The 63,175-nt window shown below is 39.9% G+C and overlaps 1 protein-coding gene and 1 long non-coding RNA gene across 2 annotated transcripts; both read left to right on the top strand.

The window, feature by feature from the left end:
* The first annotated feature begins 3,246 nt into the window (after nucleotides 1–3,246).
* LOC120742263 lies at nucleotides 3,247–9,050 on the top strand. The gene is made up of 2 exons (XR_005697828.1): nucleotides 3,247–3,583; nucleotides 7,234–9,050. It is a non-coding gene; the product is annotated as an uncharacterized LOC120742263 (long non-coding RNA).
* A 2,808-nt stretch (nucleotides 9,051–11,858) lies between these two features.
* hsd17b12b (hydroxysteroid (17-beta) dehydrogenase 12b) lies at nucleotides 11,859–37,849 on the top strand. The gene is made up of 11 exons (XM_040045489.1): nucleotides 11,859–12,197; nucleotides 20,521–20,567; nucleotides 22,341–22,416; nucleotides 23,191–23,298; nucleotides 23,574–23,638; nucleotides 25,859–25,903; nucleotides 26,846–26,880; nucleotides 30,405–30,486; nucleotides 31,132–31,197; nucleotides 31,377–31,526; nucleotides 36,598–37,849. Exons 1-11 carry the CDS (start codon nucleotides 12,020–12,022, stop codon nucleotides 36,703–36,705), a joined length of 960 nt encoding a protein of 319 aa, XP_039901423.1. The 5' UTR covers nucleotides 11,859–12,019; the 3' UTR covers nucleotides 36,706–37,849.
* The last annotated feature ends 25,326 nt before the right edge of the window (nucleotides 37,850–63,175 follow it).

The following is a 63,175-nucleotide window of genomic DNA, read 5'->3' as shown; positions in this document are numbered from 1 at the left end:
GTGACTATCGAATAAAGATGAAAAAGGATAATGTTTTTAATAAAAAATGATAAAAATGTTTTTAAAAAAGACATTATTTGACTGGACCTAAGAGGCCGAGCCCAACTCCTAAAAAAACTACCTGACATCACTAGAGACTGTAAGCTGAACCTCCCACCCCTGTTTGTTTTGATACCATGGACAGCTCCTGAGAAACCTTGTCACAGTCTTTCCTTGGCATGCTGTTCCCCTACAGATCTATTCGTCGAGGTAGTCAAAAAAGGAGCAGAAAACAAGTGTTTTATTTAAATCACAATTAACGCAAAATAATTTACACTGAGCTATTTTCTGTCTTCTCTCTCAGAAGAGATTTCTGCAACTGTTTTTCAGATTATACTTTAGGTTTTGGATTTAACATCCTGAACTTTTTGTCTGTTCTGTTACACTAATAGCTTAGTCCCATTGCCACTGTGCCAGAGCTTTTGTGATGTGAGAACTGAATATTACTGACTTTGGACTGTGTTAAGCAACTTTATTGTGTTACATTTTTTTAACAAAACTATATCTAGGTTGGGCAACTATCTGGAAAAGTATGAGACTGAATTTCATCTTTTCCTAGTTGAAAGGCTTTTTTTCTCATCTTGATATTCCAATAAATGCCACCCATCAGTCCACCAATATACTGTAATGCTGCTGTATGGCCCAACTTGTGATATTGCAATTAACATTTTACATGATGCCAGACTTAAGTGTTGTCAAAGTCTTCTCATGTATGCTAGACACTAGCCTGCATCAGAAGCTTAGATTCATATTTGGACACTAACACGAGATTTTTTATTTTTATTTTTTACCTGTTTACTGAAACATATTCCAATTATAGTTATATAGTGAACACGGACACAATGTGTAAGATCAGCTATCATTTGAAGGTATCCACATTCAAATTTGATGAAGTGTTTAGGAATTCCTGCTTCTTAACGTGTGCCACCCTCTTTTTAAAGGGAGCCAAAGTAATTGGACAGTTGACTCAAAGGCTATTTTATGGGCAGGTGTGAGCAATTCCTTCGTTATGTCATTATCAGTTAAGCAGTTAAAGGCGTGGAGTTTATCTGAGGTGTGGTGAACTCAGCAATGCAAAAAGACCTGAATGTCCATGGAAGACAACAGTGGTTGGATAATTGTAGAATCATTTCCATGGTGAAGAGAACCCCTTTCACAACAGCCAACCAAGTGAACAACACTCTCACGGAGGTAGGCCCATAAATATCCAAGTGTACCATAAAGAGAAGACTGGTTGAGTTCAATGCAAGGTACAAACCACTCATAAGCCTCAAGAATAGAAAGTCTAGTCTAGACTTTACTAAAAAAAATGATGTGACACAGGACGGAAGCAGCTGAATGAATTCTGAGGTGTTCAGAGACATACTGTCTGCTCAAATCCAGCTAAATGCAGTCAAATTGATTGGGTGGTGTTTCATAATACAGCTGGACAATGATCCAGAACATACAGCCAAAGTAACCCAGGAGTTTATTAAAGCAAAGAAGTGGAATATTCTTTACTGACCACCTGATCTTAGCAGCTGAGTTTGCATTTTACTTGGTGAAGACTAAACTTCGGACAGAAAGGCCCACAAACAAACAGCAACTGAAAGTCGCTGCAGTAAAGGTCTGGCAGAGCATTGAAAAGAAGGAAACCCAGTATCTGGTGATGTCCATGACTTAAGGACTTCAGGCTGTCATTGGCAGCAAAGGGTTTTCAACTAAGTATTAGAAATTAACATTTTCACTTATTTAATTTGTCCAATTACTTTTGAGCCTCTGAAATGAAGATGGTGTTTAAAAAATGCTTCAGTTCCTCACATTTTTATACAATCTTTTTGTTCAAGCCACTGAATTAAAGCTGAAAGTCTGTATGTCAACTGCATCTGAGTTGTTGCATTTAAGATTCAATGTGGTAATGTACAGAACCAAAATTGGAAAAAAAAAGTTGTCTCTGTCCAAATATTTATGGACATAACTGTAGATGCCTTAGTTATGCAAAAAAGAAAAGCATTTTTGTTCTGATGCATCAAGTTTGCATATAATAAAATCCTACAGGTTGCAGCTTCAATGAATAACAAGGTGCTTCATTCATAAAGGGATAAATTGATAATCCAAAAAAAACCCCTATAATTTGCTTAGGAGTGCCCCCCCAAACTAGAGAAACCAGATCTCGCCCGCTTTTCTTTCCCGTGTTTATATTTTGCCTGTCATACAGTATAGTAAGCTACCTTGAGCAGAGAAACCCGCAGCGCCAGGCATGTTGAGTATGGGAGTTAAAAATAGCATCATCGGTCGGCCAAGCGCCGCTCCGTTACTACGCGTTTCAGCATTCTGCCCTGTGCAGTGGGAATCTGCAGGACTCAGACCGCGGCAGCAGGCTTGCACCGTGTGTGTGTGTGTGTGTGTAGTCCAGCTCCGCATGATCACACCGAGGGCCACTTGTAGTTGTGCTGAAAGGGTAAAACCAACCCACAGTCGTTTTAAGGACCTTTACCACCTTCACGGGCCTTGTGCTGTAAAATAAGAGCCGACAAGACACATCTGACGGCTGGTGTTGTCTCAAGTTGACCAACCGAGCTCATGTTTTAGGCAACGCACCGTTTTTATTGTCGTGCAGCAGGCTTTTACTCCCAGTGACACTACACAGAGCTCTGACATTACATTAGACCGTGGCCTTTCCGTATCACCCGCTGGTATTTTACATTTGCAGAGCTTCGCTGGTCTTTAGGCTCAACGTAGGCAATGGAGGCTCCTGCTTCCACCTTCAAAGTGGGAGATTCTCCACCTGACGTCAATGCCGAGTGACTGACGCAGCCCACAGGAGAAGGAAGTCTGCTTTATAACTAAATTTGTTATTGGCGTTAAACATAAAGCGGGCTGCATTAAAAAATGACCTCTTGTGCTAAAGCTAAAGCCTGGTTAGCGCGTTTTTTAACCACATTATTTTATAGTCACATTTGATAGGCTGTGGGGCGTCCGCGCGTGTGTGTTGTGGATGGCGGGGCGCGAGGGGGGTTACAGGAACCGTGCTTCCAGCGGCAACACCATGAATTAATAAAAAATAAATAAATAAAATCAAAAGCCTATTTCTGCCTTCTTTCGCCATTCGGTTTAAATCAAATCGCATCCCCCCCCCCCCCCCCCCCCCCCATGTCTTCTTTTTCTTTTCTTTCCTTTTTTCTCCACAGTGTATATTAGGGAAGACATGCGGGCGTGCTCGCGCGCGTGGCAGTGCAACAAGGAGGGAGAAGCGGGAGCTCGCGCCAGTTCTCAAACAGCCCGCACGCGCTCGAAATTCCTCCAAGGAACCTCTGCGAGCTTTTCTTTTTTCATCACGCGCGAGCTAAAAATAGAAACGGGGTTGGATCGTGATCCAGAAATAGATAGGGGGCATCACTCCTATAAAAGGCACACCATTCAAGAGTACAGTGAAGAAGCGGAAAGCCGGAGCACATTTTATGGTTAATAAAAAGAAGAAGAAGAAGAAAAGAGGCGTTTTATTTGGGGGGCCTCTTTTTACGCCACTTTTCGTATTTTTAAAGGAGGCTCCGCTGCTACAATGGTGAGTTGTAGGCTATATACCTTTCTTTACCTGCCTGATCTTTTTTTTCTCTGTTTTAAATGCTTTGCTAAAAAAGAAAGCCGTTTGCTACAATGTTTCTATTCACAGTGCTGTAAAAGACGAGGGAACCACAAATGTTTGAAAAAACAAACAAACAAAAAACGCCGTGTCACGAGTGTTTTGTGTGGATTTCTGCTATTTTTGCCGCATGCTTGAAGGGATATCAAAGCAGTCCGCGTTTGCAGCTACGCGGGGATCACCCTCAGCTATGCTTAAAAAGGGGGTGGATGTGTCTTTTTGTCGGTCTGCTCGAAATAATGTTGCCATTGTTGCTCTTATTAGCGGCACTTCGTGACGTTAATCTCAAGCCTTTCGCGGTAGACGAAGGCTGTTAGAGCGAGTGGGGAGCTGTCCCCGTGTTGGTGGTGCTGGAGTGTTTTAAGACTGGCTTTTGCTTCTTTTTACACTCTAGTTGTAGCTTGGTGCACTACGTTTTTCACAGTGGTCTTTTAGGGTGATTACTTCTCTCTGCTTGCTTTTTCCTCTTTTTTGTCTTTAATTGGTAGTGGAAAGCTCTATTATATTTTCGCTATTCTTTCTTCAACCCCCCCATTCCCATTGCTTACACTGCAGGGTGACCAGCTCAAGCAGCAATCCGCCTCAGATACTCAAATATAGCGCAACCTTTACAATTTGATCCTTCTTTGCAGATTCCCCCCCTCTTCCGTGCACGATGAGTCTCGAGTCGTGACTGCTGAAAGTGAGTAAGGCGCGTGCTGCGTCAGTGGCGTCTGGCTTCGGTGCGCTCGAGACAGATGGGGGGAATCGTGACCGGCTGGGAGAGGCGTCCACGAATAAACGGCTGGACGGCCCAATGAAAACGAAGCGAGGGTAGGGCCCCTTGGTTCGGCAGCTGGAGGTCTGGAGCCAAATTAAGCGTTTGCAAATAAAGAAAACTTTATTATTAATGGGACTGAATGGGAGGGGGTATGATAGTTTTGGTTTTTTTTTTTGGTTTTTTTGCAGCATCACTGAAAGGGATCCACAAGTGGTGCAATCACATCACGACGTTTTCTCGCGCGCTTTCAGCTGATGTGATGGATTAAAAAAAAAATATATATATATATATATATATATATATATTTATTATTTTTTGGACTGAGTGTCACACTAATGTCCGTAGTGAACGTTGTTTGGGAGGGGGTGTTTCGGAGGCGGTGGGGTGGGGGGTGGTCATGAAAAACTGTCAGGTGCTTCGGCCTCCTGCTTAGGTGCTCCTTTCCTTTACGTCGCTATTGGACGATGGCGACTCGTCCCGTCCAATCAGCTCGCTGCCATCCTCTGCTGCGTGTTAAAGTCTATAACGGCAATGAGATGCCGCCTCTCTTCGTCGCCGCTCTTTTTTAATAACAAGGATTCGCGCTGTTGCGAAGCTATGCCGATCCAGCGGATTCGAGCTCAATTTTGCTAGATACGTCTTCGCTGGGAAGTCATCTAAGCTCGTGATCATGTGCAAAAATCGCCCTAATGAGCAACGTTTCTTTTCTTCTCCATTTTTCTTTCTTTCTTTCTACAATCTGAAAACACTTTGAGGATGAAGACCCCGAGGAATCGATGACTGGAGTTTTTTTTTTTCTTTTTCATTCTTCTTTTTTCTGAAGCTGTTGCAGTTGTCCGTCACGAATCTTTTTGCGGTCTGGGCTTGCTGTGCATTCATGAACCTGGGAAGCCCTTACCCCAAAAAGCATTTGTGGAGGATCCAAACATCGTTCGTGTTGTTGAGACTGAGAAGTCACATTGCTGCTGTCAGGCTCTGTGGTGTGTTGGAAGAATGAGATTTGGGATCACAAAGTGTACAAGTGTGACCCATGCTTTCAATACACACACACACACACACACACACACACACACACACACACACACACACACACACACACACACACACACACACAGTGATCAGTTGTAACAAGGTGTCTTTACACATTTCATTTAGATTTAATTTTTAAACACATGAATCTCTTGCACCTCTTGCTTTGATGCAGCACTGAGTGAACAGAGGGAAGGAAAACAAAACAATCAGGAGTGCTGTCTTGCACCTCAGAACCCCTATCTAAACTCTCACACAGCATAATTATGCAGTTTTTTTCTATTGTGCTATAAATAAACAATTTATCCTCTACTAATAGTTTTTTTTAAATTAATGATTTAGTTATTCTCCATAAACATTACATCTCCATCTGAATGCATTTCTTTCTTTCTTTCTTTCTTTCTTTCTTCTTATATTTGGAAAAGTTTGGAGCAATTCCAGTGAGCTCAAAATCTCTATCTTGATGTTTTCCAAAGCCATGTCTGACGCTCGTTTAAAAGACAGTTCCAGACAAACAAAAGTGGTCTAATCTAACAACACACAGACACACACATTTTTGTGTCTCCTTTAAACACTCTGAGTTTTGGTTTACGTGTGCAGCTTTGCCAAAACTTACTTGGAGTCCTGTGTTTAAGATAGCAAGATGAGATTTACAGTGTGAGTTACAGAGGCACCCCTTCCTATTAAGAACACATGCATTCTGCTTATTTATAAAAGAACTATCTTCTCAAAAAGAACGTGCTGGTGTGAAATACATTCACATGTCATTAGAAATAGAATTGTAAATAAACACGAAGGCTTGAAAAGCAGTTCTAAAGACTACAGACAAAAAATAAGATAAGATCAAGCACATTCAGGATTGGTGCTGCTCTCTGTAGGACCTCAAATGAACCCTCAGTGTCATTAAAACACCTGCACCTTAAGTTTGGATGTTCCACGACATGAATGTACAGGAGGGGAAAAAAGGTCACAGCACACAAAGCAGTAAAACCTCATCCAACCTTATATGAGTTACTAAATTCAATTCAAATTCAAAAATTGCAGCCTGCGCTGTGAGGTATTACTCGGTGGGTTCCATAAAGACATAAAGAGAAACCCCCCACAAATAAGCATCTGGTATATAAACTGAAAACTGGACACATGTCCGGATGAAGGAGGTAAAAATGAGCTCAAAATTCTGTGAGTAATGAATATATGAAAGAAATTTTTCAACATTTCTGCAGCTGGAAAAAGACACGTAAATCTGCCAACTTAAATAAAGTGTCCAGGGTTGTGAGGTGTGCGCATAGATGTCAAAGCGAAAACCAGAAGATGTCCAGTGTGTGCTTCGTTTCTCATTTTATTTCTTTGTTGAATAGTTTGCTTGTTTAAAACATATTTTCTCTATTCCTTGCTTATGGTTCTGTGAAATAAACTGGCTGCTGTAAACTGCATCACAGGGCACTTCCTGTGACACGCTGAGCATTTCTTTTTCCACTCCCCTGTTTTGACTTCTGATGCATTTTCATTGTTACAATTACAGCTTACTGGGCGTGGATATTCATACTAGTATCACCCTGTGTGCTTCTACTCCTTTATATCTGTATATATCTGTACATTTACCCCGTTACTCTTCACAAGCACCTATACGCCATTGTGTCAATTCTGGCACAAAGAATGAAAGAAAATGTCTTTATTATGGCAATAATGTTGCCTCGGCATACTATTATTATTATTATTATCATTAATTCGCTTTTTGTCATTGTTCTTGGGTTTTGTTTTTTTTTGCCTTTTGTACTCGCAGGTTCGTCACATCACACATTGGACAATGAGACACAGCAGCAGTGACCAAAGCACAATGAGGTCAGAAGGTGGAAGCACGTGGGGGAATCTGTAAAAGGGAAGTAAAGAGTAAAGTCTTTCATTTTATTTATTTTTTATTTTGCAAAATCAGCTGGTAATGTTCTCATGGTGTGAGGATGTAATCCTCACCTTCGACACGTACACAGACACACTCGCTGCGTTTATCTTGCATGCCCTTCTTTTTCATTCATCTTCTTCTTTTGTTCTCCGTCTGTTATTGTGGATCAAAACGCATTACGATCATTCCAAGAAGGAAACTGATTCGGCTTAAGCAAACTTTTCTTTTACTCTTTTTTGTTAAATACTGGACTATTTAACAAAGGCACAAGGGGCACATTTAACGTGTTGACAATCAAATATCCATAATGTGTTTATAACATGCCAATACACAGTCCTGTGTAGGGTGCCTGTTTTTTCCAACCCACACTGCCGTGCATACACCGTCAGATCTCCACACATATGAGTGTTCAGATTATTGCACAATGTTATGATGATTGTGTGATTGTTCCATGATTTTTGGTAAACTTTTTAAATCTGCCTTAATCAGGATCGAATTCTGAGGTCACACACAGGCTGAAAGAAGCAGGAAGTGACCCCCCACGCCCCCCACCACCACGCCCTAAACCCCTCTCCCTTAGCTCCAGCATCTCATGAAGTCATGAGCTCCTGGTTTAGAAGAATATGTCCAACTCTCCCTATCAGCACCTCCTCTCCAGGACATCTCTTAAATCATCATAGCTCCAAAATATACACACACTGCTTAGAAGGCAGTCTTTTGTCATTGTGTGTTGATGGAGGTTTGGGGAAAGGACAGGGACAAGGTAGAAATACTTAAAAGGGTCTTTTCAACAGTGAAGGACACTATACTAAAAAAAAAGCCTTTCACAAACCAAATAAATAATTTAAGGAAAACAGAGGGATTCTGAAATTTTAAACTGGAAAATATACAAAAATGTAGATTAATGATGTGGTGTATGTGTGTTCCTCTCTTTTTCTACAGGGCTGTACTGCATGCGTCATTGCTGACATATGGGACCGCAAATGAGAAGCTGATTTGTAGTTTTAAATGTGTTAAACATGTCTGCGTCAAGCTCCACAGGAGATATCCCATGGAAATAATGTTTGTAAACGTATTAAGTGATGCCAGCTTTTTTGTTTTGCAGTGTTTTTCCTGCTTAGACGTAAAATCACTGTTAATTCATGACAGCGGGCAGAATGAAATTTTCGTTACGAGTTAATGTGCGTCTGTGCTGTAGTGCTGGCTTTTCAGACGTAAGAGTGGATGTCTGCATGCCTGGATTCGAGACACTGCCATTATGTGCAAACGTGCAGTGAAGAAAACGTGCAAAGTTTCCCACAGCATCCTGAGATTTATATGATTACTTTGTTGAGATTTTGCATATACACTGTTATGCAAATGTCACTAAATACTTGAAAGCACACGCACGTGTTCTGCACCTACGTTTGTGTATCAGGCAGAAAGTCTTCAGATAAGCACAACAAGAATTACATAGAAACTATACAATTTTACAGTTTGCAGAGAAACTCACTTAGCATGGAGTAAGTTAAAATAAAAATAAGAGAAGTGAGCATTTCCAAAAAATAAATATGTCAATAAATAGATACACTCCCTTGTAAAGGGTGCCCTAATAAATGCGTTCAAATACGAGTTACTTTGAACATATAACATTTAACTCAGGTGTAGATTTTCTCCATGATAACAGACTTCTGTTTCCCTTAATGTAACAGGTAAGATAAGACACGCATAGCATGTGGACAAACTGTATCCAGTTATTACTGAGGTGTGTGTGTGTGTGTGTGTTTTGCTGTACAATCCTGTTTTCTTCTTCAAGATTCTTTGCTTTGCTATGTAATTCATTTCTTTTAAAATTAATATTACATTTCAGCTCAGTCTCTTTTTTTCTTGTTTTCTCTTTCAGGTGTTTAAAAAGTCAATGATATGTAAAACTTAAACAGATTTCCCGACTGTGATTTCATTTTCTCCTTTCCCCTTAATATACACCGAATTTCAATTTTGTGGTACATCATTAACTGTGTGTATTATTATCATTATTATTGTCTTTAAATAAAGTTATTTCAAGTCTCTATGCAGCAACATGGATGATTAATAAAAGCCTTGAGAAATCCTGCATCATGTGTCTTCATTGAGTTTGCATGTTTGATTTGAGGAGATAAGCCTTTGTGTTCACGTGTTGTAAAGAATTAGGAATTCACACATCAATGTGATTCTTTGCTGTAAAGACGCACATGGAACTACACATTAATAAAAGCCAGTAGATATGACGTATTGCAGTGTGTGTGTGTGTGTGTGTGTGCATGTGTAAGCTGAATCTGACAGACGTAAAGATTCAGAATAAAATCTATACTGATCTCCCGTAAAATCCTTGAAAAGAAAAAAAGGAAAATATAAAAGTTGATGAAAGAATGCTATGTTTGTGTGTTGTACAAAAACTAGTCATTGTCTTAGAGCGCACGGACACAAATCTCATCATCTTGTCACACTTTTCTGTATCAAAAATAACAAACACAATGACATGTCTCTCAACATGTGGTGTTAAATTACTATGGTCCAGCACATTGTGTTATTAAAAGAAGTCTGTGTGCTTCTTATAAACATATTTTACTCATCAGGAGCTTAAAAAAATAATGAAAGAAAAAAGTCAGATATATTTCTCGATTATTTATCAGCGCTGCAGGTTTGAGTTTCACTTTTTACCCACTCACTATCATGCCAGCCGTACTCACCATCAGACTCACGGTCACCACTTTAGGCACTTTACATGCGGGATGCTGGGTTAATCTAACTTTCATTCAGACTCCTTTGAAAGCTTAAAGCCAACAGTTCAGATCCATGTTTACAGTTGCTGCATTTCTATTTTTAGATGTCATGCTCTTATATAACGCTCGCACTCACATTATGGACCACTCATGTCTGCTCCACTTGGCTGAACTGTGTACTCCGTATGTGTGTGTCTGTATATTAAGTTTGATTCAATTACACACATCGTGTCTATGAAACAAAGAGGAGTTACAATCAGAATAATCACGGCAATAAAACAAATAATCAAACCATTTGTTTTTTTTTTTAAAAAAAAGCAGAGTTAAGACTAAATATCTATCACAAGTGGATTTGTGGACACACATCTTTGAAATTAAAATACAGGATTCTGCATGGTGTCAATTTATTATTTACACCTCCATCTGGGATGCTAAAAAATAATTTCCCACAAATTCAAAACAATTGTTTTTCAAAATGTTTTGGGTGGAAATGTTGTAAAAGAGTTTTGTTTTGTTTTGTTTTTACAAGATTTCTTACTATATTTCAAAAACATTACACGTATATTTGCTAAACCCAGAACACTCCAAAAAAATGTAAGTTCTACTATTGCCATTAAATTGCCTTTCAAAACAGTAAGGTGTAGACAAAAGCAAGCATAATGATAAAATGTAAATATTTTTATAAAAGAAAACAGGGAGAAAAAAATACACACACTTGGGGTGTAAAATTGAAATGGGTGTTTCATATTGCATTTTCAGTCTACAGTATTTCAAACAATATGAAAACACAGGTAAAAAGAATGTGTGTTTTCATTGACTACTGAAAACTGATCAAATCACTGTCCTCATTAAAGATTTCTACGGTGTAATCAAGACACCGTGTTGAGCACTTTTGAAATTGCTGCCAGTGGACATAACAGTATATACAGTACATGTATATATGTAGTCTTAAGATGGGAGAACATTAAACATTAACATCTACAATACAAGCATTTTCCCCCCACAAGAGATTAGAAACACAACTGGCACATTTAGTGTACTACGAGAAAATACATGAAATACAGAAAAGAATATGAAAACAAGAAAAAGAAAAGATGGGCAAATTTGAGCAATTAATAGAGCAATGCAAGCAGGTTCAGCTTCAGCCTGAAAAAAGAAATGTTTGTTTAAAGTGACACTTGGAGAAAAGGTATGTGCAAACGCATATACAGCTATTACACAAACAGAGAAAACACGTGAAATAACACAAGCATGGTATGGCTTGGAATACTGAAGGTGTAGTATTAGTGTTATTATTTGTGGGAAGAAAAAAAATATTCAGTATTTTTAACCAAAGAAGGCAAAGCACACTAAGGGCAAATGAGAGGTAGAGTTAGGGCACTATAACGCTTACAATATTAAGGGATGAAACGTAAAATAAAAAAAGTAAGATTATAAACATTAGAAGGACGTAAAAGTAGAAACTGATACGATGTTACCAAGTTAGTAAATCCTTAAACCGTAATGCTTCATAGAGTGAAAACGGTCCCTTTTGAAATGTGATTTTTTTTTTTAATTAAAGTTGTTACTTTACGCCAACATAACAGGTAGGAAGTTAAGATGTGATATAGAAGAATTTAACGCGTATATTTTGCAAAACATTGTAGCCGCATGACGGTCGTTTTGGGTCCAGCCTGTGCTGGAACAGTAGGTGGTAGTAACGAGTAGATTTGTTGCGATGGGGGTTTTAAAAGCATTAAAAGAAGAAGAAGAGAACGGGCCAATCACAGGCAGTCAAACACTGATGCGGAAGTGTCCAACAGAGGAAGGGTTCTGGCTGACGCATGTATGTGCACTTTGAGCACTTTGTCATCACGTTAATATAGATACAATAAATTCAGGCACTAGTATAGATACGCAGTTCAGACACAGAAGTGTGTAGTGCAGCTATGTCGTTCAGCGGAGAAGCCGTGTTTCGGGCCGTGGAGGCACCGCTGTTCTGGCTCGGTGCTCTGACCGCGGCCTGGTTGTCTCTGTGCACCGTGTACCGACTGCTGTCCGGGTTCAGGGTGTGGGTGCTGGGCAACGGACGGCTCCTGTCACCCGCCAAACTAGGAAAGTGGGCAGGTGAGAAACTAATTGGGGAGACTACCAGCCAGTTTTATTTATTCAGGTAGTAATGGTACAATATAAAGGGACCTGTCCTGTTGTGCTGTCGGTTGTATTAAGTAGCTATTCTTTGTCTGAACATAACACCCCCCCCCCCCCCCCCCCACTATATATAGATATATATGTGTGTATGTATAATTGAAATGTGCAAAATGATAGTTTTTCTGATATGTAAACAGAATTAAACAGTGGAGCTTTAATCTTTTTTCTGTTTAACTTTGTTACAGTGTTATTCTGTAGTATAAGTATTATAAGTCACTTCCATAATAAATTATTTTATAACTCAGTACTGTTTGACACATTAGTTGGTAACATTGCAGGGAATGTATTGTCATCATTATTACAGCTTACGTGTCAGCTTATTTGACCATCGTTTGAAATCATAGAGGAAAGACGAAAAAACACCCCCTCCCCCCCCACACACATTTTATTGATTGGTCTGATGTCATGATACCTGGTCTATCTTTTTGATTTTGGATTGAAATTATATCTGATCCATATATGGTTTCTGTGTATCTCTAGTTCCAGGGTTGAATTTCTTTAAGGTCTCACATGTGCTAAAAAAATCTTATTTGACTGAGATTATCAGAACACCAGCTACAGCTAACAAACCGATGAACAGTGAGAGTAACTCCACTGAGGCAGAACACATGGCTTGTATTAGATGAGGTCCTATGCAAAAGCCCTGCTACTGCCCTTATAAAAAGCAATTTATATTTGCCAGTGCCACTATCCCGAGTCAGGTCAGGTCTTTGTTTGTTAGTCTGTCTGAGAGTCTGACCACTTTTTTTGTCTTTTTTTTTCTCTTGTAAAATCCTTTGGCGTCTTAGGGAGAATATTTAGCACAAATGACCTAAAGTATGGCACGTACCATTGCCTGATGTCCATGAAAAATGAACATTTTTCTCACCAGATTTGGTGCCGTGCAACTTTGGCCTTTTAATAAAATGTAGCTGGTGCCTTTCACTGTAAGATACAATCCAAATTCAAAGCAGGTGCAGGTTTTTGCATTTTATAGATGCAATAGTTTAACATTTTTAATCACACCTCGTGTCTCTGTAGTTTATTTGTTTCTTAGGGTAAACTGGATTGCACTGGGCTGTGATGGTGCACCTAACATAATACAGAATGTACAGTGGACTACAAGCACACACGGTGCTCTCTAATGGACTCTCCTATTCTTGAAACCACTGGGAACGACTCATGCTGGGGTTGTTGCGGTGTGTCACAGCTGTGGCTGCTCTGTTTAATGTTTCACTCTGGTGGGGTGATTGTGACGTATCCAGTCGTCCCATATTGCTTCAGCATATACTTGTTACACACTAAGACTTCTTTAGTAAAGCAGCAGAAAAGCCTTTGATGCCTTTTTTGTTTAAAAGGAATACATAGTGTTGAAGGGATGATCAGCCCTTTTGTCATCACTTGTAAAACAGTTGCAAGTCTTATCGTTGGATTATGGCTCGAGGGGATTATCAAGTTAGATTGAATGCTGTCCGTCTGTCCTACCTGCTTACTGATTGAACCTTGAAATTTGAACAGACTGGCCTGCCGGGATTGCTTTGGTGTTGGCAAGTCTGGTGTACAAAGTTCACACCAACATCAGAGTTGGTAGCTCACAAATCTCAGAAGTTTTTTACATAATGATTCATTTAGGCACCCCAGAAGAGCCCAGGACCTGTAGGGCCTGTCAGTAAAAAAACTACATAGTCAATGAAAATCCAAACCTGAAATTAAAATGCTTATAAGGCATCATAGAAGTATTATCAATGCCTTTCCAATCTCTATTTGCTGATTCCACAATCTTTTGATTGCATATTTATATTGTATATTTCTCTTTTTGTCTTGGACACGTTCTCCTGACTCCTTTACCATTTCCAACAATTCAAGATTCAAGGCTAAAATCAGAGGACTCTACATCTTTCTCAGCCTTTGCAGCTCCAGTCACATCAGTGTGTTAGAGAGGAGCCAAATGTTCGGGGGATGTGAACCGACGACGCCTTTGATCTTTTTTTTTGTGCACGGCTAAAAATGGAAACGCAGAAGGGGAGGGAGGATATTTTTGGATTCCAGATGCAAAATGATTCAGAATATGCAATGAGGCAAAGGGAGCCCATTAGCCTCGGCTACTACTTTCATTCACAAACTTTGTCTCACTGAAGTGGACTTGATTGAGAGGATGGCCCGATTATATAACGGGACTACAGCCATTCATAAGTTAGCTTTACATGAGACGCAGGATCCTCGTGATTCTGGTTCAGCGGTGCCTGCATTTCACTGGTGTGTGTGAGAGAGAGAGCAGGAGACTGTGAGGGAGAGAGAAAAGGGAAGCTGTGATGGTATTACACATTCTAATCATACGTTATCTGAGACAATGACTTATAAAAAATACAGCTGCCTTAATGCATTGTGTGACACTTGCTGAGCATTTTATTAGGAAGGTAAGCTATTTCTCAAACATTGCTTCAAATGACATAGTTGTGACACGTGTGACATACCAATACTGGATACAGTTTTGTTTCCACCCTAAACTTTTGATGGTTGCAGACTTTTATACAGTGCCGTCTGATTTCACAGACGGCACAGTTTTGTTGCTTAATGGTGATTGGCAAACTGCTTATAGGTTTACCTCACTCCGATCTGCCGGCATCAGATTCTGCTCCACATCAGTGCAATTCAATTCACAATTTGTGCAGATTTGCAACTTGCACATTTGCACTTCAAGCCACCTGTCTTGCTTGGTGAATCCAGCAGAATGCCAACTGGGGAGGTTCCTGAAGTCTGCTGAGCTAATTCTCAGCTGTAGGAAAAACATTTAGACTTTTGTTTTGCATTATGGTGCGTTACCCTGCTGGAAATAGCCATAAAAACATGGGGAAATCATGACAATAAGGGGTCACTACTCCACATTTAATCAATAGTTAATTATCTTTGCCTCACTTCGGCAGTGTTTACTGTCTTGTCTCTCTCCCATAACACCCAATCGGTTGCGGCAGATGGCCGTCCCTCCCTGTGCCTGGTTCTGCTGGAGGTTTCTTCCTGTTAAAAGGGAGTTTTTCCTTCCCATTGTTGCCAAGTGCTTGCTCATAGGCAGTCATTTGATTGTTGGGGTTTTCTCTGTGTTGTTGTAGGGTCTTTACTAATGGTAAATGGCCTGTATTTGTATAGCGCTTTACTAGTCCCTAAGGACCCCAAAGCGCTTTACACATCCAGTCATCCATTCATTCACGCACACATTCACACACTGGTGATGGCAAGCTACATTGTAGCCACAGCCACCCTGGGGCGCACTGACAGAGGCGAGGCACTGGACACTGGCGCCACCGGACCCTCTGACCACCACCAGTAGAAAACGGGTGAAGTGTCTTGCCCAAGGACACAACAACACAACATTCAACCTTCCGATTACAAGGCGAACTTCCAACTCTTGAGCCACGATCGCCCCAATATAAATTGCCCTGATGTGACTGCTTTTGCACTATATAAATAAAATTGAATTGAATTAATTGAAAGGGGATATACATGGTCAGTAACTATTCTGAACTTGATTGTGTGATTCATACTTTAATTGACTGGTTTTCTGGCCACAAAAGGTGCCAAGAAAACGCTGTTTCACCTCTAGCAGCATCCTGGACAGTCGAGTCCATGAGTTCATGCGTCATTTTAACCCTGCTTTCTGTCTGATAACTTTTTATCCTCTTGTCCCAATTTCGGCACAAGATGGTTGACTTTCAAAATGCTGAAGTTGAGGCGTTAAAATAAGAGTGGTTGGTAAAATTCTCATTTTGTTTAACTTTTCTGTGAAAACAGTTTTGTTAAAAAAACAAAAACCAAAAATCAGTTATTGTCCTGATATCTTGTAAGGTGTCATGAAATCCTGCGCCCCAATGTTGTTCACATAGTAGCACTATCATTGGAACACCTAGCCAGTCTAACCTAGATTTGCCAGAGACGACAGTTCCTAAAATAGATCTTGTTTTATTTGAGTGAAGGGAACATGCACTCAGCTGTAAAATGTTTTTCCTTTTTTTCCCTGTTCTGACTGCAAATCACTTCATTCTTAAAACAACTAAAAATAGCCCAGCCTACGTTTTCCTCATCATTGTGCCTCCAGACTCCCCCTGCACTCTCCTCTCCTTTTCCCTGTGCTATTTTTAGTTGCCCTCAGGATCCCCTGTGCTCGTGTTTGTCATTTTCTCTTCTCTTTTGCTCCTCCACTCCTCCCTTCTGTTTGGCTCTGCTGCAGCCCTAGAGGATGCTTGGCATCCCGGCATCCCGGCATCATCTGCACTCAAGACAATCACACAAAGAGGAAAATGGGCACAGCAAAGGGCAGATAGATGGATGAGCACAAGAACAAATGAAGAGTAGTGTTAAAATAGCAAAAACATTTGCTTAAAATAAACTCTTTTAAGGTGGTATTTGTATTAGACATTCCAGAAAGAGCACAGAGAGCATTTGAACATGTACAAATTGAAAATTGCTGCAGCCGTTGTGCATAAGTCGCTGTGTTAAAATCAAGAATTCATCCTGTTTTAAAAATGGGTTGAATTTCAATGGTCCTTGCTTCTGGTAAAACTGTAAATAGAAAATCCAAAATCTGTAACTTGTGTCTCACAGGGTGATGTCAGCGACTCTTCTTAAATCTTAAGGTACACTGAGCATAGCTTATTATTAGGACATTGTAATAAAGGTAATATATGGAGAGAATTTCAAAAAATTAACTGATGACTTGCTTCTAAAAAGCAATTGCACTAAATGTGTGTATCACAGAGTCTTGCGTTGGTGCATTCCATGATGTTGTCCGACATATAAGATGTCCTTAGAGTAAGAGTATACATACTGGGGACATTAAAGTTTAAAATATTTAAATTCTTTCTGCACTGTTTATTTTACCTTGTGCCACCTGTACCACCAGAAGGAGGCAGTAAAGACCATAGAATATCTTCCAGACCACCATGACCTGTTGGACCACCAGTCCAACATGATCGAAAAATCAGGTCGGATATCCCTGTGTGGTGCGTTGTTCTTGGATCAACATTTTAATCAATCAACTATTCATCGAGGATCAACATTGCATCAGACCAATCACGCTGTTATGATGTCATAGCTTTGCAACATGGGAAAACACCTGCTGATGTCCACTCAGGAAGAAATCCAAAAAAGGGGCCGGTTAGGATTGGGGGTTGGGATGTGATCGCGGTTAGGGTTACAGGGCTATAGGTAGGGTGCGTCCATGTTGCAAAACTATAACTTTACTACAATGTAATTGGTCACTTGTGTTCTTGAACCTGGACCAACATTAGTTTTGGTGATCCAGGAACTATACCAACATGATGATATCAGTTTGAGCAAAAAAGACTCCACAGTTTTGCTGATGGCCACTTACAGCTGTTTTTAAGGCAAGCCGAACTAAATAGATTCCCATGCTATGGGGCTGAAATGTTTTAAATTGAGACTTTAACATGTAGTGTTCAAAACCAATGGGCACCATTATGATGTAACATTAGCTACATACATCCATTTTTATGCAGTGCATGGTTACTAACAGGTGTTGTAACCAGGATTGCTAGATGTGAAAATTATACAAAAGGGGATTATGCACCTCAGATCCCTCTTTAACTGTGGACTGTTGAAAGTGCAGTTGGGTGGAAGATGGTTAGTTTTGTTGACCTATAATTTTTGTCTCAGTTTTTGTCAACGACCTTTATCTTTTGTCTGACAAAAACAAGTCAATAACTAAATAAAAACTAATGCACGAGGATCAGAAACTCTGATGAAATCTATTGACACTTTCATCAACAAATGAAAACAGGATGAAAATATTCTAGAGAGATGAGACTTAGAACTAATTAAGTTGTGTAGTAAGGCCGAAAAAGTTTGGAAGTGATCCAGTGAGAAGAAATTAGTTGTGCGGCGAGTTAGATGCCCACATTTGATCTGCCCCCAACAAACAGGGAGTGGGTCCTATGCTTCTGGGAGAAGAAGATTGGACATATTTTGCATTTGATGTCAAGGGAAATAAAACGCTTTGTAAACCGTGTGGAGCAACCAGTAAAAACATACCAAACTTTTACACTTGATATGATATTTAAATAACTAAAACTGAAGGAACTTAGATGCCTAAATTATGTCTAAAACTAAATGATGTTTTAGTCAAAAGACTGTGACTAAAACGAAATCAAAATTTGCCATCAAAATGAACACTGGTGGAACACACTGGAGGGACAGTCAGACAGTTCCCAGTGGAGCAGTACTTGGGCTTAAAATGCTCAACCCCCCTTTTTTAATCTTTAACTCGTAAGCTAAATCATCAGTGTGCATTCTCGTGAATAGTGAGAGTAGTTTGAGTACTGGAATTGCAATGAGGAACAGAACATGACTCATTCTTTAGTTTTAAACATTTCCTTTCCACAAACCTTTGTTGACTATTGTTTTTTGATGGTACCGTGCATATCTTTTGTTGACTATGAATGGTCCCAGGTAGTGAAGTTTGTTCTGAACAGACTGCACTTATGTCGGTGCACCTTGCATGTAGTATTTAATGAGCCTAAGCGTCCTAAAAGCCCTAGTAGCAGACCCTAGAGGCTGAACTGCTCAGTGCACCCAACCACACTGATGTGGTTTGACCTAACCCACACAGCAGCATTCCCATCTTAAGTGCACTTTACTTTCAGAAGTCTAATGCAAAAAAAAAAAGTAAGAAGGGACTAAATGACAAAACAATAGGAATATAAAATATAATGGACAGTTTCTGAAAACACAAGAATGATATTGTACTCAAAGATGAGGCAAGTATTCCTCTCTAAGTAGGGCCTGGCAGGTCATTCAGGGACATATTGTAACATTTCGACTCGCCACGCAACTCCCCATCCGCTTTTTTGTTATATTTAGCCAGAGGTGTGATGAATGGTTCCTTCTCAAAGATGGGAATTGCTAAAAATAGGATCCTGCTGCCGCTGCTGTTTGTGCCAGGCAGTTCCAGGGCATCTGCTCGCTCGACTGCCACTGATGACAGAGAGGACCTCTTTCCCCTCACCCTCCCTCACTCTCTTTTTGTCCTCCTTAGTCACCTCAGCTGCTCCCTGTCAACCGTGTCCTTCACTGCATCTGTCTACACCCTCATTTAACTCATTGGCTTTAAAAGTAAATTCCTTTTATTGTGCTCAAGCTTTTTGCGCTGGGTCATAATTAGCCTTTCTACACAGCAATTTCTTGACATCACTTGTCAGTTAAGTATTGTGTCATGCTTCCAAGTAGATCTCTGTGCTGATAAAGTTCCTGTAGGTGGCACTCTTTAGCTGTTCATCTGTGGTGGCTAGCACCGCTCAGGTTTTCTGCAGTATGTTTTTTTTGCTTCTACGTTTTGACAAACAAAGACAAAACAAGTCTAAAGTGGAAGAGGCAGAAAGGCTTCAGGTCCTCAAACTGACAGTGTGCATCTAAAGTATCTCTGATTGTGAAGTGGTCACTCACTGGAATCCTTCACAAAAGGACAGTCCTCTAGTACTTTTGAACGAGAGTTCAATTCTGAAAAATGTGTAAATTCCTTTTTTACGTAGTGTTATAATTTCAGCTCCTTAGTACCAATAAATGAAACATTACTGCTACAATAAGCGACCTTGCTGTAAGGTTCTGTTTAATAGCGTGGCTATACATGTCTGGCAACAGTTTGAGGAAAGCTCCTTCCTGCCTAAGCTTGACGTTGACCCCTTAGATATATCTAGGCTCATCAAGAAATAGTTCTTTTTTGTTGTTGTTTTAAGCCAACTTGACTGACCTGCTCTTAGCCTCCAGAATCCCTGGGATGAACACAAAAGCTGAGTGTGAGCATCAGCTGGTTGACCGCCCTGCACCGATGCTCTTGTGGTGGAAATGGAGCAAATCCCAGGATCTAAGTTCCGAAATCTCCCTCAGCTTTGGAGGTTGTTAGAGAAGTGGATTAACCTCATTACTTGGCCCTGGGATGACATCAGTTACATTCATATGCCCATATATTTGGCTACATAGCACATGTCTTCTTTGGTCTGTTTAAATGTGTTTTGCTTGCAACGCTCTGTTATAACAGAAGTCAAAGCTAGAGTTGTAGTAGTAGAGATTAATGTGATTAAGTCGTAATGGGTCAGTCTGTGATATATTTTCAATATGTTTTTCATATGTTTATCCAGTGCAATTGAGCATAACGGAAAGGCTGTATATTTTTACATGTGTACAAAGGATCTTATTAAGGTGCGAGTAATGGTAATATAGTTTCCTTGCTAATTAAGTCTCTCTCTGTTTGTAGTTGTGACAGGAGCCACAGATGGGATTGGGAAAGCATATGCAGAAGAGGTGAGAGTCTCCCAGAGGTGTTGAGTTATGAACTTGTACTTGAAAATAGTATGTGCCTGTAATAGTAGATCTATAAACATGTAACACCTGATGGTGAGTACAGTTAAAAAAAATTTTTTTTAATTATTTTTTTTAATTTTTATACAGAAAGTAACACATGGAGAGCCACACAAATGAGACAAAAGCATGGTCACTGAAATGTATTTATTTAGGAAAATGACCCAATATGATGCATGTGAGTTGCAAAGATTGATCTGTAACTGGTGTGACCATCTTGCACAGCAATAACTGCAACTAAATGTTGAGAGCCGGGGGCTGGGGGGCCAGAATCGGCCTGGCAAAGACCCCAATCTGATCGACTATATGGCTTTGGAAAATGGGAAGAAAGAAACTTTAGGATTCTGTATTTTCAAGTTCTACAGCTTTTCCTTCTGATAAAGACCTCCTCCATCCTTAATCATATTACACCAGAGTAATTCAGTAATAAATAAAACAATTAGATTACAGAAAAGTTCCTTTTTTTCCCAGTATCTACTATAGAAGTGTTTTTTTTGTTTTTTGTTTTTTGTTTTTTTACAATGAGTAGTTAAACTTCATTAGACTAACAGGCCACTTAAGATCAAGGTGGGTTGTATGTGGCCCACGGTGTAATATGAGTTTAGAGTAACTGCTGATCAGTCCTTCACATCACTTTGGATGAGTGAGTTGAGTTAAATGTTCAAAACATATTGAACTCAATGACAGGTATCCTCACATGAAGCGCTCGCTTCAGGCCATTCCACAATATCTTTTGATGAGTGAGACCTCGGCCATTCAAAACATATTTATTCCTCTTGTTCGTTTTTTGTTTTTTTGTAGAATGACTAGTTTTCAGGACATCTTTTTATCTTGATGCACTGTGTGACCCAGTTTCTCTTGAGATTCCATTCACGGATGTCCTTGAATTGCACTTTCGAATTTGCTGCTGTATTTAAAAATTTACTGTTCCATTAATGACGGCAAGCTGTCGTGGCCCACATGCAGCAAAACAGGCCTAGTCCGTGATGTTTCAGAGATGGAATAAGGTCCTGACGCTCGAATGCAGCGATTTTCCCTTCTTCTAAACCAAACGCCTCGCGTATACACAATGAAGTTTTTCTTTGCTCTTAGCTGCCCACAGAGCTCTGTTCAAACAGCCTTCTGGCTTGCTAGTGTGATCTTTAGCAAACTGGCTCTGGGCAGCAGCGTTGGTTTTTGGAGTGCAGTGACTTTCCTCTTGTGACCCTGCCATCCATGCCATTGTTGCTTCGTGTTAAGGCACACACTGGGTCTATTTGTTGGCAGACCACTGCTGTGAACAAGAGCAGTGTTCTTGATTTGAAGTCTGGTTCAAAGTGAATCAATGGAGTCCAAACACTTATTGTCTGTTTTGCATCAAGTTTATGAGTTTTTGAGATACTACCTCACCTCAGAGACATGTGATAGAGAATCATTTTCAACAAGAATCTCTTATATTTTCCATTAAATTTATTTACTTGAGTTTCCATTTTTAGAAACCAAATGACAAAGATAAAATCTACAAACTTTGCTTTTTAAAAGCTTTTTCATCTGCATTTGGTTCACAAGGTTAATTCAAAGTAATAACTTTGACGTCGTCATAATATTGCAGGATAGCCTAGTGCCAAAATGTAAAAGTCGATCAAAGAACCAGTTAAATGTTGATCATCAGTATGGATGTAAGTGCAGTGCGCATGTGTTTTACTTTGTTGACATATTTCATTTTTGTATTTGCAGCTCGCCCGCAAAGGATTTGCCATTGTGCTGATCAGCCGCTCTCAGGAGAAGCTGGATGATGTATCCAAGGCTATTGGTGAGATATGCACATGTTTATATTATTTCAAAATTGTTTCACCCCTGTAAAATTTTGGACATGGTTAAATATTCCTCTCCTTACTGCATCGGTCACCCTGATTGGTGCAATGTCTGTGTGCCTTGGTGATTTGTGAGAATCGCTGCAGGAAGTAGTTCAGTGTATTGCAGCCAGTGAGTCTGCACCCTGCTTATCAGAATGATTTGAAGTAAACAAAAACGCAGCTAAGGACAACATCTCACACGGATTCAGCTGAAATTATCTTCAGTTTATGTGTGAAAACATCTTTAGAGTCAAATTAAATCCTACCTGTGTTCCAGAGGCACCAGACTAATTTAGTTCATGTGTATGACCGCGACTTTTAGAGCCTCATTTGTCCCGAATCTGAAATCTTACAGCTTGCATAATAATACACTAGGGCTCAGTAACAAAAGAATAAATTATACTGCACTGAATTTAGTGTTTTAGCACAAGTGATCTCTTACTGAGTAGCCCTTTGCTGGACTCTTATGCTTTTGGTTATGAGGTAGTAAAATCTTTTACTGGAGCTGAAAGTGAATATGTCCAGTTAAATGAAAGCGTCCTCTTAAGGGAGGGATAACCTCACTGATGCTTAATTTAGGGTTTAATACTTTGTTCCCCTTCCTTCCCTTTCTAAATCACTATTTAATAGTCATTTTTGCCATTCCTGAATGCTATTTGTGAGTATTGTTTTCTGGTATCTTTCATTGTGACTCAGATATACTAAATTAAAATGCATACTTCTGTCCTCAGCCAGTAAATGTGGTGTGGAGACAAAAACAATTCAAGCAGACTTCAGTGCTGTTGACATCTACTCTAAGATTGAAGGAGGACTCACAGGACTGGAGATTGGAGTACTGGGTAAGACTGCGGGAGGTGCTGAGGCCAGTTCCCTTTTCACGAGTGTTAATCAGCCTGTCACACGATATGTCAAATCTTATCTCAACCACATCTGACAAACAAGGAGTGCTGTGAAATCCACTGTGTTTTTCATGTATTCGGAAGGGTTAATTTATAAGCCTTTTACTGCCCCCTGAAGACTGAAATGAGGAATAACAGAGTCAATCCTGTATTCATAAAATACTTAATCTCTTTGAATAATTTGGCAATTCTGAAATTTTTTGTCTTGTTAACAGTGAACAATGTTGGGATCTCCTACCCTTACCCTGAGTTCTTCCTCAGCGTCCCCAATCTCGACACTGTAAGTTCCAAGTTTTCTGATTATTGTATTTCACATTCAAATTATAGTTAGTATGAAAATACATGAATGTTTGCCCTTTAAGTTTCTCCAGCGACTGCATATTCCACAGCATATATCGGCCCTCTGCTCCATTTCTGTAAACTGCTGTAGCGTTGAAGGAAATCTAAATTTTTTATTACTATTTAAAGTTAAGTAGATTAGGTCGCTTCACCTGCATTAGACAGCAGTCCAGTTTCCGTCAGTCTCACTCTCCTTAAATGGAGATCGGTATAGGTGGGACAGTTTTACACTCAGAGCAGTATTCTGCCTCTTAAAAGTGTTAAGTAGAAGAAAGGAAATTTGTTATTCATGAAGTCTTTAAGCTTTGTAAGTCATAAAGTCAGTAATGGCTGTTGCTCAGGAATTTCTAGCTGAAAGCAGGTGTAAAAGAATTTGTAGAAGAATGCGCGTGGTATTTCTTCCATGTGAATAGTCCTTTTACTGTTACAGAATACATTTTTTACGATTCCACCCTATCATGTTATCATTTACAGCAGTGGCTCCTAAGTGATTTGCTGCACAACTTGGGATTTTGTGTCAGCCATGCAGTGCTTTTTGTAAAACGAATCGATTACATCACTGCTATCTTAGCCACTCAGGCAAATTCTATAGCCTAACAAAAAATGAGAGGGATCCCAGGTATGCAGTTCCATTAACCCTTTAAAGCCGGTCGGAGCGGGCACGCTCTGTTTTGCGTAACTATTTTTAAATCCCAGTAGCACTGCAACCACATAAGCTAGCACAATAATTTTTTTTGCATATGAAACCTGAGGAGTTGTACTTACATCTTATGCCATCAGCTTGTCCTAGGTCACGGTTTCCTTCCACATATAGCTTTGCAAAAACTGCATAAAAAGCGCTTGCAGCAACAAAAACATAATATTCCAGAAACACACTTTGCCGATCCGATCAGCTGTTCGTAACACTTCCTACATTGGAATAGACGTCAGCGCGAACTATCGCATGTCCGTCATTACCTGCCCAAAACCGGAAGTGACATCATTTTCCCGGAAATGTAGTTTTTTACCTTCAGGGCCTCATGAGCCTATACTGGTGTTTTTAAAGGTTATGTTTGACTTTATTACTTTCTGTGTCGTTTCTGGGATGCTTAGAACTCAAATTGCACTGCTGGAAATAGTTGATAGTTGATAGTTGCTGGAAATTTTGATGCACACATGCTGTTTTTTTTGCAAATTTGCATTATAATATTTATTTTCATTTTTCCTGCAGTATATAAAAATTGGTGTATTTAAAAAAATAAAACTATGAAGACACTCAAAATAAATTTCCTGTGGTGGGAAACTATTTTGTGCAACTTTTTTGTATTTACAGTTTTGAGGGATAAGCCTCTTAAATTTCTCTAACTAGAAATATATGTTAAAAAAACAAAAACGATTTTCAATTTTTTTGTAGTTTATTGCACTTTATTGCACTTATTTGCAATTTATGTAATTACTATGGACTTAATGGATGCATATTATTACAATTTGGGCTATAATGGTTGTATTGATGTATAGCAACTTGAAATGCTCCCAAAAGTGGCACTACAGCATGTAAAAATATAATATAAGCTCTGGCGGACTTGGTTCTATGGTAGGTCTTAAAGGGTTAATGGTCACATTTCTTATAGCATGATGAAAAAGGCTGTGATTGACAGTAAGGAGGAAAACAAAACAAAACAGTTAGCTAACAGGTAACCTTACATCTATAAAAAGAGATCCAATTTAAATAAATAAAAACCTTTTACTAGAAAATATCACGTAAGCTAGCTATCTTTTGGATTTATTCAGATCAGGGATATCAACAGCCTTCAGCCCGAGTGTGTCATCTGTCAGGAAAAGTTTGCTAGTGTTAACACTGTGCCAAGCGAGTGGAGGGTCCGTTTGGAAACTACACGGCCCTTCTGAAAGAAACTTGGCTTGTTTCAAAAGATTGCTGGATGTGACCCAAAAGCAACACGTTTGTTGGATTGTGTGAATGTGTCTGATGAGCTGACAGAGGCGAGTCAGTTACACTAGATGTAAACGCACACACAGAGACTTTTTCTTTTTTACTTAAAAAGGCTTAAAAATGACAAAACAAACCTCATTTGCCAATAATGTTTACAATTCTACTTACAAGTACGTGCACCAGTGCAAAATGTAACCATCTGTACTAATCCACGTGTTCTTCTTGTTTCAGTTCATTGACACCCTGGTCAACATTAACATAACATCAGTGTGCCAGGTGAGTGTTGCTATATTCAAGTAATTACGTTTTTTTCCCCTTAACAGGTTATCAGAGAGAGAAAAGAACCTTAAAATGTCAGCGTGAAAACAAATTAAATCTACTAAAGAAATTCCTGATTGCACTGCAGGTATTTCCACCTGCAAGCTAATACTTAGTAAAGCCACCTTTAGCGGTAATTACAGCATTGAATTTGTGTGGATCAATACAGCTGCTTGGGACATAGCTCAGATTTTTTTTTCTCCTCCAGTTTTTACTGAAAGGCACATGTGTTCAAACAAATGAAAAATAGCATTCAGGCATGGTTACAGAATTTCAGGGTGCTTTTTGATAGTCAGCGTGAATGCCTGCTGCAGACTGCTCATCTTAAATGTCTGGCTCAGTCCCAAACTGCACACTGAGGACTCGTGATGCATAAATGTTTGTCATCCGTTTCCCCGTGGTGCGCTCTCTGTGGCATGAGTAATTAAAGCCGTCAAGGTGGATTCAGGTGTTTAGGATGGTTGGTAAGATAGATCCACAGTCAGGAAGTCCCACAGACCACCGAAGACCTCCACACATACACACACACACACACACTGGCACAACACAGTGACTTATACCATAAGAAGTCACTTCTGTCCCAGTTCTCCATGTTCAGCAGTTCCCAGAGCAACAGCTACAGTCGACCCTCTCTCTTAACACTTAATTTATATTGTTCAATATTTCTTTAAACGGCTCCCTCTGCTATCATTATCATTTCTTTTCTCTTGTCTCTCCGACCAGCTCTTCACACAACACCCACACGCACACACACATTTACGAATGTGGATGAACTCCTCCACGTACAACCCACAAACAATAGCCGTTTTTGTCTGTCTCATGCTTTTATTCTGCATCACCCACTTCTAACCTTTTCTCTTTCTGTCTTTTTTCCCCATTATCATTGTTTTCTGTTTCCAGATGACACGTCTTGTTTTACCACAAATGGTGGAGAGGTAAGTTGTGTTTATACATCACCGTTGTCTGCGAATCTATAAAAGGTTCAACGCAGTGAATCCTGATCATTCATATGCACCTGTTTTGGAACCCGCTGCGAGATACGTGGGAGGCCGGTACAGTGGGATTGTGTAACAGGGCGCTGTGTTTGCCAACCAGCAGTGTGGTCAGTGAAAGATTAAACTGGGATTTCTGTGGTAGTGGTGAATGGATATTTAAAATATTAGATCTGGAAGATTCAGGATTTTTGGGAAACTTCTTCCTGGCAGCAAAAGAAGATATTGAAGCAAATCCCAATCAAGGTCATTAGTATACAATCATAGACAGAAGAAATGTGGCAGAATGCTGGAATTATGTGAAAAGATGTTGAACTTTATTATTATTTGACTACGCAGTGGGTCAAACGTGTCGTCAAATGACACGGGAATATTAGGTTTTCGATAAGTGAATTGTTCTTTTTCTGGGGCTGTGAGATCATGTAACATACACATTCGTGCATGGAAGAAAAGATTTTTTGTTAAAGTTATATTCCTAAAACACCCATTTGAGTGTCCTAATGGTTTGAGGTAATGCAAAAAAATTCCGAGGTAGTCTGTTTCCTTCATTATTGCATCCACTCTGTACCAGTTCAACTAGCAGCAAAACAGCCGCACAGCAACTTTCTACCCCGACCACAATGCTTGACAGTTTATGCTGTTTTCTTTAGCTTGAGTACCTCAGCATTGCTCCAAAACATATTTTTATAATTGTGGCAAAACAGCTCAATTTTTTAGTCTCATCGGACCATTAAATGTTCCTCCAGCAGGCGTTTTCTTGTCTATGTGGTCAGCTGCAACCTGTAGTTAGACTCTAGCCTCTTAGTCCATAGTGATTTAAAACACAATGCTGTTCCAGCAGATTCCAGAAACCACCGAGTCAGTGCCTGTGTCTGAGTTACGTCTGACCATCTCACCTAATTTTGTCATAGCTGAGTGTGACGGCAAAGAGGTGTCACTTCCTGCTGACTTGTATGTGTAGAACTGATTGAACTCATGATGTTGGACTTTTCAGTTTTTCAAGAGAAGGTCCTAACTTTTGTAACTCTGTGATCCTCTTTCTCATATCTGCACTGAGCTCCTTTTATTTTTGTGTTTTACTGTGTTTTGGACAGTCCAGTGGGTGTAGTCAAGTAAACCTTTTCTTTTCTTTATACGTCTCAGCTGTAAGAGGCCGATGGGGTATTGCAGTCACCCTCCAGGGAGATGTGGAAAACCAAGTTTGTGAATGCGATACCTTGAAAATAGACAATTCAAATAGACACCATGGGTGTGTCTACTAAAACACTTTGATGAATTCAAACCTGACTTTGACATCAAAGTTAGAGGTCGGAGGTCTTGTGGATGTGATAACATGGAAACAAAAAAAAGGGCATAGTAGGATTTTGAAATTGATACCATAGTGTATCTACTAGGAGGGCGAGGGGTGCCACTGGCAGCCGCCAGTATTTTTATCTTGGTAAAGAGAAGCTACCAGCTGCAGTAAAACAGGAACTGAAGAGATCTTGGGCTTTTCATGTTAAGACATTTTTGGAAACTTTAGCACCAGTGAATTCATATATTTACTTCTGTTACTTACTGTTCACAATAGAACATAGAAAATATTTGAATGTTTAAGCAAAGAAAATGTAATATTGAAACAAAAACAGGCTTTTGATGCCAACAGACCTCAAAAAAGTTGTGGTGGGGCAGCAAAATACTGAAAAAGTAAGTGACACTGTAAAGAAACAGCTGGAGGAATTGATGGGGTTAACAGGCAACAGGTCAGTAACATGATTGATTGTATATTTAAAAAAACAGAGCATATTACTCAGAGTTTCTCTGAAGTGAAGCTGGACAGAGGAATAAGAATAATGTTCCCCAGTGTAAAATTGTACAGACTTTGAATATCTCATCATCTGTACCACATAACATCAAAAGATTCTGAGAAGCTGGAGAAATATCTGTGCAAGGTACAGGGCTGAAAATTAATATTGGATTCCCGTGATCTTCGGGCCCTCGGGCATCACTGGAATAAAAACAGACATGATTCTGTCATGGAAATCCCTGCATGGGCTCAGGAACACTTCCAGAAATCAATGTGTGAGCACAGGTCACCGTGCCATCCACAAATGCAGGTTAAAGCTCTATCAAGAAGCCATATATGAACATGATCCAGAAACACTTCTCTCTTCTCTGGGCCAAAGCTTATTTAACATGGACAGAGGCAAAGTGGAAAACGCTTCAGTCAAACGAGCCAAAGTTCTGTTTTGAAATCATGGAAGCTGTATCCTCTGGATCTAGGAAGAGAGGGACCATCCGGCGTGTCATCAGTGCTCAGTTCAAAAGCCTTTCTCTCTCTGATGGTACGGGTGTGCATTAGTGCCTATTGAATTAGCAGCTTTCACCATCGAAGCTGAACGATATATACACATTTGCTTCCATCCAGACAATGCTGGTATATTTCATCAAGACAAAGTCAAATCACCTCTTGCATCCATAACAGCATCATGGCCTCATAGTAGACGAGTTCAGGTGCTGTGATGGTTTGTCTGCAGTCCACGACTTTCACCATAACAAAAAGAATTTGGAATCATGAAAACCAAAATGTGACAAAGAAGACTCGGGACTGTTGAGCAGCTGGAATCCAGTGTCCAGCTGGAATACAGACAGGTTCTGTAATGAGGAGTGGATCAAAATCCATCAATTACAACATCGTGTTTGGCTTGGTGATCAAATACTTTTCACTCAGTGACATGCAGAACAATTCATAATTTTTATGTAATGTGGGTTTTTTAATTTCTAAATGAAACTACCATTAAAAGAGAGTTTTGATTTCTTTGGAAGTGACCATAGCTAAAAATTCAGCAGGCGATCAAATGATTTCCCCTTCTGTGTGTCATATAGTCATTCAGCTCCAGGAAAAAGATCAGTTCACAGAAGTATATGACAACTTGGATTTCCTCTTTCGTTCTTTGGAAATAGAAGTCATGATAGATGTATCCTAATAAATGTGGCTCTGTGTTGAGGCATATTGGTTTGTTTTCTGTTTTCAAATAAGTCCTGGCACACTTGGTGTATGCTAATGTGTCGTGCAGTTATAAGCCGGTGGGCCGCATGCTTGATCGTAGGCTGTTGTTGACTAATGTGGCTGAATAATTCCACAAGGGATAGGTCACGCAAACTGCCAGACATTATAATAGAAAGATGATTCCTTCATTGGTCTTTTTCTTTTTTTGTTAAATGAAATGTATGCAAGCACCGCAGGCTAGAGCTGAACTATTCCCCACATTGTAAACATTTAGGTATCTTGATGAAATCTTTGATCCTATCTGTATCTACCAGTTCCACTTTGATGTACAGCAAGAGCAGTTTTGGCTCAGCATGCAAGTACACACACTACCGTCTTCTTTTGTTACCTGGGGATTGAAGTGTTTGTTGCACATCTTTCTTTTCACTCGTAATTTGCTTCTTTAAAAAAAAGCACCGGCTTGTCTTGCTGTTTCTAGGAAGAAGGGAGCCATCCTCAACATCTCGTCTGCCAGCGGCATGTACCCTGTTCCTCTTCTTACTGTCTATTCTGCCTCCAAGGTAATTGCACTACATGGTTTATGACCTTTTCATAAAGTGTTAACTGAAGTTGGACTCAGCTTACCATGTACTGAAGAGGAATCCATCTCATCTTATGAATTATTCTAATTGAACAGCGTACTGATAATTTATTGACGATGGTGATTGAAGTTTGTCCAATATTTATTTAGAAGAAGGGATGAAGTGGGGTTTTTTTTTTTGTTGTTTTGTTTTTTCATTTTGCTGTTTTTATTCAAAATAAATGAGCCGGTGAGTAACTCGGGTCCTGAGGTAGTGTACCAATTAAATGTTTATAGGAACATGTGGCATCATAATGTTTTATCACGGTCTCATGTGCATTTGTTATCTTAAATACAGCCTGCTGTTCACAGTTTTCCTGGTTAATTTACTGCTGTCTTAATCCTGGGTCCCGTCCTGGCTGCTGTTTTTAAATAAGCAGCTAAAATTAGCCTTTGCAACATCTTGAGTTTGTCGTCCAGTTTGCTGATAATTTCGTCTGCTGGTACCATTGATACGGTCACTCATTGATTTCGTTTTTAATATGTTTTTAATAAATTTTGACAGTTTAAAGGATCTTTTCAGTGTCACCTTTTTGCCACCTTTCTAGATCTTTGTGATTTAATGAGCTACATTTATTTCATGTAGGCATTTGTGGACTTCTTTTCACGAGGACTGCAGGCTGAATACAAGAGTAAGGGGATCATTATTCAGGTAAAGTTTATACCACTGCGAAAGACCCACATATTTAATATAGACATAACTGTAGTTATTAATGCAAATTTCATAGGACTTCAGGCCAAAAAAACACGTTTCTGAATACTGTATTGATACATTAGAGTTACACAATTTGACACATTGTAACTTATAATCTCATTGTTCTCTTCTTCCAGAGTGTTTTGCCATTTTTTGTTGCGACTAAGCTGAGTAAAATCCGACGAACTACACTGGACAAGCCCAGCCCAGAGCGCTATGTTGCATCTCAGCTCAGCACTGTGGGGCTACAGACCCAGACCAATGGCTATCTGCCTCATGCCATAATGGTAGGTTCTCATGTGTAAATTTATTCAGCCTTGGTATCATCTTTTTGCAGCGTGGACACCAAAGTTTGCACAGACATTAACAAGGCGTTGTAGGATTTTCAAATTGATTTCATAGATTCATTTACTAAAAATCCAGGACAAGTTTGACTTTGACGTATCATGTGACATATCATGCTTCTCTGTCGGGCAATGCGATGGATGAGTCTGGGTTTGGCGGTTGCTAGGAGAACGGTACTTGTCTGCCTGCATTGTGCCAAGTGTAAAGTTTGGTGGAGAGGGGATTATGGTGTGGGAATGAGAGAGTTTAGTTTGGAAGAATTTGACTGTCCTGCACAGAGTCCTGACTTCAACCTCATATAAAACCTTTGGGATGAATTAGAGCAGAGACTGCGAGCCAGGCCTTCTCGTCCAATCAGTGTGAGACTTCACAAATATGCGTCTGGAAGAATGGCCAAATATTCCCATAAACAATCCTTAAACCTTGTGGAAAGCCTTCCCAGACCATTTGAAGCTGTTAAAGCTGTGATAGGTTGGCCCACATCATACTAAACCATATAGACTAGGAATGAGATGTCAGTCAAGGTCATATATGGGTGAAGGCAGATGAGCGAATATTTTGGGAGTATAATGTGTTTTGAAAACACCTTTAGTTGGTGTAGGAGCCAAGATTTGTGTAACCAATTTAACAACAAAATCAAACACATTTCATTTGCACAGTACAAAATCCTCACTGTATCTGCAGATGGATAAGCTTTTAACGGCTGGCAGTAACTAACCATGACTAACAATATTGGGATGCTATAGCTGCTTTGACATTTGTGTGTACAATAAACCTGCTGCTGACAGTGACTCGAGCTCCGCTGAAAGTGCTTCAGTTAGTTGGAACTTAAAATGACTCGACAGGCCAGTTCTTACTCGGCAAATGGTAGTCTTAATGACAATAAAAGATAGGGGAGCACATAAAAGCAATGCTATTTTAACACAACTGGTTTCTCTGTAGTAGTAATGGATCTGCTGCAGCGTAACACTCACGATAACGAGCGAGAATCGTACTGCAGGTAGTCAAGGTATGTGATGGCAACAGGACTGAAACCCCATCAGGCGGCAGTTTCACTTTATACAAAATAGCCTCCTACAGGCTCATCTCCATTCACTGAATTAATGTTGTGTCAACAGTTGCTAAAGCATCTGTCAAAAGGTAAACATCCTCTGAAATAATGGAGTGGGATGCTCGGCTATCTTTTCAGTATTGTCTGCATCCTAACACTGCAATTACTCTGCAGAGAAATGAGCATCAGAAATGAGATGGAAACACAAACATAGTTTTGCTTTTCTTTTTTTTTCGGAGGCGTCTTCGTTTTTAGCAGAGGTCACTGAGAGCAGCAGTCATTTTCTCTTTACAGTTCCTTCATGCTGTGCTGTACACCGGTGAACTGTGTGACATGAATATCAATGATCTTGTTTATTGATGTGCATATAAATAAGAATAGGGTCTATTAAGAGCATACAGGTGGTCAATACATTCTAATCAGCATAAGTAAGCTTTATTCGAGAATAAAAAAATAATTCTTTTTTCTTTTTTGTGGATAAGATAAAGTCAGCACGCTTTCCTGCCTCCAGCCTCTGTATGAGGTGCAGAGAAAAGGTTTGCGTGTGCAGAATCAAAGCCTGTACCTGAGTTATACTCGCTTCAATGTTGTCTCATTACAGCTCCCTCTTGGTAGCCCTGTTCTGACCATTTGCAGGTCTGCAGTTGTTATTTCACCGTGAGCCTTGAACTTAAATTGTATCGGCTCGCCCAACTTTCACATCTAGTGTCATCACTCTTGGTGAGCCAGGTCTCCGGCTACAATCGAGGGAGAAGAGCCCACATTTCAGAAACTAGAGATGGCACGATACCACTTTTTTATGTCCGATACCGATATCATAAATTTGGACATCTGCCGATACCGATATGAATCCGATATAGTGTTTTTTAATCAATAAAACTTTTTTTAATTTCTTGCTGCATTTTGTATAAGTTCATACTCAAGTTTAAAAAAACAACAACACTTAAGCTATTCTGTTATACCTGTATGCAAAAAAAATATTTCATAGTTCAGCAATACTGATCAATCTAATAAACTTAAACCTACACCATCCTCCCTATTCTGGTATTTTAAAGAGTACTTAGCGTAAATATTAAGCAACCTAACTAAACTGACCCAGCAACAACAACAACAAAAAAATAAAAAATAGGGAACCACCCCTCATGCTCCACCTCATGATGCTTAATCGACGTAATCAACTTTAATTTGATGAAGTGTGAAAAAACAAAATGCACAGAAATCAATTATTTTTCAAGAAATATTAAATAGATTCAACATCTTTCTTTAACAGAATTGCAGACTGCACAGATGGTGCCTTCCCAAAGGAAAAAGTAAAAGCTTACTAGGGTATATATTAGACTTAATAGTTACTATATACAGTTATGGACTTCTATTCATTTTACATCAAATTAAAACTTTGGGTGTGAGATTCAGATAATTATTTATTAAAAGCTAGACATTTTAAATGAGAATAAGAAAGAAAAGTATGTCTTTGTGCCCCCCTTTTCCCTGTTAATGCCAACGTGCTACGGTTATGAGGCGAGTTACGGCGTGTCGCAAGTTTTGTGAGGTGCTTTCGTGATATTTAATGGATCGGATTACATTTTTTATTTCTCTCCGATATCCGATCCAGTAATTTAGGTCAGTATCGGACCGATACCGACACGTAATATCGGATCGGTCCATCTCTACCAGAAACTGTAACTGAAGTTATCAGGGCTTGTCAGTATTACAGTGTATCATAGTGCTTCCTCTTGTAGCACAGTTATTGATACGCTGGTGCCAAATAACAGTGTTTTTGATAATACATCAAAAACACTGTGTGACTCTTCACTTAACTAGTAAATGAGGGAGAGTGAACAAAAGTTGGACTGGGCAGCAAGGAAAAGCTGAAACTGAAAACTATTAGAGATACTGACATAACAAAGCAGTGCATAATACAGTAAATGCAGTCCCAGTCAGAAGTTTGGACACACTCTTGTAATCCTACTTATAGTGACGTCACCTGGGTGATTGTCTTGCAGCAGTGCATCAACATGTTAATCAAAGGCAATGTATCGTAATAATAAGCACTTGGAAGTAGGGCTGGGCCACATCATACCGTTCACGGTAATACCAGTATAATGTTGGGCAACGATCAGAAAATGAAATCTCGCAATAGAATATGGGTAAAACGCGCATGCGCGGTGCCTTTGTTTTCATACGCACATGGCAGAAAAAGCATGACGACGACAGAGAATGAGAAGGGCGAAAGTGGATCGTTGAATGAAACAGATGAACCAGAATTGGTTTGTAAAAATGCTGCAACTTCAGTGGTGTGGAACTGGTTTAGCCTTCATCCGTCAGATAAACAACAAAGCACTATTTTTGGTAGAGCATGCTAGCGGGCCGTCGTTATTACCGTGTTTTTTGGAAAATACGGCACACTTAAAATCAATCCTTTGATGTTTCTGAAAATCGACAGTGCCCCCTATAATCCCGTGCGCCTCATGTATGAATTCTGGTTGTGTTTACTGACCTCAAAACGATTTTATGTGGTACACGGCGCTCGAAAATCTGTCAAATGTTTTAGTACGACTTTGCTAAGCTAGGAACCCGCACCACTTGATGGATTGTCAGAGCATTACGGCTATCGTAGGCAGGAGCCTCGCGGAGTGATACGTACTGTGCTTCAACATAATATTACCGTATTGTGTGTAATTAAGTTTTGTGGATATTATACATGGTTATGCTGAGGATTTGTCGGCCAAACTGTCAGCAAGGAATTTGTATTTGCACCGTTAGATTTTTAGATAACTTTAATGCACATAAAAAACAGCTGCTCGTTTAAGTGAAAATATATTGATGTGGGGGTTTTTGCACTAATAAAGTTGTGGAGTTGTAAAGTGTTTTGTCTAGTGTCAATTATATCGTCAGTTATATCGTTATCGCAAATTTTCAAATGGATATAGTGATAAATATTTTTGGTCATATCGCCCGGCTGTACTTGAATGATTCCCATCCCTACTGCGAAGTGTGAATCCTTCCCTCGGGATCAGAATGTAAGCATGATGTTTTGTGGCAGCGGCGGTGACTGAACTGTTGTGTATGCCCGCTTAAAAGGGACATCAACGCAGTCGTTTTCACCCGACGTATTTGCCAGATCGGTCTCTCTGCAACTCATTCATCCTCCTCACACAAGTTGAGGGTTTGTCTTTGTCACACAGTGGAGGAGGTCCAGTACACGCTGCTCACTGGCACATACAGATGGCCGTAGTGTGATTTTCTTTGTCCTAAAGCTGACACAAAAAGTCACACTGGCTTTCCACGATTACAACCCCCTCGGTTTTAATAATATGTCATTTTAGATAAGAAATGAATTTCAGCTTTAAAGTAAATAAAGCATGAAAAATGAAAAGGGGAAAAAAGGAAATTACTAGTAATTATCTGGATGTGTTTCTAAGTCTCTGAAATGCTCTATTACTTAAACTGTTCCTTGATTGTAAAATAAGTTTACTGTAATCATAATTAAAATCAGTGTGATACTGCTGTCTTTAAAGGTAAGGTAACAGACTTTTTGGCTAAAGCAGAAACGTTTAATTTGAGCTGCCTGTTAGTATATGATGTATAGCATGCAAATTAGATGAATTTACCCATAGAGTCAAAGGGGAGAGAGATAGAATTTTACAACTGGCTATAAAGGAACCATGGGATTGTCTGTGTAGCGTTTGATGACATCAGTGAGAAAAGATTTGCATAATGCTGAAATGGTTTTATGATCTTTATGCAAAATACACAGTTATTGCAGGGACTTGTACTAAAAGGCGTGTAGTTCAAGCATAATTTGAAAAGGGCACAGGCATTAAAACGGCACAATTGCCGGAATTTTCCTGCGCGCAAACGTGCTCGCCACATTTGTTGCTCCTGTGGGTTGGAAATTAATAATGAATGCTAATCTGTTATTTGTAAATGCCACCAGCTGACCATGTAATTTCCCTCTGTAGGGTTGGGTGACTACAGCTCTGCTCCCAGCCAAGATCCTCAACAGCCACGTGATGGGGATGGGTTTGTCCCAGCGCGCTCGTTACCTCAAGAAGCAGAAGCAGGGGTAGACGGATCGGTGGAGGCCAAGACAGAGGGATTAACAACTCGTCCGACTACCATCATCATCATCACGGACCCGAGCAGATGAACGTGACAGTTTCTGGGCAAACATCTCAGTTTTGTTTCCCTCTGATATTTGCTAGCTCATAGATGATGTGAGGCAGTATCTGGCCACATTAAAAGCATTCAATCCAAACAGTTGTGCAAACAATATTGATTAAAGCGTTGCTCTTTACTAAGTGAACAGCTTTAATGAATGGGACACTAATGTTAAAACTAAAACCAACAACAACAACAAAAAAATAACCATCTGTCTGCAAAGCGTAATCAAAAAATGAACCCCGCGGGAGAAGATTTAAAAGATTTGGACGTGTCTGTTGTTTCAGACCTCCTGTGAGTTTGTGGACTAGCTTCAAGCTGCTTAATAAAAACTGGAGGCGCTTACTGTTTTGAAAGCACTTAGTGAGTTATCAAGACTTATGAAAAGTTTATTTTTTCAACCATTTCTACTGTGATGTTAAAAATGTCCTTAATTCCATCATTGTTGTCGTCTGGAAACGCACAACTTTCTGTTGAGAAGTACCACATGCTTATTCAAAAACATCCTTTTTTTTTTTTTTTTTTTTAACTTCCTCTACTGTTGACGGGTTAGCGAAGGTGCTGCTTGTGTCATTTAACCCAACTATACATTGCGTGTATAAACATGAAGAGCATAGAGGGAGAGTTTGTGATGGTTAGAATACTAAAAATGTGTTTTGTTTACAGTCATGATTGAGTTTCCGTGTCATTCTCACAGCACACTTGACATTCCAAAAATGTATTTTATTCCACGATAAATGAGTGGGTGGCTTGTTTTTTTTTCTATGCAGTAAGTGGGTCACATCAACATTTATCTCCATCTTTACAGACGTTTTATTTTTATTTTTTCTCAGTCTTGGATTCGCTGAAATGTTGTACCCCATGTACAGATGAAGTGAAGCAGAAAAAAAATTCTAATCTGACATTTGTTTGACATTCTTTTGTGATTTTTGACTTCATCCAGTATGGCAGTAGTGGTCTCACACATTACTTGCTTTGTTTGGAGTAATCTAAATGTTGTTAAGGTGTACTGTCGTTGCAGACGTCAATAAAAATGCTTTTCAACTAACTTCATCCAGTCGTTTGTCCACATGTCCTGTGTTCAGTCACCTTTTTTACCCCTCAGCCATAAAAGGCTCATAGGACATTGTTGTCATCCCGCTGGGCAGGCAACGTGGACACGCAAGTTTGTGAATATGATAAATCAAGAAGAAGATGATGTAGGATTTTCAAATTGATACCATAGGTGTATTTACTAAAAATCTTGGGTGCATTTGAATCTCAGTGACCTGGATGTCATGTTTCTGGAAAATCACCTAGGATTTTCACATTTATAGCCATCGGTGTATCTAGTAGGAAGCTGAGGGGTAGCAATGGTAGCCACCAGTATTTTTCGTAACTGGCATTTTGAATTGTGTATTTTAGCCAACTAGCCATTCTCTTCCACTTATTCTTATCATGGTCGTAGGGAGGCAGGAGCCTATCCTAGCCACCAAAGGGCGAGAGGCGGATTAAACCCTGAACAGGTTGCCAATCTGATGCAGGGCTTAACACAGCAAGACAGACAACCATTCGCGTTCACATTTACACCTAGGGGCAATTAAGGCTCACCAGTTAACCTAACCCCACTAATTGCATGTGTTTGGTCTGTGGGAGGAAGCCGGAGCTCCCACGGAAATACCAGGAGAACATGAAAACTCCACACAGATAGGCCCTGGCCAGATTGCAGACTCAAACTCGGGACCTCCTTGCTGTGAAGCGACAGCTGACTACAGTATGCCTCATGTATTTTAAACTATATCAATCAAATGTGTCAGTTAGGTCTTAGGTCTTTGTAGTTTTTTAAATTTTATTCTTTAGGATTTATAGTTGGTTAAAATATAAATTAGCTTTGTAGACAGTCATCAGGTACCAAAAAATTGCAGTTCCTGAAATGCCCACTTGAGGCTGCCTTGAAAAGAGAGTCGACCGCACTGATTCCTATGTTAAAATGCCAAACTTTACATCATGTTCAGACCCCGGAACGTAAAAACAAGTTTGGTCTCTATAACTGAACACCTGCACACTTGTGCAGATAGTGATTTATTTAGTTATATATATATATATATTAAAGAGAGGAAAGTCTAAGATGTTTTGTACATATGCAGAGGAAGGATATAGTGAACAAAGTATGGCAACCGTGGCAACCCCTAAATGGAACAGAAGAAGAAGATAAATTGCTACATTTTTATTAAAGCTTTAACTCTGCATCATGTTCGCACAAGTGGACCTTTCAGCTGTGGTTATCGTGTATTTTTTTGCTGTGTGGTTAATTTCACTGTCCAATAAGTCTGAGGTGCCTCGGTGGAATTCTACTATCTTATTAGTGTGGTATCTGTGCATGAATTAGCAGGCGTCTGTGCACACAGCCTAAGGATGTACCCTGCCTACAAGGCTTACTAGTATTAATCTGATAATTTTCAAATCCATCATCTTGTCTAAATGTGGTCACTTCTGGCTCCAAAAAAGCCAACCACAAATCAGTTGGTAATGTCACTACGTTTTATGTACAGCCTGTGGTTAACGTGTGTGTCTACCACATACCATCACACCTAAATGCTAAGTGTAAAAACTCTGTAAACTCTACTGTGTAATGAATTTGTCTTACATACCTATATTTAACACTGTGCGTGCTAATTACCAGCTCACATAGCTTCCTAAAGTGGCTTTTTACCATTTTTGTCATTTTCACAGTCCATACCAACGTGCTGCTTTTTCACTGTTCTGCCTCTTCCCTCCCAAACATCACTGTCCGGTTCCCATGCCAACAGTTTCTGGGAGATTATTCCGGTGCACTGGTATGGAAGCTGCGGAAATGTGTCATCACAGAGAATGTAGGAGGGGAGAGGAGCTCTGTGTGGAGGGATGCCCAAAGGAAGAAGCGAGTGGGCTGCCGAGATGTATATAAAGAAGATCTCAGTGGCGATCAGACTCCACTGCTTACTCGCACTTTGTAATTTCACTGCAGAGTTTTAAGAACGACGAGCAGATTGGAAAAGGAGCAAAACAGGATCTCTCACATCATCTTATCAAGCAGAACCTTCAGAGAGATGTCAGCCAGCTTTTGCTGATTGACTACTTCATATTGTTATAAATTTTACTCTTTTTTTTGTTTTCATTTATTTTTGTATTTTCTGTCCCAAAACAGTCCAGGCTGATTTGACACTCAAGAATTTTTAAAACAAAACCTTTAAAGTCGTACATGCTACGCTTCCGTCTCCCTTAAGAGCTTCACTGTCTACAGCTCATCATCCTTACATTTGGGCCACTGTTCACCATGGCGACCAGCATGGACACGCTCCCTGCCCATCTGCTGCCTTTGGTGATGGAGGAGTTTCCCCAGTCTCTGGCCACAGCTTGTGTCTGCAGGGCAGGACAACGTGAGCCCCGCCTCCGCTGCGTGCAGTGTGGCATCATCGAGGAGGAGGAGGAGGACTGCTCCACCCTAGAGGAGGACCAGGCCCTGCGCTCGTTCCTGCAGACCGTGGAGAGCCTGAGGAGGAGTACCAGATGAGCTGATCCAAAGGGAGTTCTAGCACGACTGTGACATGTTTGACCTATTTGGCTTCCCTACAACCTGTTTGGACCAACAGATGTCTACAGTGTTATGGATGCAGACTGTGCTGACATGAAACCTCTGTGGGTGGTGGTTTTTTCACCATCATTGTTGGAGAACATACAGTACATGCCAACATGGCAGCAGAGACTGCACTGAGTGAAGACATTGAGAACTCTTTGTTATCATAGAGCCAGTTCAAAGGTACTGGCATATACATATATTTTATCTACACTGTCAGAACAAATGACCTTTATTGTATTTAATATGTGCACAGCTTTACCATCACCCAGCCGCACTGCTATTTGTCATGAACACGATTAGCTTCCTTGTTGTTTGTGTTCATACTGCCTGCTGTTAAGATTTTGAATTTCATATAAAAACTTTGTGTTTGAACCTTTATTTTGTTGCCTGTCTGTAATTAATATATACAATTTCCAGTTAAAGCTGAGAAAAACACTCAGTACATCAATATGCTACAATTATTCATACCTTATAGTAGAAGCTGTGTTTTGAGGAGGAATGTTGATTTACAAGCTATTAGATTTTTTCTTCAGGGCTAACCAGGCGGTGGCACTATTGACACACTTTCTTTGAGCTACAAAGCGCAGAGTATACTGTCCTACTCAACAGCCCAGCTTAACGCCATATTCACAGCTGAAATCTTTAAATTATCCGTGTCACTGCAGATATAACTCAACTTTATCTTTGAGAAATAAACAAAAGAAGCAATTGTGAAGAAACAGCTACACTGCTGCAACACACACATAAAAAAGGTGATGAAGGATTTTCACCTCTTATTTTTTCCCATCATGTGACTGATTTCTTCTCGCTTTGATTATCAAAAAGGTTCTCTGCACTATCAAGCTCCAGCTCTGCTTCATCTTTGCACTCTCATAAATGTGATAGTGTTTCAAAGGCAAAAACAAACCCTTAGTAAAGGAGCTGTTACACAGAATGAATGAATGAACAGTTGTTTGAATCACGCATGGGTTCACTTGCTGTTTCTCCATTTCTCAGTGATTTTTTAGAAAATAGTGAAGAAAAAAAAGTTGGGTTTTTTTTGGAAAAACACTCTGCAGATGTCTGCTGTATAAATGGATTCAATTACAGATACTGTATGCCATCTGGAGCCTGTTTAATTTTTGGTTGTTATGTAAATATCATTTCATTGTGGAGGAGCTTTTTCAGATTTCTGCATGCTGGAAAACAACTCTTTTAATTCCCTTTGCTCCGTCACTTAATGTTGCGATCACTGCAGTGGTGTTCAAGTCAGACGCTTCCTTCCCAACAAAACTTTTGCCACCAGACTGAAGCCCGCAAATATTTGGTTTTAAATCATTCATATTAAGAAAAAAGAATTACTCACAGTAAAATAATGAATATTTCCATTACTCATTCATTAAAAGCTATGTGCAGGAATGCCCTCAATAAACCCTTAGACTGTCATTGTAATTTGAAAAAGCAATGGAGGTAATTATATATACATACACAGGCTGAAAAAGAAAGGTTTCATGTGATTCTATAGAGTCCTGTGAAAAGGAAGAGAAGAGAACAGTTTAAGTTCGAAAAGTTGCAGGAGATGACCATAATCCAGAGCACTATATTTTGAGAAAAGCCTATCACAACACAAATAAACTCATACCAACTTTTAAGCACAGTGGTGGAGGGATGATGATTTTTTTTGGGCTTGTTGGTCACCTTGAAATTACCGTGTTGACCATGAATTCCTCTGTGTACCAAAGTATTCTAGAGCCAAATGTAACATCACCAGTCCAACAAATACAACTCGACTGAAAATGGGTCATGGAACAAGCGAATGGTCCTAGATCTCCAATAGAATGACTGAAAAAGAATCAAGGTGTTACAATGGCCTAGTAAAGGTTACCTCAACCTGAACTTAAATGCTATGAGGGGGTCTTATAAGGGCAGTACATGAAATGAAACCTCAATGAACTGAAGCAATGCTGTAAAGAAGATTTTGGGCAAAATTCTGGAAAAATGTTCCAGTGGTCACTTTTTTTGCTAGGCTTAGAGATATACAAAGACTGACATTATGTGGAAAAGAGCTCAGACTCTGTGCACTTCTGAGTCCACCTTAGGACAAATCACCAATCTGTTATAAGGCTAACACAGACAGACAACCACACTTACCCTGACATCTATAGGCAATTTGGAGTTGCTGACCTGTATGCAGTTGTGCCTCTGAGGAAGGAAACCCACACATGCAGTACAAAGGGTGAACATGTAAACACTGCACAGACAGCTTTCTTCAAATTCAGACCTCCTTGTTGAGAGCTGACATGACAAATATTGAGTTTATTGAAGCATTTCTGAAATATTTTTGTCCAGTGTCCCAAGACACCCTGCCACAGCCAAGCTCAGCTTGTGAGACAAGAAGGACACTGCACAATCACACGTCATGGCTGGAAAAACATTCACCGACAGCACAGTGCAAGCTGCAGGGTTTTTAGAACTATTTGTCCCTGTGGAATTTCCTTGTTTAGGGTACTGAAAGAAAACTACAAAGTCCTCTGCTAGATTAGGGTTTTCCTCTAACTATAAAGTGGAATTAGGACAGAATGTACCAACAGCGTACCATTTTGTAAATGTAATAAATGGTATTCTTGATATATGAAGAAATTTGTTCACAGTAGAAATAAATGACCACACTGATACACCTGTATAAACATTAGGTGTACTAGAAAAATAAAAAGGTTTAAACATTTGAGTTTAAAGAATTAAAAACAATTAAATTCACCTTATTTGACCTTTTAATAAATAAAGAGAAAAAAAACATTATTAGGATAAATGGAATAGATTTGTACTTTTTGTAATAACCCATTTTTGCATTTATTAAATTAGTTGCACACAACATTTCTACGGTTGCACTTAGATATGGTATTTTTTTTGTTTTTTTGTTTTTTTTTTACCACTGTTGCTGTTTTTCTGGCATAGAGTGACTAATGGAGTTCATTTAGAGTAAACTAATGGTGACATTATTGTCTGTATTTTTCTTAACATCACTGGGTTCATGTTATGCCAGGTCATGTGTAATTGACCACTCTAATAGGATGCATTTCAAAGGCTAGTTTATCTGGTTTTAGCACACTACAGCACAAATGAAACTTAAACTAACACCGCAGCTTAAGTTTAAAAAGTTTTTATAGTTTGATTTATAGTCATAGATTGTGTGTGTGTCTGTGTGTGTGTGTGTTATGCTGTATTGTTAAGTTTGATCAATTATTATTCTTATTATTTTAAGCGTCCATGTAGACATTATAAATGACTTCGACTATAAATACTGTGCTCTGTAGCATTCGTGCATGCTACATTCTTTACTTTTTCCCATATACTCTCACTTCATTAGGTATGCTTATTCAACTACTTGTACACACAAATATCAAATCAGCCAATCAGATGGCAGCAAGTCAGTGTATTTAAGCATGTAGACATAGTCAAGATGACCCGCCGAAGTTTAAACTGAGCATCAAAATCGGGAAGAAAGGTTTTTTTACTGACTTTGAATGTGGCATGGTGGTTGTTGGTGCAAGATGGGCTGGACTGGGGTTTACAGAGAATGCTCAAAAAACAGAAAATATCCAGTGATATTATCTGGGTCAGAGGAGAATGTCCGTGCAGAAGAGCCTCTCTGAAAGAACAACATGTCAAACCTTGAAGCAAGCAGAAGACCACTCGTATCAGCTAAGAACAGGAAACTGAGGCTACAGTTTGCACGGACTAACCATAATTGGACAATGGAAGATTGGAAAAATGCTGCTGGGGCTAATGAGATTTCTGCATTTGAATGGTAGGGTAAATGTTACAGGCCCCACTATGATGGGCGCGTAGCCAGATTACGATCCTGTAAAACAGGAGAGAAAGTGAACACAGGAGACATGCTGCCGTTCGCCTGGTCAGTCTTGCCAGAATTTATTCATACAACACAAGCATATCTGCTCCACTCTTTTGTTAACTCAATTTCACAATAACTGCTCATTCCCTCACATGGCTTGTTTTCCACCAGTACATTTCAATATTAGTCCACACTACTGGCATAAAACAACAAAGGGTTTAAATGAATGAAACAAATGACAACTACACCTCATTTCCCATAAATGAGATAAACAAAATAATTCACATCATCATGGTAGTGTCTTATCATAGAAAGGAAACTCTACTTTCAACATTACTGCACTACTTTCCTTGCCAGCATTTTTGTTGGCCGTACTCTTATTAGCTCTCTCGCTTCATGTGTCTTTTTCAGACCAGTTAGATTCTAACACTGAAACAGCAAGTTTACACACGACTTCAGGCGGGCTCAGAACACTTTACACACACGTTATACAAAACATTTGTCATGAACACAAAGCTACAAGTTTATCAGGAACTGCTTCTTATTATTATATGGAGAATTATACGCAGTTGCAACAGCTTGCTAGCGTTACCCAGGCATACAGCTTAGCTATAACATCCTACAGAGCTAAAGTAGCTCACATAGCGACAGTATAATACATCACATATCACAGACCCGTCTTATGTCATGAAAGTTTAAGTATCACAGTGTCCAGCTGTGTATTTCTTTATGTTTTTGACCACATTACTGACCCGTAAAACAGGAGAGAAAGTGACCACAGGAGACACGCTGCCGCTCGCCTGGTCAGTCTTGCCAGAATGGAAAACTTACGGCAGCTATGCACCCGACTCAGTTCCCAAAGCACGCTGCTGCCCCCTACTGTCCAAAGTGTTATACACTCTCCTGGCAACAGGGAACTTACATGACATTGTGGATTTAAATTACACCAATAAACCAGCAAAATAAAACATGCATAATAATCTCCATATATCACAACACTTAACTCACAATTGTGACCACATTTCTGTGTGGATCACATAAACATCAAGAAAGCATCGAAATAATAATAATAATGGATTGCATTTATATAGTGCTTTTCGAGACCCTCAAAGCGCTTTACAATTCCACCACTAATCTGTTGCAGACTTGTGGTGGAGGATATTTTCTTGGCACACTTTGAACCCCTTAATATCAACTGAACATCGTTATTATAGCTGCACAATAGCCTGTGTTTCTTCTTTTCTTCTTCTTTCAGCTGCTTTCTTTTGGGTCGTGACAGTGGATCACAGTGGATCTCTCCTTATCTCTAGCATCCCCTTTTGTCCTCCAGTCCAACCATGTCTTTTCTGTGGTCTTCATCTTTGTCTCCTGACTGGCAGCTCCATCTTCAACATCCTTTGTCCAATATATCCTCTATCCCTCCTCTGCACGTGGACAAACCATCTCAGCCTTGGCTCTCTTCACTTTGTCTCCAAAATACTCATGCTGAGCTGTCCCTCTGATACACTCATCTCTAATCTTGTTCGTTCTATTTTTTTTCCCCAATGAAAATCTTCAACTCTGCCACCTCCAGTTACTTCCTGTCTTTCATCAGTGCCACTGTCTCCAAAATATACATCATAGCAGGTCTCACAACCTTCTCCTTTCACTCTTGCTGCTATCTGCTGGTACATTTCCATCTCTATCCTTAACCACCTGAACCTGCTGTACATCCTTTCCAGCTTGATTTGGAAAGCCAAACAGAACAAGTCCTTTTCTCCTAGTTTAGTATCCTACCTCACATAAAACTCACTATAACCTTTTTACTTTGTCTCTGCCACCTTTCTCTTTGCTGTATGTCTCGCATCCCACTACTCCTGTCTACTTTCACCTTCCCGACTATCACTTTTTCTTGGCTAACCTCTTCTTTCCTGTGCTTCCTCTTTCCACCACCAAGTCTCCTTGCCCTCTTTCCTTATTAGTAGTTTCTCTTGTCTCCCACAGCTGCACTGTCCCAGTCATCCGGTGAGGTTTCCCTACCACCCAGAGCCTGTCTCTACTCCTCCCTGGGCTCTCTGCAACATTCTTTCTTGGTTCTACCTTCACTCGCTTCCTCTTCTTGGTTTCCACAGCCATCCAACAAATTATTGTCCAGTGGTGCTTAGCTATATTCTCCCCTGACACAACACCTTACAAGCTCCTATCTCTTTCAGACTGCACCTTCTGCATAAGATGCAGCCCACTTGTGTGCAGCAACCTACATGCAACCATTTTCATTCTTTTCACAGAATCGACCATCATCTGTCTTGCTGTATTTCTCTCAACACCACACCTACCCAACACCTCTGCTCCCTTCAACTAAATGTCCACTGAAGTCTGCTCCAATCACCAAAATTCCCCTTAGCTTTTATCTGACATCCAACCTGTGGGGCATACACACTGACAACATTCATCATTACCCCTTTGATTTCCAGCTTCAAACTCACAGTCCTCTCTGACACTCTCTTCACCTCAGAAAAACTATTCACAGAGTCTTCAAGATAGCCTATACTCTATTTCTCTTCCTATCTATACATTGGTACAGATAGGAGTCCACCCCTGCCTTGCTTCTCTTCCACATGGTCTCCTGAACACACTACATATCTACCTTCTTACTTTCCATCACATCATCCAGCTCTCTCCTTTTACCAGCCATAGCTCTTACATTTAAAGTCTCTTCCCTTACCTCCAAACTCCTTTCCTTCTCTCTCGCTGCCCCTTTCTTCTTTCTTTGTTTTTGGCCAGCAGTAGCACAGTTTCCATGGCACCCTGTCAGCCAGCAGCACCAGAAGCAGTCGTCGTTAACCCGGGCCTCAACTGATCCAGTATGGAAATCTCATTCTTTATGCCAAGATTTCAAGCCAGATGCCCTTCCTGATGCAACCCTCTCTTTTTATCTGGTCTTGCGTCTAGAACTATGAGTGCACTGGCCCTTAGCTCCCCTTGGCTAGGTTTACAATAGCAATAGTAGGCCATTTTATTTTTACTCTTTTTATTTGCAGGATTTTTTTTTGGCCGAGTTTAATGTTATTAGAGCTCTAATTGTTTGTAATGTGCATTAGAATGCACTGCTGATTCAGCTTAGTAATTATACATAAATAGGCTAATTATGTTGGGGGTAGAAATGATTTTGCACAGCTTTCCCCCTAACATGCTTCTTACTGTTGTTTGAGGAGGATTTCCTTTTTTGCTCATTGTAAACTTGAACGCTGTGTAGAGATTAATATTGTACATTGGTTTTAGGGATGTGGGCATACTGCTGTCTTGGACTCTGATCATTATCACAATTTGCACAAACCAACTAAAAGGTAATTGTATGTGCGTTATATGGGTTATTCTTTCTTTCTTTCTTTCTTAGTAGCTAATATATGATCTAAGAAAGAAGAAAAGACATTTAAATTTACAAAAAATGAGTAATATTTATGAAAAGCCCTTTTTTGGTTAAAAAGTATGTGTGAGGTCATTTGACGATTGAGTCAATAATTTTTAATCTCTTAAATGAAAATAAACATTTGTGTAATGATGAAAGAATGACTGGATTTTATTTTTTAAGGAAGACTTTTTATTTGTATAGTTTTTCATGTTGAAATTTTATTTATATGATCATGTATGCTACTGTGCAAAAGCCAGGAAAGGAGCCAGAGTTTTTGTCATCTTTAAACAGACCTTGAGCAATACTTTAATTTTTTTTTTAATATTGCTTTCTTTCCACTCTTCACAAACATATAATTCATTTCCCCTTCTTTAGTTGGTTCTACAGAAAATGTGTGTGTGTGTGTGTGTGTGTGTGGGGGGGGGGGGGGGGGGTCCAGTAAGGATCAAATACAAGATCTAAAAAGTGGATCTGGACCTTCCTTTGATCCATCTACTATTTGCCAAATTGTCATCAGAAATGGTCTCAGTGGGTGGCTGTTAAGAAGACATTTTTAAGAAACGCAAACAGGAAGAGGCATGCCAAAGTCAGTATTCCAGGTACTATAAAGTAATAAAGGCAATTTTTTTTGATCAAATCACCATCAATATCGAAACAGCAGGTCAGAAGAGAGGTACAGTGAGTGTCTACAGCCATCTGTAAAACACGATGAAGGCTCTGTAATGGCCTGGGGCTCATTTTTAACAAGCATTGTTGGGGATCTTGTCAAAATTGATGGAATTATCAAAGGAGAAAAATACCATTAGATGTTGATGAATCATGCAATACCATCTAGAAAGCATCTTCTATTCGATTGGAAACAAGAAAAATATATAGTACAATAAAAAAAAAACATTCCCAACAGTCAAACTGCCAGTGTGAAAGACTATCAGTCATGGATTGACCTTCCCAGAATCTGAAGACTACTTAAAGAAATAACAAGACAATTGTCTAAGAGAGTTCAAGATAATGACTTGTGTGAATGAATTGTATTTCCATGTTTCCAAGAAATGAGCAGAGCTCATGACTTTTGAAGATTAATGTGTTTAAAAATGACAGAAAGACTTGGTAAAATAAGCAGTAACATCTATGGGAATACACATTTCCTATTTACAGTGTACTGTAATGTGGTTTTAATGTCTCTGCACTCCTCATACTTACTGACCAGTAAAACTACTTGAACTCAGTGAAACTCGCTTATGTGATGCATTTCTATACTATTCTTCATATCTTAATTACATCTTGGCTGCAGTGTGCTGCTTTGACCTTTTCGCTGCACCTTCATTCAACTGCAGTCATTGTCAGCTTCGTATCTGTCTATTGGTGGTCATCAGCTGCTTATAGCTATATTTCATGAGGAGATTGCCAGCTCCAAGCCTGAGGTTTTGTGATTTTAATATGTATAAGCTCATAATAATCAGCTGCATAACTGATGTGTCTCAGCCTGCCTGCTACATATCAGGTGGTAGGCTAGATTTAGAGTTGTCCTTCTCGTTTCACTAAAAAGTATATTCCCTTGTGGTTTTAGGCACCCAGAAAGGGAATGGCGGTTGTTGCCTCTGGCTAATTCTCTAACTGTGCTGCAAAAAAAAAAAAAAAAAAAAAAAAAAAAAAAAAATTGCAGCAGCCACAGCTGCTCTCTTGTTGCATTTCATAAACCACCACATAAACCCACCTTCACCTCAGCATCCACCTGTAGGCTCTAAGTCTAAGTTTCCCTAGGGGGATTTTATTATCGTCACTCCCCAGTTGCTGCTATGCTGAGACTTGCTTTCGCTTGCAGTGAATGACAAGCTCAGTCACCAAATATCAACTCTCAACATGCTCTCTTTTTTCTACTTGAGCTGGCTGCTTGAAAAAAATTATACATCTTAGAGAGGGAATAAATATGACCTTTTTTCTATTTCTTTCACAGTTTTGATGAAGAGTTGCACAACAGCTGCTCACAAATCCCACTTTACACTGGCTATTTTGGTGATATCCTGTTCTGATGCCCATTTTTTTAAGCGCTCAGAAACACTTGTTTTAAATGGCCAGTAGCATACAGTTTGGTTGAATGTTGAGGAAAATCAACAAATGATGGTGAAGGAAGTCAGTAGCACTCAAACATTTCACTACAGTGCTCTATCTAATGCTTTTTCCTCACAATTTAAGGTAGCACATAAAGGCAAGATTTTTTTTTTAATATTTCCAAATTGTAAATAGATTTTGTTTAGATTACCATCTCTACTGAATCAACTTACACACATTCACAATTTACTCTTCTGTACTTTGCGGCTCATAGCCACACCACGAGAGTGATTTGATCTCAGAAGCTAAGCATCAGGCGAAGTTAACGCTTGGGACACCACCTGCTGTAAATTAGCGGATCAGTGGTGTAGAGTTTAGCTCTCAAGGGTTCACGGCCTTCTTGCATGGAGTTTTAATGTTCTCCCTGTGCCTGTTTGGGTTTCTCCAGGGTACTCAGACTTCTCTCCACAGCCCAAACAAATGTTAGCTGGTTAGCTAGTTGGCAGAGATGGGACCACATCTGAGGGGCCAAAGAAATAACTTTAGAGAGCCGACTAACCCGGAGAAGCGTCTAGTTGCTGTCTGAGATAATGCCAATGCAGTGGGCTCATTGGTCAGATCTGTTTATTTGGATCTGAAAGAATCAAAAAATCCTGCTTGGTTCAAAAAACATAGATGCCACAAATTCGTTCAGTGAGAATAGCTGCATTAAAAAATAGGTGAGTCCAAAAAATATTTTTAATGCACAAAAAAACCACACATCCGGTGTGTAAAGACCTTAAATTGCCCATGTTAGGTATATAAAGGGCTTGATGGTTTCTGATTATGATCAAAACTTTCTGCCCCTTTACCCCTTGCCCCCATAAATATGACATTTGACAACCTCCTCTTAATCATGAGTTTTGGCACCTCTCGGAGGGCTGGAATGTGCTCCAGGTTTTTCCAAAGGTATTCCTAGTAAACTGGGCAGTCGAAACTGCTCAGTTGAGGAGAGAGAAGCAAGGGTTACCCCTAATAAGCATCCAGTTAAAAGACACATTCCTGTGTTTAATAATGTGCCACATTAATGAAGTTCACTGGAAACAAAAAAGAGAAGGGAATATTGCCTCAAGAATAATTAGCAAAATATTTACCAATACCTATCATCTTCCTATCCCATGTCCAAAAATCAAACCTCCTTTTCCTCCTTTCCTGGCTCCAGTTTGCCTGTGTACACAGAAGACCTAAGCTGAGTAGGGGAATAGATACAGTGCTACTCACTGCACTGTGTGTGAGTGTGTGCGTGTCTGTGTGTGTAGTGCGAGTAATTACATTTCCAACAAAAGGTTCTGTGGTTGTATTATAACTGAATATCGGAGGCATTGATTCAGCATTATAGCAATTTTTCAAGAGGTCTTCTGTGGTTCTCTAAATATTGAGAGGTATGCATCCCCTGTATCCTTCCGCAAAACCAAGTCTACGAATTCAATCCTTCTGAGAGCCTGCCTTCTCATACTATTATAAATCTCCAATTAATTATGTCTTGACACAATCATGGGGTCAAATAGAAGTGCAGAATTGATTTTTGTCACCACAGGCACAATTTGTGCCATTCTCCCACGCTAACTGCATGCAATTGTGTTGGCTGTGGGGATGACGAGCTGAAAATAACGACAAACAAATAGACATTGTACAAACTTGTGTGTTATGGGCACCGATCCTCATTATCCAAGCGTAGTTTGCTGGCTGAGCGCATGTACGTACATGATTGGCCTTGCCCTTCCATTTCACTTGCAATGCTGCAAATCGGTGCCATGTTGGTGGGTTCACTTTCAGGCATGGCATGCTATTAAGGGGTTATTTGTATAATTTACCACTTCTAATTCCAAGGCTCAGCCATATTGGCAGGAACATTCAAGACTAAATTGAGTGTGAAGATTGAGAGGAATTAATGTCTGCTGGACTGTGAGCCGAATGCGTGCCTTCAGTGGGCCCTTGGCCACCACAAGGACAAGAGTCTGAGCAAGATTTGTACGTTAAAGGTTGACTTAGCAAAGTCAATAATTGAGCTACTCCGTGGGACTTTGCCCGCCCCAAAGCAATCAGCCATTCTTTTTTGTTAGATGAGAAGAGAGAGGCGAGCAATCTAATAGGACTATAAGGCTTGTAAGTGGAACAAAACAAAAACTAAAAAAGAGATTTATTTTTAAAGGAACAGAAGTTTTAACCGTGTTCCAGACTGCTACAAAGGGCTTTGAAGCCAGATATTACTAGTCAATGCTGGGTTTTTTTCTTTTTTCGCTTTCCCATTTGAAACACTCCCATGTGACGTTTTCCTTTGTAACAATGCATAATAGAGTTAGAGCTTCTTGAAAATAAAATACAGGAGCTGAATAGTGCATAAACAGGCGGCGCAAACAACATATCTGCTTCAGCTGCAATAAAGATTGGTTAATTTCATTTTAAATGCGGATTTCATAGTAGAGATACTCTACAGTCTTTCTGTGTGATTCAGCTCAGCAGGTGATATTATAAACCCTTTAAGACCTACCATAGAACCAAGTCCGCCAGAGCTTATATTATATTTTTACATGCTGTAGTGCCATTTTTGGGAGCATTTCAAGCTGATATACATCATTACAACCGTTATAGCCCAAATTTTAATAATATGTATGCATTAAGTGCATAGAAATTACATAAATTGTAAGAAAGTGCAATAAACTACAAAAAAATTGAAAATCGTTTTTGTTTTTTTTAACATATATTTCTAGTTAGAGAAATTTAAGAGGTTTATCCCTCAAAACTGTAAATACAAAAAAGTTGCACAAAATAGTTTCCCACCACAGGAAATTTATTTTGAGTGTCTTCATAGTTTTATTTTTGACATACACCAATTTTTATATACTGCAGGAAAAACGAAAATAAATATTATAATGCAAATTTGCAAAAAAGCAGCATATGCATCAAAATAAACTATTTCCAGCAGTGCAATTTGAGTTCTAAGTATCCCAGAAACGACACAGAAAGTCATAAAGTCAAACATAACTTTTAAAAACACCAGTATAGGCTCATGAGGCCCTGATGGTAAAAAACTACATTTCCGCAAAAATGATGTCACTTCCGGTTTCGGGCAGGTAATGGCGGACATGCAACAGTTCACGCTGACGTCTATTCTACCATAGGAAGTGTTATGAACAGCTGATCGAATCGGCAAAGCCTGTTTCTGGAATATTATGTTTTTGTTGCTGCAAGCGCTTTTTATGCAGTTTTTGCAAAGCTTTATGTGGAAGGAAACCGTGACCTAGGACAAGCTGATGGCATAAGATGCAAGTACAACTCCTCCGGTTTCATATGCAAAAAAAATTATTGCGCTAGCTTACGTGGTTGCAGTTCTACAAGGATTTAAAAGTAGTTGCGCAAAACGGAGCATGCCCGCTCTGACCGGTTTTAAAGGGTTAAAAGAGAAAAACTGAATAAAATAAAGATAAATGGTTCAATCCGTCACGGTCAGTTAGATAGATTCACACAGCAGGCCAACACTGAAGTCTGCATTGAATTGAAGTTAGTTTAAGGTAATACTGCACAGCTAGATATTTGTTTTGTTTGTATCAGGGACTCTGAATAGATCAAAATAAACTTAGCTTGAGGTGTTTATTTAAAGTGACCTCATTAACTGCAAGATGAATTTTGAGCATTCCTGTCCACTGTGAGTATCTATCTATCAATCTATCTATCTATCTATTGTAAACTTGGTGGAAGGGGTTACATGAATAGGATGAGGGACCTATTAAAATCTTTGATACCAACTATCCACATTGACGGTTAAACAACTGTAGCTCAGTGTTCCAACATTTGGAAGAAGGGACTGCTCTCACAGCTAGAGATTGATGAGGTACAACACACATGCTATGGCAAGGGGGAGCCAGGACGACAGGTCAGGGGGGAGATGTCATCACCCCCACCCGAGATTGGGTACCAAGCCCCAAGTGTGAACGAAGAAGGATTGCATTGAGTGTGAGAGGATCTGACCTGAAAGACAGAATCTTGATGAAGCTTGAAACCTGGATCCACTGTAGCCAGTTACCAAGACTATGTGAAGTAATAATAATGGATTGGATTTATATAGCGCTTTTCAAGGCACCCAAAGCGCTTTACAATGCCACTATTCATTCACATTAACACACTGCTGGAGGCAACAGCTGCCCTGGGGCAGACTGACAGAAGCGAGGCTGCCATATCGCGCCATCGGCCCCTCTGGCCAACACCAGTAGACAGTAGGGTAAAGTGTCTTGCCCAAGGACACAACGACCAGGACAGAGAGCCCGGGGATCGAACTGGCGACCTTCCGGTTACAGATGCGCTTCCCAACCCACCATTACTGAGACTAACAAGCTGTCTCACAGCCTTGGGCAGGTGCTTGAAGAGGTACACTAGAGATCGAAGGCAGGAGAATAAACCAGCTGTTCTCCACAGAACCAGCCAAGGTGTACTCTCAGTGGCAGGGGAACAATATGAGAACAGCAGCACCAAGGCTGGAGACAGAGCAATACTGGAAGAGCATATGGGAGAATGACGCAACCAATAACAGCAATGCTCAGTGGCTAGTGGATTTGAGAGCAGACCACAGCAACCTCCCTGAACAGGGTCCATCCCAGTAACCATCACAGTGGCAAACATCCAAGAAAGGGTCTCTAGTATGAAGAGTTGGATAGCACCAGGCCCTGACATGGTTCATGCCTACTGGCTGAAGAAGCTGACTGCCTCCATGAGCGTTTGGCAGTAGAAATAAACCACCATCAAGTGCAGGATCTACCAAAGAGATGCGCTGTTCCCACTGCTGTTCTGCATAAGCCTGAACCCCCTCAGTGAGATCATTGCCAAGACTGGCTACGGATACCAACTATGGAACGGAGCAGTTGTCAGCCACCCCCCAACCATGGTTGATCTGATATCCTCGTGTTGGTGTTGTTCCCAGATCATCATACTAAATGTTGTTCCAGGATCAACATTGCAAGTGACCAATAAGAATGTTGTGACGTCATACCTTTGCGACTTCGGGAAAAACCGGCGTAAAACAAAAAACTGTACTTAAGCTGCGTGAAACCGCCTCTGTCCGCCGATCAACGGACCCTGACCCTAACCCTAACTGTAACCCTTTAATAAACAGTAAGCAGAATTGATATTGTCCTTGCAACATTGGAATTTCATAAATGCACGAATGGCTTGGCGCGCAAAGGAATAACGTCACAACAATGTGATTGGTCACTTGCAATGTTGAACCTGGAACAACATTTTCATGATGGTCTGGGAACAACACCAACACGAGGATATCAGATCATCCCCCCAACCATACATAGTGGTGGTAGACAAACAGAAGAGGATGGCCTAGTGATAGATGTAGTGGTTCTGAATGACAGCGACATAAGGAAGAAGGAACATGAGAAGCTTGAGAAATACCATGCTCTCAGAGAAGAGCTCGAGAAGATGTGGAGGGTTAAGGTAACAGTGGTCCCAGTGATAATTGGAGCACTTGGTGTGGTGACTCCCACACTAGGCGACTGGCTCCAGCAGACCCCAGGATGAACATTGGAGATCTCTGTCCAGAAAAGTGCAGTCCTAGGAACAGCTAAGATAATGCGCAGAACCCTCAAGGTTGAGGTAGGGGACCCAAGCTTCAAGGGGCGAGAGGAGAATTCCCCATATATATACATACAGGCAGTGCAGAATTATTAGGCAAGTTGTATTTTTGAGGAATAATTTTATTATTGAACAACAACCATGTTCTCAATGAACCCAAAAAACTCATTAATATCAAACCTGAATGTTTTTGGAAGTAGTTTTTAGTAGGGATGGGTACCGGTGTCCGGTGCCATGATGGCACCGGTTCTGACATAAACGGTACTAACCAGACCGAAAAGCAGCGCACATTTCGGTGCTTTATTTCGGTGCTTTTTTTTCCTGAGCTGTGATACACTTCTAGCCAATCATTTTACGTTTCCGAGGATAGTAGGCGGGTCCAGGTACGTACGTTCTTTTAGAGCAGAGCTACAGATTAAAATGCCCAAGGCAAAGCGGTCAAAAGTCTGGCTGTACTTCACAGCAAAATATGCAAACTCAGCAGCCTGCAACAAGTGCTTTAAGCTGATACTGTGATACTGTCAAAGGAGGTAACACCTCGAATCCGATGAAACACCTGGCGACACATAGCGTTTTTTTTTTAAAAGCCAAGAAATGCGCCGTATTTGATAGCTTGCTGCGAGACCTCACACCAAGCGCATCTACTGTGCGTGGGTTGCCTGTTATCAGACCCGGAGTTAGCAACATCCCCAAAAACACGAAGAGGAGAGTCCTGGCCCCTAGCCCTGCCAGTGTAGCAGAAATGATGACGGATGATGGCAGCAGCAGCCGTTCTTCTCTGCGTGAGTAGCTTAATGTTGTTCGTGTGTAATTTACGTTGAGTAGGCTAACCACGTTATTACATTAATGCATGTAAGGTGAACTAGCAAACATCATCATAGCTACATGCGGCTGTCTTCTTGTTTGATGGCAGATACTCCCTTCACCCTGGCCAAAAAGGCTAAAATGACCAAAGAAAAAGAGGGAAACGGCTAAACATGAGAGGTTTTTGGATAAAGTTTGTGTTTTTTCCATTGTTTAAGCACTGCTTCCAGCCAAGAGTGATACCATATATGCCCCATAGCTGCAGAAAAGGCTAACATTGTTATCTTTTTACAAAAAAACAGCTGAACATGAGAGGTTTTGGACAAAGTTTGTGTTTTTTCCATTGTTTAAGCACTGCTTCCAGCCAAGAGTGATACCATATATGCCCCATAGCTGCAGAAAAGGCTAACATTGTTATCTTTTTACAAAAAAAACAGCTGAACATGAGAGGTTTTTGGACAAAGTTTGTGTTTTTTCCATTGATTAAGCACTGCTTCCAGCCAAGAGTGATACCATATATGCCCCATAGCTGCAGAAAAGGCTAACATTGTTATCTTTTTACAAAAAACCAGCTGAACATGAGAGGTTTTTGGACCAATTTTGTGTTCTCCATTCTTTAAGCACCGGTTTGAGCACCGTTTGAGCACCGGCACCGTTTCAAAAGTACCGATTTGGCACCGGTATCGGATAAAACCTAAACGATACCCATCCCTAGTTTTTAGTTTGTTTTTAGTTTTAGCTATTTTAGGGGGATATCTGTGTGTGCAGGTGACTATTACTGTGCATAATTATTAGGCAACTTAACAAAAAACAAATATATACCCATTTCAATTATTTATTTTTACCAGTGAAACCAATATAACATCTCCACATTCACAAATATACATTTCTGACATTCAAAAACAAAACAAAAACAAATCAGCGACCAATATAGCCACCTTTCTTTGCAAGGACACTCAAAAGCCTGCCATCCATGGATTCTGTCAGTGTTTTGATCTGTTCACCATCAACATTGCGTGCAGCAGCAACCACAGCCTCCCAGACACTGTTCAGAGAGGTTTACTGTTTTCCCTCCTTGTAAATCTCACATTTGATGATGGACCACAGGTTCTCAATGGGGTTCAGATCAGGTGAACAAGGTGGCCATGTCATTAGTTTTTCTTCTTTTATACCCTTTCTTGCCAGCCACGCTGTGGAGTACTTGGACGCGTGTGATGGAGCATTGTCCTGCATGAAAATCATGTTTTTCTTGAAGGATGCAGACTTCTTCCTGTACCACTGCTTGAAGAAGGTGTCTTCCAGAAACTGGCAGTAGGACTGGGAGTTGAGCTTGACTCCATCCTCAACCCGAAAAGGCCCCACAAGCTCATCTTTGATGATACCAGCCCAAACCAGTACTCCACCTCCACCTTGCTGGCGTCTGAGTCGGACTGGAGCTCTCTGCCCTTTACCAATCCAGCCACGGGCCCATCCATCTGGCCCATCAAGACTCACTCTCATTTCATCAGTCCATAAAACCTTAGAAAAACCAGTCTTGAGATATTTCTTGGCCCAGTCTTGACGTTTCAGCTTGTGTGTCTTGTTCAGTGGTGGTCGTCTTTCAGCCTTTCTTACCTTGGCCATGTGTCTGAGTATTGCACACCTTGTGCTTTTGGGCACTCCAGTGATGTTGCAGCTCTGAAATATGGCCAAACTGGTGGCAAGTGGCATCTTGGCAGCTGCATGCTTGACTTTTCTCAGTTCATGGGCAGTTATTTTGCGCCTTGGTTTTTCCACACGCTTCTTGCGACCCTGTTGACTATTTTGAATGAAACGCTTGATTGTTCGATGATCACGCTTCAGAAGCTTTGCAATTTTGAGACTGCTGCATCCCTCTGCAAGATATCTCACTATTTTTGACTTTTCTGAGCCTGTCAAGTCCTTCTTTTGACCCATTTTGCCAAAGGAAAGGACGTTGCCTAATAATTATGCACACCTGATATAGGGTGTTGATGTCATTAGACCACACCCCTTCTCATTACAGCGATGCACATCACCTAATATGCTTAATTGGTAGTAGGCTTTCGAGCCTATACAGCTTGGAGTAAGACAACATGCATGAAGAGGATGATGTGGACAAAATACTCATTTGCCTAATAATTCTGCACTCCCTGTATATATATATTCACTGCCGACATTCTTAGGTACACCTGTTCAACTGATTGTTAATGTAGATATCTATTTAAGCAATCCTCTGGCAGCAGCTCAATTAGTCAAATAAGTGATGAAATAAGTGATTTTGTGAGTGGAATGGGCATTGGTGCCAAAACTGAGAAACTGTTGATATACTGGGATTTTCCTGCAACCACACCATACAGTATAAAACTTAAATAACCACTCAGTACAACCAAGATCATCACTGAATGCACAATATGTCAGCTGTGAAGCAGTTACAGTAGCAGGAGACAACACTGAACAGGGAAACAGGTTCAATTCATATAGGGTCACCAAAATTGGACAATAGAATGGAAAAATGTGGTCTGGTCTGATAAGTCTTGATTGCTGTTCCTCCTTTGTTTGAGTGGTGCAGGTTGTTGTTGCAGCAGTGGTGGGAGATAATCTCTTGGCACACTTTGGGCCCCTTCCAACTGATCTTCATGCATACACGACACCACACCTTCATGACCACAGTGTATCCATCTTCTGATGGTTGCTTCCAGCAGCATAAAGCTCAAAGTCACGAACATCAAATCATCTCAAACTGGTTTCTTGAACATGAGAATGAGTTCATTGTACTCACGTGGCCTCATCAGTCTATTTCAATGTAGTGATGCTTTCATGTTAATATGGACCAGAATCTCTGACAAACGTTTCTAGCACCTTGTTAAATCTATGTCATAAAGAATAAAGGCAGATTAAAATGCAAAAAAAAGAGGGGGCAGGGGTTTAATCCAGTTCTTGCAAAGGTGTAACTTATAAAGTGGTTGGTGAGTGCATATTTAGACATCAGCAGAGTACATCACTAAGATAACTTATAATGCAAACGGCTTTGTGCAAATTCCAGTAAAATCAGCCACAAAAACATGCACTGTTCCCACAAGGATCCCCTAAACTTGTTGATGTTACTTTACCACTACATCTCAGTTTTGATATAACCCCCCTGCCTCCCCCCCCCAAAAAAATCAAAGAAATAAAATCAGACTGGTGCAACAATCCTTTGAAATAAGAGAAAATGAGGAGAAGCGCTGCAGCGTTTAGAGACGAGTACACTCACTTTGCTTTCTATAATGAAAGATGCCTTACATCATGCATCTTTATAGTCATCCCAGGCTGTTTTCTGAATCTTAGCCATAAAAGAGATGAGTGAAAGTCAAAGTGAATAGAAGGTAACTTTCTTTAGGTGAGTGTAGTTACCAGTAATGAATGAAAAAGACCGATGCATAGTGAGTGTGCTGAGACTTATTCACTGGATTCCCGAGAGAAAATGGAGCAATATACTGCAAACGTTCCAATTACCTCTAAACAGAGCCAACTTTGTGATTAGAACGTCTTTACCATTTTAGAGTGATGACACAGTGCTGTATCAATATAAAGTATGGCCACAGTGCCTTAATGACAGAGCAGTGATAAGACTATTAATTTATGCATTTACACCATCTGCAGTTCACCCCCACTAATCTTCCTTTCCACAGCAGCATAAACAACACTACCAGTTTCTGTTCGCTTGGGTTAATTGTATGTATTTATTTTTAGAATGTGTTGAGTGCAACACAAATGTCAATTACCTCTTCCTATTTTAGTCATGTTGACATGCTGAGTATTGTGGAATGTAATTGTTCATTAACCTATTGTTTTTTTACTTTAAATTAGTAGTCCCATTTCCTCAAACTATATGCATATCGCCTCTAATTCAATCTGTTTTTTTTCTCCTCCAGCTTTAACAGCCTGAACTTCCCCCAAGAGATAAGCAGTTTTATCTTGCAGAACAGGTGTAAAAATGGAGGCTTAAAAGCCAGAAATATCAGCCTCTGCACAGAAACTGTTGAGTCATCAATGTTGATCATATCTGTCATATCCTCCCAGGTAAATTATGGTTATTATGTGCTATGTGACAGGAAAAAATCGTGACCGCTGCAGTTATACACTTTGACTTCAGCTTGTATAATCTCCAGTGTAATATCCAGTGTCATCGGTTGGTTGCTCATTTCAAAATGCGTCTGCAACCGAACACAACTGGATCCTGATACACGAGTTTGGGTCTTTTTGAGCCTAAAAGCGTTGTTGGTGCAATCACAAGCACCTGATTGAGCAACCCAAGGCAACGCCAGATCAGCTCACTGGCTATGCAAATGAAAATTCCCATGCTTATTTTTAAATGGTTGGAAGGGACTTTTACACAAAAAAGACACTGACAGCCCCTCCTGCCAGGTTGTCTATCAACTCATTGTGCTATTTTTAAAAGAACAAAAGATAGAGAGTTCATTAATACTGACACTAGTGTGCACAGTTGTGCTTGCAGTCACATAATTATTAAGTAATGCACAGTAAAAAAAAAAAAAAAAGCAAACAAAGGAATTTGAAACAGTACTGCAAAAAGAAATGAAAACACTAAATTCAGTCATAAGCAAACTATTCTGAACTACATCATAACCTGATATGCACAATAAAAATCATATACGCATTGTACAGCTTTATGTAGCTAAAAGTATAAAAATATCTGTCTGAAAGTGTTTCTCAAACCAGGGGAGAGGTCCTCTCTGTGTGCAGAAGTCTTAGTCCGCTGGGACAACTGGGGTCAGTGACTGTGAGTGCAGAATGTCCTCGGCACATTTCTATTTGTTTTGCAATTTGTGAGTGAAATTGTGTTTTCAGGGGCCGATAGTGCCCCAGAGACATACGGGGTACTTCCCAAAATCTGACTTACATAGACCCATATGCTCATAAATCAGTATCCTCCTCAGCCATGCTTGCCAGGATTGCTGGAGATATATGGGGCTATTATTACAGCAAAACTATTTGTGTTTCACAATCTGCATGCACATGCTTAGATGTGTGTGGAGAGTTGTGTGTGTGTTTCTGTGATCTGTGTGTGCATAATCCGATCTAACCCATCAAGTCTGTCACACAGATATTCCAGCTTCAGTTTTATTTTCTCCCTTCTACTGCAATTGTGACACTGAAAGGATGTGAACAGCTGAACATGATCAGATCAGCTACAGTGGGGTTTCATGCAAACTAGCACTGTAATTAAACATGTAAATCCTAATGCAGTTTTTCCACAGCATAAAAGACTGTACATTGATGTCAGCACAGCATGCAAGAACTACTGGCTTTGACAAGGAAGCAAAAGATAAAAGGTAACATGTGTTTGTGACTTTTTTTTTCTATTGACACTGGGTTTTATTCAACTTTTTCACTGGTTTTTTTTTTGTACTTCTGTTGTTTTGTGTGCATTTTTTGACACGTTTGTGTTTTCTTAACCTTTTCTTAACTCTTTCATGGTATGCATTTTTAATTTATCTTTGCTATTTGGGCTGATTGGGACCTGATGAATGTAAAAACAAAGAATTTCGTGATTTTTTTTAACCTGATTTTTGTTTCTGAGAAAAATTAGATCCACATATGAGGACATTCACTTTCAATTTCAATAGAATTGTGACAGTATAATGTCCTCGTAAGTGGATATCAGGCCCTTGTAGAGCAAAAGTTAGTATTTTGGTCTAGACAACCCAAAATGTGATGTGGACCCCAGGAGGTTAGGTTGCAGTAGGTTTTACCTCACAGGTCCACCGTACACATCACTGTCACAAAGTGCATGACTGAGGACCCAAATGCAGATTCTTGACACAAACTGCGTAAAGTCCACACACACACAAAAAATCTAAGCACAATCCAGGCAGGTAACAAACACAGAGACAACGACTGAGGGAAGAATCACTATTTATACAAAATAAGGGAAATCAGGGAACAGAATGCAGGAGGGTAATAAGACACAGGTGAAGATAATCTAAAACAATGAGACAAAAGAGAAAATAAAACTAAACATTAAAGCGGAAAAGGCAAAGGGCCACCAAAATAAAACAAAGTGAGAAACAATAACTAAACAGAAACACAAAAACATGAATTACTTTAACATAGGCAGAATGACAGGAAGGTGAGATGGAGATCACTGAGGGAACAAATAAACACAAACAGAAACTGGAACAAAGAACTAAATACTCAAAAGGAAAAGCAAGTACAGGAAGATCAAAACATAGATAAGGACCAAACACAGAACACATGATAAACACAGATGATGGTCACATTCCTATATTCATCAAGTGTCCTACTGTGTCCCGTTGTGTTAAGCTAAAATATACAGTAGTCTGTGAAAACAGCTTTTAGCCATGTTATGCAAACATGAACACAAATGGTAAGAGAAAACCAGGAAAGCTTTCTTTCTAAAGACCCACTGTCACAGTAAACGAGACAGTCATAATCATCTGTAACTGGACAGTTCTAAAAATAAAAGATTACACTCCCTAAGAAGTTTGAAGATTCACGTTCACACTCCTTCACACCTGCCAGTCCAGCTGAAACTGTAGCAGATTCTCCAAATGCACTTCAGAGCATGGTGAAGGATACTGCATACATGTGAGAGAGATCCTCTACACCCAGTCTTCACACTTAAACTTTTAGTGTTTTACATTGTTATTAATGCGAAACACAGAGAACGAAGAGCAGAGTCTTACTCACGATGTTCCATTTCTGGATCTGAAATTCTACCAAACTGTTCAATGTCCTTTGTAAACACTGCAGTCCTACCAAAATGACTTTCAGAAGATGATTCACTTTTTATTAGTTTTTCCAAACTCGCTATTAATTTACTGTTAAGGAGAGTAGCTCAGTTAGGCCAAACTTAGATATAATATCAACCTAGGAGAAACAACAATGTGCTATTTATTTTTTAAAATTCTGAAAAAAATTCTGAGAAATAAAAGATTTTCATGATGTTGGTGGAAGCATTTGAATCAGATTATGCCCACATGCATCTCAACATGCAAGTGTGGCATGGATCACATTACGCACATATGGATATAATTTGCATGAATGGATTTTGGATATGAATAC

This window comes from Simochromis diagramma, unplaced genomic scaffold (genome assembly GCF_900408965.1).
Source record: "Simochromis diagramma unplaced genomic scaffold, fSimDia1.1 OVJJ01000079.1, whole genome shotgun sequence".
NCBI lineage: Eukaryota > Metazoa > Chordata > Actinopteri > Cichliformes > Cichlidae > Simochromis > Simochromis diagramma.
The sequence above is the reverse complement of the archived record's forward strand: the minus strand, read 5'-3'. Positions and strand labels throughout refer to the sequence as shown.

Coding starts and splice junctions, on each gene's coding strand:
- hsd17b12b (XM_040045489.1), top strand. CDS start 12,020: ATGTCGTTCAGCGGAGAAGCCGTGTTTCGGGCCGTGGAGGCACCGCTG. Junction 20,568..22,340: donor GGAAAGCATATGCAGAAGAG/GTGAGAGTCTCC, acceptor TTGTATTTGCAG/CTCGCCCGCAAAGGATTTGC. Junction 31,198..31,376: donor GTAAGGGGATCATTATTCAG/GTAAAGTTTATA, acceptor CTCTTCTTCCAG/AGTGTTTTGCCATTTTTTGT.